The sequence below is a fragment of the Azolla caroliniana genome, unplaced genomic scaffold (assembly GCF_043228905.1).
Source record: "Azolla caroliniana isolate FFs.n. ecotype wild unplaced genomic scaffold, voAzoCaro1.0.p SCAF_1, whole genome shotgun sequence".
In the NCBI taxonomy this organism is placed as follows: domain Eukaryota; kingdom Viridiplantae; phylum Streptophyta; class Polypodiopsida; order Salviniales; family Salviniaceae; genus Azolla; species Azolla caroliniana.
This window is the reverse complement of record NW_028230436.1, coordinates 1,890,536-1,949,977: the sequence shown is the minus strand read 5'-3', so window position 1 is coordinate 1,949,977 and position 59,442 is coordinate 1,890,536. Positions and strand designations below refer to the sequence as shown.

The 59,442-nt window shown below is 37.3% G+C and overlaps 6 protein-coding genes across 8 annotated transcripts; all 6 read left to right on the top strand.

Annotated features, from left to right (window-relative positions):
• Nucleotides 1-9,878: 9,878 nt before the first annotated feature.
• Nucleotides 9,879-12,612, top strand: LOC147868223 (AT-hook motif nuclear-localized protein 7-like). Its single transcript, XM_087316721.1, has 4 exons — nucleotides 9,879-10,432; nucleotides 10,949-11,025; nucleotides 11,186-11,317; nucleotides 11,539-12,612. Exons 1-4 carry the CDS (start codon nucleotides 9,985-9,987, stop codon nucleotides 11,941-11,943), a joined length of 1,062 nt encoding a protein of 353 aa, XP_087172847.1. The 5' UTR covers nucleotides 9,879-9,984; the 3' UTR covers nucleotides 11,944-12,612.
• A 2,005-nt stretch (nucleotides 12,613-14,617) lies between these two features.
• On the top strand, nucleotides 14,618-26,945 carry PARP1 (poly(ADP-ribose) polymerase 2). 2 transcript variants are annotated; one of them, XM_087316717.1, is made up of 20 exons: nucleotides 14,618-14,855; nucleotides 15,891-15,940; nucleotides 16,093-16,300; nucleotides 19,739-19,919; nucleotides 19,995-20,328; nucleotides 20,434-20,629; nucleotides 20,836-20,991; nucleotides 21,060-21,093; nucleotides 21,200-21,272; nucleotides 21,342-21,593; nucleotides 21,681-21,918; nucleotides 23,715-23,827; nucleotides 23,907-23,983; nucleotides 25,015-25,166; nucleotides 25,253-25,450; nucleotides 25,536-25,644; nucleotides 25,921-26,003; nucleotides 26,137-26,274; nucleotides 26,358-26,537; nucleotides 26,625-26,945. In XM_087316717.1, exons 1-20 carry the CDS (start codon nucleotides 14,712-14,714, stop codon nucleotides 26,676-26,678), a joined length of 2,970 nt encoding a protein of 989 aa, XP_087172843.1. In that variant the 5' UTR covers nucleotides 14,618-14,711; the 3' UTR covers nucleotides 26,679-26,945. The 2 variants fall into 2 exon arrangements, with proteins under 2 accessions (XP_087172843.1, XP_087172839.1); XM_087316713.1 differs by having other exon boundaries at nucleotides 21,060-21,120.
• A 2,275-nt stretch (nucleotides 26,946-29,220) lies between these two features.
• ARC5 (P-loop containing nucleoside triphosphate hydrolases superfamily protein) lies at nucleotides 29,221-40,703 on the top strand. The gene is made up of 17 exons (XM_087316732.1): nucleotides 29,221-30,368; nucleotides 32,980-33,144; nucleotides 33,219-33,341; nucleotides 35,167-35,388; nucleotides 36,360-36,493; nucleotides 36,605-36,697; nucleotides 36,810-36,873; nucleotides 37,105-37,153; nucleotides 37,273-37,355; nucleotides 37,520-37,677; nucleotides 37,756-37,816; nucleotides 38,017-38,079; nucleotides 38,155-38,255; nucleotides 38,813-38,870; nucleotides 38,998-39,351; nucleotides 39,902-40,066; nucleotides 40,254-40,703. The coding sequence occupies exons 1-17, from the start codon at nucleotides 29,475-29,477 to the stop codon at nucleotides 40,401-40,403; spliced, it is 2,937 nt and encodes a 978-aa protein (XP_087172858.1). The 5' UTR covers nucleotides 29,221-29,474; the 3' UTR covers nucleotides 40,404-40,703.
• Nucleotides 40,704-41,689: 986 nt separating this feature from the next.
• On the top strand, nucleotides 41,690-45,546 carry LOC147868220 (pentatricopeptide repeat-containing protein At2g03380, mitochondrial-like). The gene has a single exon (XM_087339498.1). The coding sequence runs from the start codon at nucleotides 42,265-42,267 to the stop codon at nucleotides 45,544-45,546; it is 3,282 nt and encodes a 1,093-aa protein (XP_087195624.1). The 5' UTR covers nucleotides 41,690-42,264.
• A 3,618-nt stretch (nucleotides 45,547-49,164) lies between these two features.
• On the top strand, nucleotides 49,165-51,674 carry LOC147868219 (uncharacterized protein At5g19025-like). Of its 2 annotated transcripts, none has more exons than XM_087316703.1 (2): nucleotides 49,165-49,318; nucleotides 49,473-51,674. In XM_087316703.1, the coding sequence occupies exon 2, from the start codon at nucleotides 49,749-49,751 to the stop codon at nucleotides 50,436-50,438; it is 690 nt and encodes a 229-aa protein (XP_087172829.1). In that variant the 5' UTR covers nucleotides 49,165-49,318; nucleotides 49,473-49,748; the 3' UTR covers nucleotides 50,439-51,674. The 2 variants fall into 2 exon arrangements, with proteins under 2 accessions (XP_087172829.1, XP_087172822.1); XM_087316696.1 differs by having other exon boundaries at nucleotides 49,470-51,674.
• Nucleotides 51,675-55,249: 3,575 nt separating this feature from the next.
• LOC147868218 (putative pentatricopeptide repeat-containing protein At1g69350, mitochondrial) lies at nucleotides 55,250-57,520 on the top strand. The gene has a single exon (XM_087339488.1). It carries the CDS (start codon nucleotides 55,250-55,252, stop codon nucleotides 57,518-57,520), a length of 2,271 nt encoding a protein of 756 aa, XP_087195614.1.
• The last annotated feature ends 1,922 nt before the right edge of the window (nucleotides 57,521-59,442 follow it).

Genomic DNA, 59,442 nt, shown 5'->3' with positions numbered 1-59,442 from the left:
TAGCATTCTCTGATTGTATGTAACTTCAAATAGAGTAATCTAGTTCTTCCTGATGGTAATTTTGTATTTATTCTCCATAAATCCGGTGTAGTCAAAGTTTAAATATCTGGCTACCATCACATCTGTGACTCCAAAGCTCAGGGTACTGCATACCGCTTGCATTTTCAAGACTCAACAGGCAGGAATTCCTACTTGTGGCAGCCAAATAATAGCATCCACTTCATAAATTGTGGCATCGTTCATCGAGAGCTTAATGCATTTGTCCATATGAGCTGTTCTTCATCCATCAAACCATCTCCTCCTCCTCCTCCTCCTTTCCCAGTGGTTGGCTCCATATCCACCTCCTCCCTGCCCCGGGGGTAACCAAGAAGAAAGGCGGTCAGTCATCTTCTATCCCTGAATTCATGTCTTCCTTCTCCAAGATGGTAAGCAGTATACACAATGCCATCATCTTCATGATGATGGAGGAGGAGGAGGAGGAGGAAGAGATTTAGTGCGAAGTGAATTTGGTGCTCCTCCTGCTAAAATCCTTGGTGCAGATTGGGGGCCATCGTGAACAAGTTAGAACTAGAAGTGGAAATGGTGACCTTCTTGTGGGTGTTTCTTGAGGCCCCCATGGAAATGGTGGGCACAGTCTCACTATTGACTAGAGATCTTTTTCACTGTTGAAGCATTATTGTCCAATGACAATGATCTATTGTGTTTCCGACAAACAAATTTTAGACAACCCAAATGGTTCGGTTGGTCATTGGGTTGGCTCATACAATTGTAAGGCGTAGGCCCTTAACAATGTTAGATGTGATCTATGTGTGACAGATGATGTGTCGTGTGTGTGTGTGTGTGTCTTGACTCCTGACCAAAGTTGACGTGGTTCTAAGATGAGACGTTCGTCTTCTATCATTAGACATATGAATCCCACGTTTTTTGCACATCATTGGGCCTTTATATTTGTTGTTGAAGCCGCAACATTGTAGACACATCGAAGAGAAAACCCAAGCAATGGAGAGAATCAAACACTACAAAACTACTTATAAAGTACCATGTGAACCTTTAAAGATGGATATATAGGATCCTATTGAAAATCAAGCTCAACCTAATCTAGTATGTGAACACACCTTTGAGAATATATGAGCCCTCAAAGGTCAAAAGTCACCACCACTCTCTACACATTAACTATGTGTCATAGAATCATATTCTATGACACATAACTATTCAGTTCCACATTCCCCATGACCCATGAGCTTCTATATCTCTAGAGAGAGAGTGGGTGTTTAATGAAGAGAGAGGGTGACCTTATATAAAGCACCCTCCTCCTACTTCATAAAGAGTCAGTTGTTGCTCCTTGTAATGCCACATTTTTGTACTACATCTTCTCCTTGTTAATATACACCATCTTCTTGAGTACTTCATTTTCTCTTATCTATCTTGTGTCTCTCTTCTCTCCTCTCCCCTCCACTTCTCTCTCTCTCTCTCTCTCTCTCTCACACACACACACACACATATAACACGCATCTCTTCTGTTGCTCAGAATCATATCCGAATCTTTACATGGTATCAGAGCACGTTGGTAGCTCTATCTAGCCCATCCATATGTGTTCTGCTCTACGTTGACGTTCAAGAAGATTCGGCCCATCGCTATCGTAGTGCCACTACATAGCTCGTGTTTGAGAAAGGAAAAGAAGAAAGAAATCTACATCGACATAATGAATACTCAAATGGGGCCGCTCTCCCTAGCGAGAAGTAGGACAGAAACAACTTTGCATCTTGGGAGTACAAGATGCACCAATACCTTGTCGGCCAAGGCTATTGGGGTTACACCCAAAGGACGTCGACTACTCAAAATGGGAGCAAGCGGCAAGTCAAGTGATGTATTGCTTGGCAACATGTGTCAATGACCACATGTGTCAACATTTGAGAAACCAAGACACCGAAGCGTGGGAGAATGTAAGGAAGATTTTTGCGGTCAACACAACCGCCATAAAGCTTCAACTCCACCAAGAGTTGAACAACATCCAACAAAGGGATATGTACATCACAAGCTACACCCTGAAGATCAAGGAGCTTTGTGACTCGCTTGGCTAAATAAGCGTCAACGTGGCGGATGACGAGATGGTGTAAATATGCCTAGGTGGCCTTGCACCACGGTTCGGCGCTATGAGAATCGTCGTCCTAGCAAGGGAGAATCCTCCCTCTTTCTTCGATCTTCAAACAATGTTGTTGGTTGAAGAAAATCATGTTCAAACAAGCAGCAACGTCTTGGAAGCCCACATGCTCTACACACACTCGGACGGAGGAAGAGAACGCGATCGAGCAAGAATAGGCCAATTTGGATAAGGACGGGGCGGACAAGGTTTGACCAATGAAAACAACTCCCAAATTTGGCAAGAAAACAGAAACAATCAAGGAACGTTCGGAAGAAGGGGATGCTTCCATGCCGGTCCAAGCCAACAAAACTCAATTGAATGCGGATATTGCGACAAAATCGGTCACCACGAAGTGGAATGCCGAAACTAAACGAGAAGCACATGCCAAAGTCATATTGGGCCGAAGCAGCAAATATTGTTGTCTACCTCATGAACCGGTGCACGATGTTACCCTGCACTTGCATACGTGCACATCCCCAATGAAAAGCGGCAAAAGCTAGATCCCAAGTTAGAGAAATGTATCCTCGTAGGGTACTCACTGGATCAAAAGGGGTACAAGGACTTCAACCCCTCTACTTAGAAGGTTCGTATAAGTCGAGATGTCGTCCTTGACGAATCGACATCATGGTACGAACCTAAGCCGACTCCTCCCAAACCATGTCCAGTCAACCTAAACTTGGCTAACCAAGATATAGAAGATCAAGATCAACTGAGGCATATGTTCAAAGAAAGTCTGATCACGACTAGGCCCAATGGGCCACAAGAGCCCCCGAGAGACCAAAGCACATCTCGGCCAAGTCCGAAGATGGACAAAGGCAAGGCCAAAATTCCGGAATATGAAGACCATCAATTCTATGGCAACGAATCGACTCACTCACTCGACAATGAGTTCGGTGGCTTCAATGTACCCATCATGAGGACACCTTGTGTAAACAAAGCCACTACCACATCAAATGAGAAACTATGTCGCTCCACCTGATAGAAGAATCTGATTAGCCGATTCGGCTACAACAACTATATGGCATATCATTATGCCTTTATGATGAAGGTGGTAGCAGTTCAGGAACCGGTGTCGTGGAAATCCGCGCGTGCATGTCGGATAGGACGGGACCACTGGGATCTTGGACTAGGGAGTAAGAGGAGGGAGAGAAGCTCGGGAGTTCAATCGAGAAGGAAGAGAAAGATTAAGATTCAAGAGAATAAGATCTAAACAAGACAAGATACATTATGGAAAGCACCACACCAATTACAATCGTGGCCGGGTAGGCCAAATGTAAACCCTCTAGATGTAACCCTAACCAGATAGGTAAAAAGAAGAAGAAGAAGAAGAAGAAGACGAATGAAACCCCTAAAACGAGATCCTAAAACCCAAAATTTCGAAACCCTAATGGCAACCCAAAGAAACCCAAAAATGGAAGCCCCTCAAAAGTGACCCCCCACTCACTTTTATAGTAGTAAGGGGTGAGGCACATTACAAAGAGGAGTGGTCAAATCCCATTTCTTTCAAAGGAGAGTATTTGACCTCGATCTTAGGAGGTGAGATTGATGGGTCTTAACTCCCTCTCCTCTCACCGACATACTCAATGCCCACTACTCCCTACACCCATACTTCATGTGCCTCACTCTAATCTACAAAGTGCACATCACCTTTATACCTTTACATCTTACTTTTCCTCCTTACATTTGTCTGTTATTCCTATGTTACAATTTTCCTAAGTTCACGTGCAATGTTGCACATCTTGTTTTATTCCTCCCGCTTGGGTTTTCTCACCATGGCCGAAAATCCTCACGACATCGGAAATTTTTTCCAAAGCAGCCAAGGATCCACGATGGGTCAAAGCAATGAACGAGGAGATGTGGGCACTATGCAAGAACGAGACATGGGATCTCGTTCCCCACTCACCACACAAAAAGGCGATCGACTACATGTGAATTTACAAACTGAAGTATAATGCCAACGACTCTGTCAACCGCTATAAAGCCCAACTCGTAGCGAAAGGATACGCACAAACACATGGAGTCGACTATGAAGAGACCTTTTCCTGGTGGCAAAGATGATGATTGTGTGAATCGTGATTGCACTTGCAACGGCGAAAGGGTGTCACCTCCATCAAATGGAAGTCAAGAACGCCTTTCTTCAAAGCGAATTAGAAGAGGAGGTGTACATGGTACAACCACCCATCGTCGAATCCGGCATTCATCTGAAAGTCGTTTGCCGATTAAAGAAGCCACTCTACGGCCTTAAGCAAGCACCACGTGCTTGGCACTCAAAGATAACACGGTATCTTCATCAAATCGGCTTTAGAATGTCTAAATCTGACAACTCTCTCTATGTTAGAAGCGATTCTGGCAGTATGATTGTCATCATCCTATACGTGGATGATCTTGTCATTCGAGGTAAAAGTCTAGTCAACATCAACAAGGTCAAGTCCCTCCTCTCCGGCAAATTTGAGATGACAGACATGAAAGAGCTTTATTACTTCCCAGGTATCGAGGTAATTCAGACTCCAATCGGCATTATGATATCACAATGACATGACCTCTTCAACTTGTTATACAAGTTTGGGATGACTGAGTGTAAGTATGTGGTAACCCCTCTCGATCGGAACCTAACGCTAGTTGCCGACTCCGGCATGGAAGAGTGTGAGCCGACTCAATATCGACAACTGATCGGGAGCCTCATCTATCTCAAAATCACTCAACGCAACCTCAGCTACTCGGTCTGTCTCCTTAACCAATTCATGCAAAGCCACGTGATATTCACTTGGATTGCGTTAAGCGAGTGTTACGATATGTGAGCAGTACAATGGATTGTGGCATTCTGTACAAATCAGCCACACCAATTCGACTCAAGGGGTATACAAACGCCGACTGGGCCGGCTACATAGCCGATCGACGATCGACTTCCATATTTGTTTTCTCCCTCGGCAACGGAGCAATACCCTAGAGTAGCAAGAAGCAGCCAATCGTCGCTCTTTCGATCACAAAGGCTGAATACAAGGGCGCGGTTGTGGCTGCATGTGAAGTCGTTTGGCTTAAGAGAATACTTAAGGATCTGGGCGTTCCCATCAAGGATCTGACTCCCCTTTACTGTGACAACATGAGAAGTATTTATCTGGCTTAAAACCCGGTGTTCCATGCACGCACAAAGCATATCGAAGTGCACTATCAGTTCATCTGAGAGTGCGTTCATGCTGGAGATGTCCACCTTCAACACATCAACACGAATCTTCAAACAACCAACATCTTCACCAAAGCCCTTGGAGCCAACAAGCATCGGTAATTCATGTCAGACCTTAGATTGACGATCCCTGACTTGCCAAACTTGAGGGAGAGTACAAGAGAGAACTGGATACCGTCCAAAGCGAACATCAACCGAAAGAAGCCGATCCAAGTTGAGCTTGAGGGGGCGTGTTGAGAATTAAGCTCAACCTAGTCTAGTGTGTGAATACACCTTTGAGAATCTATGAGCACTCAAAGGTCAAAAGTCACCACTACTCTCTACACATTAACTATGTGTCATAGAATCATATTTTATGACACATAACTAATCAGTTCCACATTCCCATGACCATGAGCTTCTATAGCTCTAGAGAGAGAATGGATGTTTAATGAAGAGAGAGGGTGACCTTATATAAAGCACCCTCCTACTTCATAAAGAGTCGATTGTTGCTCCTTGTAATGCCACATTTTTGTATTAAATATTCTCCTTGTTAATATACACCTTCTTCTTGAGTACTTCATTTTCTCTTATCTATCTTGTGTCTCTCTTCTCTCCTCTCCTCTCCACTTCTCACACACATCTCTTCTGTTGCACAGAATCATATCCGATTCTTTACAGATCCTAAGTATTTACTATCATTGAATTTCACTCCTAGGGTTTCAATTAAGTCTCCATGTAACAAACTCTATCCTAATATTAATCGCATTCACCTATCCCCTTTCCATTCTCTATGCAATGTGTTAAGGGAGGATATTATCATCTAAAACTCATGGAAGTCAATGCTTGTATGTTGTATATTAAGCCATGACTTTCTTCATAGCAACATTTCATGGATAACAAATCATTAATCTTTACTCAACAATTTTCAACATGGTTACAATATTAGGAATTTGTAATTTAGCACAATCTTACACAATGCTTCGACATATATTATTATAAGATTTAGGATAGAATAAACAGATTGATCATCATACAATAATAAGACCTGATATGGGTAATGGAAGTCCTTGTTATATGTTGGGTATCATGTAAGGTGCATCATCCTAATCAGTATGAATGAACTCGCATATAATTTTTGTTACCGTGGTACCGCACTACAAGTTTTTTCTTACCCTTTACCAATATATAAGCATTTCACATTGTACAAAGTTGTACCATTGGCAACATTAATGAAATGAGAGCCGGGTTGCCCCCACTATTGTTCAAATCTATTCACACCACCAACCATTCAATTAGATCGTTATAGATGAATCTATTTTCACCACATGATGAGCCTTTGTATTTGCAAAATCATGGAGCCAAGGGAATTTAATGTGGAAGTTGTGGGTGGTATAGTATTTTAAGAATATCATTAAAAGGAAGATTCCAACAAATACATAGCTTATATTGGAGCTTACTTCGCAGACGAGTAAGGTTTTATCATCTATAAGGTCATCGTGTACTCGGCGCTTGTGTAGGTGTTTGACGATTGCCTAACATTGGGTAGATAGTCTGTCCATTTTCTACATGTTCAAGTGCACCTGAACAATTTATTACATGCATGGATCATGCTTGCTTATATCATTAGTCTTATATCACTAGTAGAGTTACATACTCATACATCATGGGATGCCTATAAACAAGCAATACAATTGTCGAATGAAGAGACGAGAGAATTGGAATTTTGGACAAGAGGCAATGGAGTATGCTATTCCATACAACAACATTTTATCTTACAAAAGAAACAAATCAATTAACAAAAGAAAGTAACACCATATTTGGAGGAAAGAAAAACATCATTGATTGAAGTGTATTTATTTTGTCAGTTTTTTGTTTGAAAGGGCTATGTGATCGTTTTTACTCAGTGTTACGGGGGGAAAAGAAGGTAATATAAAAATAACCCGTGACGGTGTCCTAATTATATCATCTATAGCATTTGGTAGTCTAACAAATGTAGACACTACCCCTTGATAAAAAATTGTGTGCAACTTGATCAAGCTATTAAGAAATTGAATAAGGAGCAATCTAATCTAAATGAATGTTGTGGAATTGGCCTTTCATGGATCAATCTAATCAAGCTTATTAAGACATCGAAGTTATTATTAAAGTAAAACCAACTTCTTTTATTAATCTATTATTGTAGTATTAAAATAGCAAAGTATTTATTGATTAAGAAGTAAACTATGCCTTATGAGGAATTAACATAATCTCAAACCCACCATCAATATAGAATTGAACCTGTTATGTATAGCACAGTATGACTACAACCATCATGCTTCTTTAATGCGTATAAAGGGAATTCTTATATGTTGAGTTCAACATGTATTGTTACTATCAAAATGGCCAAGATCGTCCATGTAATGTGCGAGCATAGTTTGCACCTAATAAATATACTACCTCATGTGTAACAACGGAGTAGGAAACGTCGACCAACTCGTCGATCATTGTAACACAAACTTAGATTATAAAAATTGTTTATGAATTGTGGATCTTCATGGCAATTGTGATATAATTGCATTATTTTGTCATACATACATACATACATGTCCATCCATTCATAAACACAAATACATACATGTCCATGCAGACAATGTGTATACATATTTTTAGATGTATTTATGTTTGTCTTTTATTAATTGGGGTTCAAAAATTCCCCCTTTTTGATGTTCTGTTCAATAGTAGAGGGGGAAAAAACAAATTTGACAAAATAATGGTTAGTAAATTTTCATCGAGAAAAAAGAAAAAGAAAAAGAAAAAAAGGAATTGAGGAAGCGCTTGTCATTTCAGGACAGCGATGGCTAATTAATTGTTTAAATAAATCCAAGTAAGAAATTGATTCCACGCCAAAAACGAATAAAAGAGGCATTTTTATTACTATTATTATTATTATTTAATTACTTTTAATATATATATATATATATATCTTATTTTACTTTCATGAAGGCTGCATAAAGGGCGTGTGTTCAATAAATAAATGAATAATAAATAATAAAGAAGGGAAAGAGTAAAGGGTCATTATTTAGTTTTTATTTATATTATTTATTTGGGGAGGAAGGAATAATAAAAATAAAAAATAATTGTTTTTGGAAATAATAATAACAGAAAATAGTAATTAATAGGTTTTTACCAAAATGCCTCTAAATTAATCCAAGGATTTCGATTTCTTCTTCTTTGTTATTTTTTTTCCTGAGTCTTTTTGTTTTTAGTCAATTAACTTAAAAACTTTTTTTTGTTTTTAAGTTAATTAACTAAAGAAAGCCCTCTACATTCAGCGGCACCCCTCCAAATCTAGAGACAAAAAACACTCTGTTCCTCCCAAGGGCGGAAAAGTAAAATAATTACCACAGAAAACAAACAAATATATATATATATTCTTTTAAGAGAAATAAATATTTCAATCAAACAATCTGTCCATATGTACATACATATGTATGTATGAATTTGGGCTGAATTCCCACATTTTTCCTTTGATTTTTCTCCGTTTATAAAACTTGTGGTAGAAATAGATTTCCCTTTTTCTTTTGGGTGTTTTTTTGGTTTTATCTGAAAACAGAGGAGCAGAGCTCTGTGTGTTTGGAGTCTGTTTTATTTTTGCAGCCCAAATTTTCTGTATATCATTCCCCCTGATTATCTGCTGAAGAAAAATATCAGGTAACTCTAGGGCCGAAAAGAAGTCCATAATTCCGATTTATATCGCATGCCGCCTTCTACAAGAGAGAAGCAGTTTATTCATTGATTGATTTTTTTTCATTATCCACTTCCCTCAATTTTAACCTTGATTTCAATTACTATTATTTTATGTTTCGTCTAATTATGTGTGCTAATTTGGGAGGATTTTTATAGAACCAAATTCTTGACATTGTTATCTACTCCGATTAATAAAATTCATCCTATTTTCTCACTTGTAAACCCATTTATGCCTTAAATGCAGAGAGATTAACCTGCCCCAATTGTCTGATTGCTGCAGGAATTTTAGCTTTATTTCTCCTTCATCTGTTGAGAAATCTTGATTTTTGGCCAATTATCTGAATAATGTTATAGTAATTTGAGCATTAAATTCTTTTTTTAAAATTTGTTGCGCATTTTTGTCATGTATATTCATTCAGGACCTTCAACGGAGGAATTGAGCAGAAAAGTGGTGAACCAACCAGGTTTGCAGTCATGTTTTCACGAGCTGAATCAAACTGTAAAAAGGCATAGAAAAAAAAAAAAAAAAGAGAGAGACAAAAGAATCCTAACACAAGCAGAAGAGGAGGAGTCTGCAAAATCCTACCCCCTCAGAAAGAATCAGAACCCTAAGGTCTTAAATCCTAACAAGAGACACAAAAAAGCTGTTAGAAAAAGACTCTAAAACTATTAACCCTAAAATTACCAACCCTAGAATCTACGCTCGTAACCCTAAGAATCCTAACCCTAAATTCTTAAACACCTTAACCCTAAGAACCCAAACCCCAACCCTACATGCTAAAACCCCTATCATCCTGTACCCTAAGCCCTAAGCAAAGGAAACTTGCACAACAACTTCTTCAACGATGAACAATGAGGCATTTAGCAAAAAGACACAAACAAGATTGTTGGATGGCAAGAGGAGGGTTCCATGGTAGGGTTTATTTCCCTTAAGAAAGAAAGTAGTTGTGCATGGAAATCAAGGAGGCCATGGGTCATCCAGAACCAGGGACACAAGGTGTGAATAGTGGGTCCTTCAACACTGGCTTTCACACTCGAAACAACAACGATGAAGAAACACACTCATCGACCGGAGGCACTATCGCAGCCACGCCCATTATGTCCACCCCTCCTCCTCCATACATGCAAGAAATGGGGACACACCACCATGTGGTTTCACACCCGGCCGATGGGCATTCTTTGGCTAGACATTTAAGGGGCGTGCATTCTTCTGGAGTTCCTGATACCATGAAGAAGAAGCGTGGAAGGCCACGCAAGTATGGGCAAGATGGCACGGTTGCAATCACTATCAAGGGGTTCATTCCTCAAGCTTTAAGCCCCACCTCATTACCATCATCCCAAAGGAGAGGCCGGGGAAGACCTCTTGGGTCTAGCAAGAAACAACAAATGGGCTCATTAGGTAAAAAGAGTTTGTGTTTACTAGTTCTATTCTATATATATACTTATTTATTTATATATTTATCTATACGACATGTTTTGGATGTTCTTCCATCGGGAAGATTAAGCACTTAATGTTATCTACACAATATATTTATTTATTTAATTGACATACATGGGGAGGATTAAGCACTTAATGTTATGACCTTATGTGGGCAAGATGGAGCATGCCTAGCTTCGTACAACATGGGGATCAGACCTAACTAAATAGTAGATTTTGCCCTTGACCCTAAGGCGATTACCGTAGGTATGCTTCAACTCGTCTACGAATGTTCATAAAGTTGGGCATTATAAGGAAACTTGAGCAAAAATGGGCCTTTCCAACATGCTAAAATGTCTAAAACATTTGGAATTATTTTTTTGTGTAACATGAAGGTTGATGTCATTGCTCATGCTTGTGTTTATGTTGGCGTTTGCATTAAGGTTAATGTTTGGGTTTGTATATAAAGCGTTCTAAAAGATCTTTCCTTATTCTCAGGGTTGGCAAGTGAATATATGTCTGGATTAATTGGGAGTGGTTTCACTCCTCACGCCATCACAATTAATACTGGAGAGGTAATATATACAATTGAGTTATTGCTTGCAAAAAATATTATAGAAGGTTTAGGTCTTTTGGTCGTCCCATTGGTTTGTAAGGCTTTTGGTAATTTAAATATATAAACATTGAGTTCAAGGGAGCGAGAAATATTCATAAGCTTGATTCTTTAAATTATAGGATGTTGCAGCTAGAATCTTGTCCTTCTCCCAACAAGGATCTCGTGCAATTTGTATCCTCTCGGCAAATGGTGCCATCTCAAATGTGACCCTTCGACAATTGTTGATATCCGGGGGTGCTGTTACTTATGAGGTAAGATCCGAGAAAGACCTTTTTCTATGAAAACTATACCTTATCTATTATTTTTCTAGGTTCGTGTCATTAGATAGTGTGTTTATATTTTCTAGGTTTGTTCCTTTACTCTCCTTTGTAACATATTAGATTTTCTATTGTTAATTCTCAGGGCAAGCATGTCAAGGTTTATTATCTCCTTAACAATGTTTTTTTGTTTGTATTTGGGTGGCATCTATCAGGGGCGATTCGAGATACTTTCACTTTCCGGATCCTTCTTGGTGACGGATTCTAGCGGAGCTCGAAGTCGAACAGGTGGGCTCAGTGTCTCTCTTGCTGGACCTGATGGAAGAGTTATGGGGGGAGGTGTTGCAGGGATGTTAATAGCTGCTAGTCCAGTTCAAGTAGTTGTAGGTAGTTTCATGTGTAACACTACTGCTAATGTGCAATCCAAGTCATCAACGTTGCCAATGTATGGATTGGCCTCAAACATGGGCAAGGTGTCAATACCACAATTATCCATGAATGATAAACTCAGGAGCCCTTTACTTAATCAAAGTTTGGGAAACGATGATAGTAGCAATCCAAAATCTCCAGAGGGTGGGAAAATGATTGCCACACGATCACATGGAGTGCATGAAGGTTGACCAACATAACATAGACATTGGGATATTATGATTCATCCATCAATTGTAGCTTCAACTAGAAACTTCTCTAACTGCCTAGCCCTTGAAAACATTGCAAACCAAGATAAATCAATGATCATATGTATACGTTGGTTTGAGGGACACAAGTTTTTATCTTGAGTTTCTGAATGTTATCGTTTTCAAGATAAAAATCAAAGCCTTCTAAGATTTTCTAACGTTTAGCACAAGTATTTGTGATTTAAGGAGTGTATGGGAAATTTTATCATAACTAAAAACTTATATGAGACTTACACAACTTATATTCTAATCATATGGAGAAAATCTAACCTAACTTGGTCAAGGATGCCCAAAAGTGTTCAACAAGGCTAATCGACACGTGGATTCACAAAAGTTACAAAGAAACTGTATGTAAGAGACTAAAAAACAGCATTCACAATGTCTGGAAGAAAGCATATGCAACCTCAATGACGATTTTGTGAGAAACGTATAACTTTTGTCTATCTCATCATCATGCAATAATTGAAGAGATTAAAGAAATTATACTTGCTTATACTTTTCATTTATTTTCATACTTCATATTCTAATGTTGATGCCCTCAATCAAAGACTTTTTGTAGTCTCTACCATAAAATTGCATGAACTCTAAATGCTTACATCCCTTTGAGCTCAATCAAGTGTCTCAGAATAATACTCCAAAAAATAAATTGTTTTACAAGCCATTAGATTGTAATATAAAGAGAATTGTCTAAGTTTTTATGACATTCTTAAATATGTGAGCATAAATGGGCATAAACATATAATCTAGACTTTAACAAGTTTCCTCATATAAAATTAATAATTAAAATACTTTACTATGTATATAATAAAATGAAAAATAGCTAACCACCAAGCAAGTGAGACAAAAATCATGAATAAGTCTAAGGAGTTGATGTAGAATTTAGAAATATTTCTTCGATTAGCTAGTCTAGCTGGGTATTTAGTTTACTTGGTGAGACATTATTTTTCAATGCGCCAAACTCATGTATTAATAAACACTTGTGAATGCACTGTTTCTAACTTGTGGATGTATTCATGTATAAGAATTAGAGTGGAGGGGGAGAAGAATCAATACGCTTGAATCTTGATGACAATGATTTCTTGGATGGTGTAGGAATGCTGGTATATTGGTTGTATAAGCAAAACATCATGATTGGTAAACTCTAGTTTAGACAAAAGAACGCTTCCTTATTTATATTTGAAAGTTACCAATCACTTTTGATCAAAAAGTATCACAGCATGTTTTCATCCTAAAAATATAGCTTTACCATAACTTTTCATTCTAGGCTTCTCAAAATAGTACGAGGGATTGATTGAAGAGAGTTTTATAGAGATTAGAGTGACACATTTCTCTAAAATATGCCCTCTTTTTTTCTTTCAAATGCTACTAATATATCTAGTATTGTGAACATGCACATGGATACATATATGTTGTATGCATGTAGACGGATATAAGCGATGATAGTTGATATAAAACATGTACATGATGGAGATTTGTGAGCATGGAGGACCATGGACAAAATAATGAAATTCATTCTAATAAAATAGAAATTTTCCATATGACCTCCTCACCTATTCATAGTTTATTGAGTTCAAGCTAATCACATGGTTGGAGGATTAAAGTGCGTACATACAATATCTAGAGGTGTCTAGCATTCACTTTTCGAAGTTTGCACACACACATCATAGCACGATAATGGATGAAATCAAAAGTTTATACCGTAGGTCCATAAGTACGCATAAACAAAACACATCCTCAAGCAAATGAACATACATCTAGCCTTAAAATTTAGATCTATCTTATGTAAGTGAGAGAGTATTGCGGTAGGGCATATGCATTAGAGGTTGGGGTGACCACTTACAAAATTACTGAAGGAGGGGAACAAGAGCTTATTATCATATGAATGGGATGGCGAGAGCACACACAAGATGTAAAGGTGAAGGTAGGAGGACTATGTCCCAAGGCGAGATTTGTGATCCACCCTAGCAAACAAGGAATTAAAAACCATCCAACTTGATTTCAAGGGTATTAAGACCAATGATTATTTCATGCACATAAACTTGGAATGTCCAAATCTAGCAAATGTCTAGGACAATGATTAAGTTGAGGAAAGGGAACTATGAAGACAACTAATTGACATTAAAACATAGCGCAAAGAGTATACAAAAAATACCCACAATTTGAATACTCACAAAACCTGGAGTTTATTTGGCAAAGTGAGTCTAGGTATTGCTGAAATTCAATTCAAAGAGACTAGAGCAATGGAAAATGCCGGACAACTTGATGATAATAAAATAGAGAGGAAAGAAAACAAAACCAAATACGGCGGGCGGAGCTTGTAACATCATTCAAATGATCACATATATAACCATTACCTTGGAAGTTTTATTGCTCAATAGTGGGAGAGTTACAAATAGCTGTAAATCTCTCCAAATGTAGCTACATTATTGCGAGAGCACAAAAGAGAGGCTTCAAAAACAAACAAATAATTTGTAACACTCAAATGTTGATGTTTCTGTCTATCTATGTATCTAAATTTAGGTATAGTGCTGTGTGTGAGGGCCAAAACAGAGGCTTCCAGAGAGAGAGAGAAAGAGAGTGAAAAGAAGAAGAAGAGGCAGGCAGAAGTGTTTTGAACATACAACAGAAGAGACAAATCTTCTTGTTGAAGTTGCTGTGGGAGGAGAGCAGCGAGACAGCAAGAGGTTTAGGGTTGGTTGGTTGCAGTCCTCATGGCTGCTCCTCAGAAGCCGTTCAGGGCAGAGTATGCAAAATCTAACCGATCAACTTGCAAAACCTGTCAGAGTATCATCACTAAAGATTCCTTCAGGATTGCTAAGGTTATCCCAGCTGTTCAATTTGATGGCTTCATGCCCGTAAGTTCCACGTACAATCTTCGTTACAATATGGTTCTGTTTTTGTGTGTGTATGTACACACACATACTCACATATGCATATTTGTGTTTGTGCGTGTACATGTTCATATATGCGTGCGTATGTATGTGCATGCATGTGTGTGTAACTGTCATAGGAAGGTATTTATAGTTAACAAAATAAATGATGTAAGAATGTAAAGAAGCTCAAGCGTGGAGTTGCTTTGTTGAAACTTCAGATATCAATGCAATGGTCAAACAATCTCAGATTTAATGATGATTATATTTACAGGTATATTTGTATATTGATGAGTGTGTATAATGTACCTATATATTAGGGAGTAGTTGCATGCAAGAATCATGAATGGGAGATGGAGAAGTCATGTACAAGTTTGGGTTTTGACATATGGCGGTTCATTATTTTGTTGCATTTTTCATTGGAATAAAAGGACGATACTTGGTTGTTTCAATAAGGCACAAAACCGCTCTAACATTTAATTTAAATGAGCTTCTTGATGTATGACATATTGTATTGAGTATCACAAATTGACCAATATGTTGAAAACTCATACCAAATGACTGAAAAACAAAAACTAACACAGTGAATATTTCTGTCTCCCTTATTTGCTCAACCTGAATATAGGTGCTTTGGCGTTTGTATCATGATTCACTGCTCAACCAAAGAGCAGAACCATTCTATAGCAACGAACTGCAAGAGAGCAAGTAGTCTTCTATAAAAGCCAGTTGGCTCCTTAAATAATTCCACTTCCCGAACTCTGGTTGGATGCGTTAAAAACGTAACTCAGATTAACTTAAACTAAGCTAGTTGTCAACACTTAACATAATTTAGCTACTCTTAGTTATAGGTTAAACTCAACCTCTAACTTGGGTAAGAGACTCTTATCACCTATTCTAAACTTGAGGTTCCTATGGCAAATGTTTATAATATGTTCTCCATCCGTCATATGTAGATCACTAGATCCTTGTCATGGTCCACTTAACTAGCTATAGATCTCAAACATATTGTTTTGTATGCAGATTTGGCACCATGCTTCTTGCATCCTTAAAAAGAAAGGGCAGATGAAATCGTAAGTTGATTTGTTTTTTGTCTAGCTGCAATTAACTGGATTTTATATCAAATCCTGGATGATTATCATTATCTTAGCTTAAAGATGATTACTGTAAAAGACAACAGTGCGTCTTCATATTTTGACATTGTGTACTTGACTGAACTCTGTAGTGTGGATGATGTGGAGGGCCTTGATAACCTTAGGTGGGAAGATCAGGTAAAGATCCGTGCGTATGTTGAAGGTTCAACTGCACCTACACAAGACGAGGAAGATACTGATATTGCTACTTCTGGTGGAGATGGGGACTATGCAATAGAGGTTGCCAAATCCTCGAGAGCAACCTGCAAGAGTTGTAATGAAAAGATCGAAAAGGGGCAGGTATGCATTCTGTAGCTAAATATGTGTGATTCAGTTTTATAGATAGTTACATGAACTCCATTAACAGAAAGGGAAACTGGTGCTCCACAAACTTTAGAAAAGCATCCAGAAATCAAGAAAGTTGTACCAAGAGAAAGAGATTGTTTCTTATATACAAAGTGGTGCACAAAACACAACTGTATTGAGTATCAATAAATTATAGATATAAAAGAAGAAGAGCTGAGGGAATACCTGACTAATCCGTCTCACCTTGAGGGCTAGGCTAGGCTCAATATTTATGTAGGAGGGATTTCTTTCGAAGAAGGAAAGAGGTGGGGGATGACCGGCCAAGTTGTCACTTAACAAAATAGGAATTGCACCCTTAAGGTCAAGCTGCTAATTGATCTAAAATAAAACACTTACTATATAAAATGAAAGAAGATGAATTGAAAATCTGAAGCCTATGACTGTAAATCCTTCAAATTAAAGCTGAGACTTCAACATCCTCTCTAGGTATTGCAATTGTACAAGGTATACATCATGCGGAGGACTTGAACACTTGACCAAACATTGGAGGCTCTTTAAATTGAAGTTAAGAATCGAACATCCTCTTCAGGTTTCCTGATCATACAAGATGTGATACATGATGTGCATGATTATGAATCCATCAGTATCACGATGCGTAGTCATAGGTTCAAGTCATCCCAAGTGATGTATTACATCCTCTCTAGGTATTGCAATCATACAAGATATACATCATGCGGAGGACTTGAACACATGACCAAACATTGGAGGCTCTTCATATTGAAATTAAGAATCAAACATTCTATTCAGGTTTCCTGATCATATGAGATGTCATACATGATCTGCAGGTTCAACTCTGCCCAAGTGATGTATTACATCTTGTATTGTCATCATACCATACCTGTCCTTAGATGATTAGTTCCATGAGGTTGATGCATGAACGCGGGTCTAGCAATTAGTGTGCCGACAATCAAGTTACTCCACTCTTGCTCCAATGCCTCATAACTAAATGCTGGAGTCCAATGTTATCATCGTCAATGTGCGTCGTTGACAATTAGGGTATGTAGTGAAGTCCTTTTGTGATGAGGCTAACTATTGTGAAACTTGGGGAAAACATAGTGGGCATAGCACACGAACGATCCCTACTCACTTTGGATGTTGAGAAGTGACCCAACAACTGGTAGTGCGAGGATGACAATTAAAGATTTAAGGATTCTGTCAAGGAGATCATCTTGCCTCGGTGTATATGACAAATTCATCTCCTCTTGTATATGATATTTTTCGTGATGAAGAGTCACTCATGGATCAATTTTAACATTAGCTTCTCAATGATGTGAAGGATTTGCTTCGTACTTTTCATGAATTCAAGGGGTATTTTTGCATATTTGCGTACCTCAATCTCTAACTGACATCGAGAAATTTACAGCTGCCCTATCACACTCTGCAGTGCATGGGATAGATGTATGTCTGTATGAGAGGGCCTGGCAATGAATCCGGTCTCCCATGTGTGTAAAAACTGTCTTATAGTGGCTCATCTTCCTATCAAGAGATGTGGGGCTAACCTTCTATGCACTCCATCTCTACATGTTTTCTCCACTAGAGAGGGGAAAACGTATATATATATAGAGAGAGAGTGTAGAATGAGGTTGGTTTTAGGGCTGCCACCTTCACCATTTTATTACTGTCTAGAAGAAGATAAAGCTTGGACATATGTTTAAAGATTATTTGCATAATTCTTTAAATGCTGTGGAAGGTTCTTGTCTATAGCCAGAGATTGAGACTCAAGGATGACGAGTCTATTTTAGAGGGCCATGTTTGGGAACATGGTGAGGCCGACAAGTATGTCCAAGGTGTCATTGAAGCTACACAAAGGTTAAGTTTAACCTTGAAAAGACTAGCAATAGGTATTTGCAATTGCCATGCTGTGAACCTTTTGCAATTTGTTAAATTGCCCTGTAAGGTATAAAGGTTTAGACTTTGTGGCAATCATGTGCATCTTTTGCCATGTGTCAAGACTATAATCTAAGGTATAAATGTTTGGACTTCGTAACTATAAAGGTCATCGTAGATTTTGAAATCTTGCATCCATGATGACTATGTAATTTTGTACATCATCTAAAGGATGAATCTTGTTACAAATCTCTAATAGCGGGCAACAATCAGGATGTTTGCTATGATGCCATATATTAGCACATGCAGCAGCAATTGTGCATCATTGAATTCTTCCGTAGTCCCACCCACAGCTTGTTTGATGATGAGCTGAAGAGTCACCAGCGAGCGTATAGAAAAATGCTGAAGACAATGGAGACCATGCGTACAAGGACACAAGACACATGGGCCATACCATCACCAGATCATAGAGATCATTGTTTGCCATGTCATGAGGCAATGCACATGAGGACACCCAAATGCACTTGCTGAACTTTGTCATATATGCCATTTTTGCCTCTTAAAAGACGTTAGTATATCTTCTTTCCTTCTTTCTCCACTGTACTATCCACCCACGGATACAATGTCTCCGTACCATTACTAAACCCATACATATTAATTATGCACTTCATGCTTCCTACACCAAACCATTCCATCATGTATCAAGATCATTATCATGGATCATAAGGAAAGCTAGAGCATTTTATTTTTGATTCAGTATGGGTAACATGAAGTCACCTATATTTATAATCCTGAGATTAACATACATAAACACACACATGCGCACACACAGACATGCACAAGGGAAATCAATCTCTCCATGCTTGAGCATCATCTCCATGTGGCATAAGGAGCTTGTATAGAGGAAAATTGTCCCAAGTTCTACTATATGCATCAATGGCATTGCCATTGGACTCCAACTCTGAGAAATGGAGATGTCTGAGAACTGAAAATTGCACCCATAGCTTTAATTGGACTCCTGACTTTACCAATTCTCATGGCTTAATATGGTTCAGTTTCCTAAGAAATGAAGGTTGCAGCCTTAGCTTTAATGATATAATTGCATGCTCATTTGTATGAAAATCAATCTCTCTATGCTTGAGAATCTTCTTCATGTGGTATATGGAGCTTGTATAGAGGAAAATTGTCCCAGCTCTACTATATGAATCAATTACCATTGCCATTTGACTCCGACTCTGAGATATGGAGATGTCCAAGAACTGAAGAAGCAGCCATAGCTTTAATTGGACTCTGACTTTCCTGATTCTCACTGCTGAATATTGGTTCTGTATTAAGAAATTATATATTTGTATGCCCATAAAAGGATTTTTTATTTTCTTTTTAATTGCATCTTTTTTTCTCAAACTTTGGATTTCTTATTATTGGTGAAGATACAGCATCTTATTTTAGGTCTTTTTATTTTCATGAGTTGAAAACATTTTTTGGCATGTATGATTTTATATATATTGTGTTTTGTATATGCTCTTGATATATTGGTCTTTGCAGGTTCGTATCTCTACTATGGTGACCCCAGATGGTGGTAAATTTCGCGGGAAAGTGCCTGCATGGCGACATGCAAAATGTTTTTTGGAGCTGGGCTGGTGGAAAGAACCTATTGAAGAAATTCCTGGCTGGAAAAACCTTAGCAAAGAAGATCAACAAATAACTCAAAAGATGTTAAAGCCAGGTACGGTGATGGTTGTGTCTAAAACTCAGAATAATTATTATATTGGGCTGAGTGAGATTGTATTTCCGAATCTAGGTGATTCTAAAGGAAAAGCAAGTAATACCAATGAAGAATTTGATAAAAAGGGCATAAAAAGGAAAGGTCTTATAGAGGAACCAACTCTCAAAAATGTTGACATGAAAACTAAGAGAGCCCGGAAAGGTGCTCCCCAAATGTCCTCTGAGAAGGTACCAGGGAAAAAAGATTCTGACAACATTGACAATGAGAGGCTGTTGGAGAAACAATCTAAATTACTTTGGGATATCAAAGACAATCTTAAAAAACATGTTGACACTTCGGAGATGCGATTGATGCTGGACGAGAACAGGCAAGATGCCAGTGGGTCTGAGTATGATTTGAGAGAGCGCTGGTGAGATGCCCATCCATAACCACCTAGGCAGCTTCTAAGATTCTTATTGTCCATAATTTATACAAGTAAGCTTTTCTAAACAACTTTGTTTCATCTGGGAATTAGTGCGGATGGCATGCTATTTGGTGCTCTGGGGAAGTGTCCTATGTGTAGTGGCTTTCTTGAGTATCATGATGGCCAGTATAAGTGCACAGGAAACATTTCAGAGTGGAGTAAGTGTACATATTCAACTAATTCTCCTGAGCGGCTCAAAGGAAAATGGAAGATACCGGAAGGGCTAGATAATGACTACTTGAAAAAGGTATTCTCTTTGTGTCTACTTCATTATTAATGGATAATAATATAAACTGGTAAGTAAAAAATTAGTCTGCTTCTAATTCATTAAAAGTTTCCTTTTCCCCCATCTACTTTCTCTTCCTTGGGGTCCTCTTTACTCCATATATTCGCATTTGGTTTGTTCTTATGAATGTTTACTGGTTTTAAGCTGTCTGTTAAACATGACTGCAGTGGTTCAAAACTCAGAAAGCAAAAAAGGATAACAGGCTTTTACTACCCAAGCTTGTAGTAGGAAATAAATCTGTGGAAAACTCTGGGAAGAAAAAGAGTTCAAGAGGGAATGCATTTGCAGGATTGATAATTGTCATTGTCGGCAAGAAAATCAAGGTTTTTGGCTGTAATTACTAAATACTTGATTTGGAAAATGGAGCTAAACGAGCGTTGTTCTTGGGCAGGCTCAGTGGAAACAACAGATCCTTGCCAACAATGGTCAGATTCTGAATGATATAACTTCTGGTACATTAATTTCTTATCGGTCTTGCAGTTTATCAGAGTGCATGCATGTTGCATCGTGACAAGGTCACTTCCTTTTCAGACACTGGTTGTGTGGTGACTAACGAAGAGGAGCTTGAACTTGAGCAGAACAAAGCAAAATTTCAAGCTGCCTTGTAAGTGTGTATAGTTTATTCCATCGCATTTCTGGTATCACCTTGATTAAAAACATATAATTTCCTCAGGAGTTTGAGAGTGCCGATTGTTAAAGAAGAGTTCCTTGACGAGTGTATGAAAAAAGGAGTTCTACTGCCAGTTAACCAGTATGTGTTAGAGACCGCTGGAAAATTTTCATCAATGATGAAAGTCAAAGTGAAAGGTAGAAGTGCAGTTCATGAGGACAGTGACCTACAAGATGTGGGCCATATTCTAGAAGTTGGTAAGACAATTTTCAACAGTACATTGAACCTATCAGATCTTTCCACTGGCATCAATAGGTAAATTTGATCTCTTGAAGATGGCAAAATATCTATTTCATAGGAAAAACTGATATTCTAGCATTTCTTTGGGTATATGTGTTGTAGCTATTACATTTTACAGATTATTGAGCACGATAACAAAAATACCTACCATCTATTTCGGAGATGGGGAAGGATCGGAAACTCAAAAATTGGTGGGATGAAAAATGATAAATTGTCCAAGTCAGATGCTATAAAAGAGTTTAAAAGGCTTTTCCGCGAAAAGACGGGGAATGAGTGGGAGGCGTGGGAAAATAAAACAGATTTTCGTAAGCAGCCAAATAAATTCTACCCTTTAGAAATTGTAAGTTCGATCTTCAATGTTGAATGTGACAATGATGAACAAATTCTTAAATCATAATAATTTAATCATTGCATTTGATACATATTTAATCATTGAGCATTTTGTGCATGCCTAAGATTGTAATGAGTTGAATTGGTCAATTAGAAAGAGTGGTTTTTTAATGTCTATTAAAAGCCAAGATTGGCTTTTGAGACCGAGTTCCATAATCTATCGAGGATTGAACTTTAGGAAGAGCATTATGATGAGATCACTAATAGCACAATAGAATAGTAATGAGTTATTGATGCAACGGAAATTATGGGTCATGAATCAAGGGTGTTTTATATTGGTTATATATCCGGAGCTCATTGGCTCTCAATGTGGCCGTTTATATTCTTGAAGCAAAGTGTTGATATTGACCAGATAATATGAGAGAACCCAGAAACAACGAATTATGTGAAAAGCTATCAAGAAATTTTCAGTCTATTTGCCTATTTAAGAATTTGATTACCGAAGAGTAAGAGGTTATTAAATGCCTTTCAATATGCATTTGGAGTGAGATTAATTTTTTTCTTGCTAGCAAACTTTCTAGAAATAATTGTATCTGCCTGTTCTATATTACATAGTCTGGGAAAATGGCTTCAAAGGTTAAGCTGTTTGCACATCAAAAGGCCGGAAGTGAAAGAGTTAAAACTTGAAGGCCAATGGAAAACGTTCTTTGTGTATTTCAGGTAATATGGCCAATTTTTCATGACAGGAAGAGCAGGCAGTAGTCTCTGACAATGAATTCATTTTTTAACTTCACAACCTTCTACACCATGGCACCACACACTGCTTTGAAGAATAATGTTTGGTAGTACTTTATGATCTCTTGAGGTTGGAGAAGAAATATCCAGTAGAGCTAATCTCATTTTTGTATTGCGTCATACACTCTACAAGTTGCCCCTTATATTACTGTTGCCATGCAGACAATGAATGTGAGAAAATAGACTTCAAAAACGAAAAACAGGCTAGAAACTTGTTTAAAATATGCAATTTTTTTCTTTTGAACATTGAAAAACAGCAATCCCTCTCCCTGGAAGAGATGCCCATTTCCTGCAACTAGGCTAGTCTAGCCATTTTTGCTGACTATTTTTTGTTTTAATGTCCACTCCATTTTGATCAATATATGTTCTCAATCCCCAGTTGATAATTGATACCTTACCTACTATTTGGTATTAATTGATTAATACATTGAAGAGTCATTGGGATACTTCTACTTCCACTGGCTTTTCACTGGGCAGCATAGGAAAGATGGCAGGGTTTTCCTGGCATGATACATTCGAAAGGTATGCCTGATCATCTGCAATACCAAGGTTCAGAAGAAATGGATGAATTTAAATAATGAAGAAGAAAGATGGCATTAATCATCAGAAATTCATGAGACATGGTGTTAAAAACCTTCATAGCGGTTTCTTATGCACGGTTCACCTTTGACACCTTATTTCTTGGGCTGTTCCCTGTATTTACTTCGTGCTTTATGGAAGCGTTATGCACACTTATTACGAGGCCTCTTTTTTCAGAGAGATGAATCAAAATGCGAAATAGATATCTATTTCACATCCATGATAGACCAATTGCAATCTATGGGACAGGTTTGAGCCTATGACGAGGATCAAATTTGGATTCTCCCAAACTTATGACCTTGATGCCATGGTGTAAACCATCAAACCAACAGCAAACAGCTAATTTCTTTTAGATGCCAAAATGGCTAATGAGACTGAACAAGAGATTATATCTTAAAATGAGGGAGTGAAAGAGATTATTCTCCTATGAAGGATTATGGAGTTGGTAGCTCTGCTAAGGAGGTGAAACCTCTTGGCACTCGAAGCAAGCTTGATGCTCGTTTGATCAATTTAATGAAGATGCTCTTTGACCTTGAAACCTACAGGTAAGAATTAAATTGTCTCAAACCTTGCTCATGCAATTTCTGAAAATAAGTGACAATCATGAGTTATTTATTCTAATAGGGCTGCTATGATGGAGTTTGAAATCAACATGTCCGAAATGCCTCTTGGGAAATTAAGTAAACGAAACATTGACCAAGGTTTGTTCATCTCTTTCATGTCTTTATTCCTTGTATTGAGCTGTATGTGCGAAAAAATTGGACTGTTTTGGGTTTGAAGATTATTTCTGTAATGGACCTTGTTTTCATTTATAAAAAAGTTTCCGATTTTGTTTATCTAGAATATGGATTTAGTGGACAGAACAAAGAGCAAGAGGAACGAGTTGTGACTGTGCAACAAGGGGATACTTGCAATGAGATGTGACTCAGGATTTGTACACATAAACCCGAAACCTTGAGATTACATTTGACTAAACTTAAAGCAGATGTTCACAGGTTGTTTAATTAGAGGCAATCTTAGCACACAATTAACTTCATTTCAGGCTTGGCATGAGTATGCCGAGGTACTCTTGACATTCCTCAGCAGTCCCTCCTCAGCAATCTCCCACTGCCCCACCCACATGGTTCACGCCCATGGGAATCTACCTTTTTACACCACAAAAGGTGAGGGGTGCCATCAATCAGCTACAATTTGGATGGGCCGAGATTGTGATGTATTATTATGGTATCACTTTATCTATGTCTGTGACACATTTGTTCCACTTCTTGCACACATTTTTATAGAGCTTGTAAAGGTTCTTGTTGGAGAGAACATACCATTTACTGATCCTCAAGATTCAGATCCCATGATACCTAGCAACTATATGATAATCATGATTGGCAACTATAAATCTCTTGCTCAGCTGTCATTTTTTTATGTAAATAAATTCTCAAATTGTGAGGATTGACGTGAGATGCACTAACATTTCAGATTAAATTATCTTAGAAAAACGACAGTGAGGTTACTGATTTAACGGGATAGTGCAAATGCACTTGTGAGGGTGGGTATCTTTATAAAAAAAGGTGAGATTTTCAGTGAGTCTTCTGGTTTAAGAGAGGTCTTGGAAATGCACTTACACCGTGAGGGTGGAACAATGTTGTTATATGCGCTGATGTTTTATCCACTGGAGTTTTATGTTATGCTGTGGAATGAAGTTGAACGGCAAGCTGATGATAAGTTACAATTCCTTCAGCTTTTCAGGTTTTGACTGAGATTCAAAACATTTTGACGGACCATTCAGACAGGATGAACAGTTTACTTGTTGATGCGAGCAATCGGTTTTTTACCCTAGTTCCACATGTTCATCCACGAATTATATCAGATCAGGATGCACTTAAGTCTAAGGTTTTTATCTGATGAGGCAATTCCTTTTTGCTATATAGCTGTTTATAAGCTGCATTTTTTGAAGAATGTATTGTTTCATTTCTCAGATTGATATGCTAGAAGCTCTAAGAGACATTGAATTGGCTTCAAAGCTAATTGGCTCCACTGGTGAAGATACAGACGAAGACCCATTGGACGTGAACTACAAGAAATTAAAATGTGATATTGTGCCATTACCTCATGACAGTGATGATTTCCAGCTTGTTAAAAAGTATCTGGAGAGAACTCATGCACCTACACACACGGTAGGATGCAATGAAGTCCATAAGTTGATGTTTTACCTTTGTTATGCACGTGCCACATTTATTTGATGCATAATTTGTGTTGTAGGAATGGGGCTTGGAGCTTGAGGATGTATACACTGTTGCAAGAGAAGGAGAAGAAAATGCATATGGCCCACAGAAAGAGAAGCTTGGAAATCGGATGCTTTTGTGGCATGGTAGCCCTCTTCTTAAAACTCCATTTTTGGTTTAGTGTAGAAAAACCAGTGTTCAGTTAAATGGTAGCCATCACTGGTTTGGATTGTGTGTGATATCATGGTCACCTTCGATTATTTTTTAGATCTAAATAGTGGATTTAATAAATTTTGATTAGCGGCCTTGTGACGAGCACATGCACAGAGGTCTCTATGCATTTACGTGATTCCATTGAAAGGAATCCTAAGGTTATTCTCTTTTACAGTGATGTATTGAGATTAATTGTTTTGTTTAACCAGGGTCTCGCACAACCAACTATGTCGGTATTCTCAGTCAAGGGTTGCGAATAGCGCCTCCAGAGGCACCTGTTACAGGATACATGGTAAAAATAAAATTGAGTGTTTATTTAGGAAATACAGAAGAAACTTCTTAATGTTCGATTACTAGAGTTTCTTTTTATATTCATTGAATTCGTAACTAAAACATATTGATGTCTATGTTTGTGTGGGAGACAGTTTGGGAAAGGGGTGTACTTTGCAGATTTGGTTAGCAAGAGTGCTCAGTACTGCTTTGCATCAAAGTCAAATCCCGTTGGATTAATGCTTCTCTCAGAAGTAGCCCTCGGAAAAGTATACGAGTTGAAGGAGGCAAAGGTGTTTTTTCGTAGTCAGGCGTAAAAACAAATTTTTGTGGACTACTGTTGGAGACTGATTTTTTGTTTTTGTTTCCTTTGTAGTATATGGACAAACCACCACCTGGGAAACATTCAACAAAAGGAATTGGTAAAAACAAGCCCTTAGAAACCGAGTTTGAAAAATGGGGTGACGTCACTGTTCCCTGTGGTCGCCCAGTTCCTTCTGCCATCTCCAATACCAGTTTGCTTTATAATGAGTACATAGTGTATAATACAAATCAGGTATGAACTGTTTTTGTTTTATTTAAACAGATGCCATTTTTTTGTTTTGGTAACAACTTCTTCATTCTTGCAATATCTTTTTGCCAGATAAGTCTGCGGTTTTTGCTCAAAGTGAAGTTCAAGTACAAGGGACGTCAATGAAAGGTAAATGGAGAAATTTTGTAATCATCACTAATATTTGTCATTAACAGTGTTTGAAATGAACACCATTAAGGTGCATATTCTTCATTTTGGCTGTACATATATGTATACATTTCATTTTGAACGTACATTTTGTTAAAACTTTGGTCTGGTTTGTCTAACCAGAATGCCCACCAACTTAAGAAACCGAAAATTTCATAATTTTGTAAATGAACATCGATTTACCTTGTGCTTCAATATTGATGATGCATTGGAGTTTAGTGGAAAGAGTGGACTTTTTTTAGTTCTTTAACTTGATTATGGCCTTCCTTGAGATGTATATTGATGACAGATTAAAGTTTATTGGAAAGGATGTATATTTATTAGTTCTATAGGTCCATTATGTTATTTTTGAATATGTTCCTGTTTCATTTCATATATTTTTAGTTGTATGAGACGGGGCAATGTTTTCAAATGTAATCTCTCATACGATCTCATCAGTTGTTTCTCTCTCATATACGAAGTTAATATATTGCTCATTCTCTCTGGTTTGTGATAAATTGTGAAGTCTTCCCAAATTGTTTGTGCCATCAAGGACCAAAAATCACAAGGAGTTATGGACCTTTGCAGTATATTCTCCATCGCTCTTTCTAACTAGAAGAAAGGACATTCATGGTGCTGGTGTATCTAATTAATAGTTTATAGAACAAATCTAAACCTTAATGATTTACTTACACCTAACAAATGCAACCATTGTACATGCATGTTGATGAGCACTCCTTATTGGTTGTGACACAAGGTGCAATATTGTCCACTACTTTCACATAATTGCGTCCCAAGTTTTAATATTTTCTTCCTCATCATGGCGTAGAGATTTGTAATATACTAACTGATGATTCATCTTCACCCATCAAGTATCCAGCTCAGATGCAAACTATACTTTCATAAACAAGTTCTCCATATTTATGAAATCAATTACTAACATGTACACATCTTACGAACAAATATTCATGAGTAAGAAAGAAATAGGTGAAAATATTTGTTTAATGTGTGAAAAGATATGTAAAAGGTAAAAGATATGCTTAACTCATATTATAGAAAATGGAGTAATGTAAAGGTAATTTATGAAAATCAAATTTTTTGGAACTTGGCTATACGTAGAAATGAAGGATGCCTAATCTTTAGAGAAGAGAGTTATTAAAATATCAATATATATTATTTTCGAAAAGAAGAAGATAAATTGGCTCAATATTGTGGAAGAAAATATAATAACCTTAAAGAGATAGATAGATTCTATTATTGTCTTTGAAGGTCAAATATGACCTATGAGACCAAAAATATTACATTTCACATGATACAACGACTCTCTATGTTCAAGAACTTTAGCAATGAATGTTGCAATTGAGACTTCATATTGTGGTTGGAGAGAGAGAGAGAGAGCTAGATATAAAAGAACAAAAATAATACTAGCGATAAATAGATTGATAGATATTTTTCAGCATCCTCGAATGTTTGAGATGGGCTTTTGAGAGAGAGAAATTGATAGAAACTTGATAACATTACATATGATCATGATGTATTATTGTCTAGTAATACCACATGGAGCTCAACACATATCATCTACACTTGAAGATAGCAGGTTCCCAAGAAGATGTGGCCTCCAATTGCTAAAGTTGCTATTACACATGCTTTGTTATATAATGTGTGATGATAAGAGAGAGAAGAGAAATGCATTGGTCCAATATTTTGGAAGAAGAGAGAGAAAAACAGATAATTTGGGCTCACATCATGGAAAAGATAAGATTGTGGACCCAAGTGAAAAAATAGAGGTAGGTAAGCAAGGCGAAATATGAGGAGATACAAACAAGGTACATAGGAAGAGTTTGAAATGCCATGAGTTTTTCTTTATTATCTCCAAATGCTACAAAGTTTCTATTGTTTCCCCAAAACATCTACAAGTTTTTGTCATTTACCAAACTAAACTTTATCTCATTTCCCCCAAATATATTTACCATCACATATGAGCTATTTGATTATTGTATGGTCAATGCCGCTCAACTATATGTGCGATAGGAGAGATATTGAGAACTCAAGGGCATCTTGGGAGGTGAAGGAAAATGTAGGGCTATTCTTAGATTCTTAAAGGATAAACAAGATTTTAGGAAGGAAACAAAACCCTAGAGGGGAGGGAGAGGGGAGAGTTGAGGTTGTGAGGTGAGGAGGCCACATTTGTGAGATGGCTCTATAGAGTCTTTGAAGGGTGGTCGAGGAGGTCATTTGTTCGATACACTAATGTGGCATCATAGTGTTTCGTGTGTAAACAAAGATGTGGTGGAGCAAATGGAGGGATTGAACCCATGACCTTGGATCGATATGTATGTAGACAGTAGCCAGCCCAATAACACAAATCAATGTATGTATATGTATATGTATATGTATATGTATGTATGTATGTATGTATGTATGTATGTATGTATGTTGGAATACAGGATAACACTCTATTAAGTTTTAACTCATTGTATTATGTTAAGTAAGAGCTTTAATACTTTAGAAAGACAGAAACACTGAAGAAGAAGAAGAAGAAGAAGAAGAAGAAGAAGAAGAAGAACCCTTAAGAGATATAGCGATAAATGGAGGCGTAGACAGAGAGTCGGAGAGATAGAAGAAGCGCTGGCGGATAAGGGCGAGCTCTGCCCACCTCGCCATCGCCATCGCCATCCCTCTCTCTGCTGCTGTGATTTCCCTCCTCATTCCTCCTGCTGTGAAGAAGAAGAAGAAGAAGAAGGAGAAGAAAAAGACCATTCTTTTCCAGTTACCATGGCTTCTTCTTCTTCTTCTTTGCAAGAAGCTCGAGCTGGAGTTGCGGAGCGATGGATTGCTTCTCACGCAGGTAGTGTTACTAACGATTCACCTCATTCGTCCACTAGCTCTTCCCCTACACACTCCATTTGGCCTACGAACCCCAACCCCAACCCTAACCCTAATATCCCAAATACGCCTAACCTTAACACTAACAATAACATTTTGAATGGATCTCCTCCTTCTGGTCTCTATGGATTTGGATCTGTTTTGGGTAACAATAGAGGTGGAGGCCCACCTAAAACAGGGTATTTTCATGCATCTATTTATACCTCTGCTTCGAATCCATTCCCAAAGGCCTATTCGGTTGCCCCAAACATGCAAACAGAGAGCTTTCGCATGGAAACTGCCCCCCCCAACAAATATGAACACCAGAATCAAGAGCAAATTGGACAAGAAAGAAGAGGAATCAACAATGAAGAATACAGAGAACTGAGAAGTAACAATAACCAATATGGACATGGGAACAATCAACTTTATGGCCCAGAAAGAGGAGAGCAAGATGGAGAAGGAAGAGGGAATGATGGACGAGGTGAGAATGGTTCTACCTCCGTCTTTCCTTTCAACTTCAATGAGAAGCTTTATGAAGCGTACAATGATTTGCATTGCCTCGCCCAAAGCTTCCGGAAGCCATTCGATGCCCCCGCTATACTCGTTGTGGGTCATCAAACTGATGGAAAAAGTGCTCTTGTCGAAGCACTCATGGGCTTCCAATTCAATCATGTTGGTGGAGGAACCAAGACTAGAAGACCCATTACTCTTCACATGAAATATAATGCCACTTGCTTGGAACCCGTTTGTTATCTGGTCTCTGACTCTGGCGATGAAGAAAAATCTCTAGAGGAATTGCAGGTTTGGATGTTGATATATATCTTGTCATTTTACATATACTATCTAAGGTCAATACACAGGTTTCCCTAAGGATTAGTAATTCAGAGAGAGAGAAATCAAATGTATGATAGAAGTCATTACATTTTGAAAAAGTAGGAAAGAGAATGAATAAAAGTCAATACATGTGAGTGGTTTGCTATGGATTACTCCGAGAGAAAGAGATAAAGGAATATGTGATAGATGTTGGAGAAAGAAAGAAAGAAAGAAAGAAAGAGAGAAAGATTAACTTCTTTTGAGAGGCCAAAAATGTTCTATATAGGATCGAACAAGAAATTACATCTTAAATGAACAATAAACCAAATAAACATAGATTACTAAAGAATCTACTTATTTAAGCTCTTAAGGTTTGGAACATGGATGGATTTAAACTTCGCATTTTGGATAATCCTCAACGTGAGTTGCGCCAAAATGCAAAGATCTCTGAAGCAAATAAAGCACTTTTGGTGCTGGGTGATAATGGCCTCTGTTGGTTGATGACAATGGTGACGGGGCTATGGTCTATGGACTATGTGCACGACACATTGCTATAGGCTGATCTATGGTCTTGGTTGAAACCCCACTTCTGTAGGCTTGATTGACTTACAATATGAGGAGTGATGAACCCAAAGAAAGTTATGATGATTGTTTGTTGATCAGCTGCTGTGGTTATTTTCGCGTACAAAATCTTCTTTCTATTGTCTCTAGAGTTTTAGCAAGAATACACACAAGCACTAATGATCTTCATATTCCATTGCTTTACGTACTGGGCTAAAGTCTTGTTTGAAGTGGAAATGGTATCTCCCTCTTAAAGAAAAAACACAACTGCAGTCATAGTGTTTTTCCAATTCCACCCCTTGAAGGCACAATTGGCAGATGTGGTCTTCAATAAATTTGTAGCCATATCTACGTATCTCAGTTTCTAAGTGATGTGAAAAGGTCTTAAGGTGCCTTATCACTTTGTTGAGAGCATGAGATAGATCTGTATCCACATGAGAGGTTTGATGATAAGCCCACCATGTGATGTGTAAAAAGAGTGGCTTATAATTGGTCATCTCCTACCTAGAGATGTTGTGGGGTTGATCTGTGTTCTTTCATGATCTAATTTAATGATATTGGTTCACATCAATCTATTCTTTGCCACGCTAGTCATGTTTAGGTGTGGACAATCAAAGCTATATTGGAATGGGTCCTGCACATTTATGTTTATGCCATGATATTGAAACCATTCTTGCATTTGAGCATACTAACAACAATTATCTCAATGTTTAGCAAGCTGTTTCGAGGATGTAAGTGCCGGTTTTGAGTGCAGATGCAGCTTTCGGATCCTTTGGATACCGGTCATTAATTTGAATAATGCCCAGTCACTGGGGCTACTCTGATCTCCGCCCGCAATTTATCTTGGAGCACTAGTGCTCTGATCCTTATAATGTGGGCAATCATCAAGACGAAAGGTCTCTCCAAAGCTTCCGGTTACTTGCCTTTTGAAGTCTCAGGCCTGAATATCTATTCCATATAGAAGAGTTAGTGTTACAAGTGCATAAAACCAGTACAATTTAATTCGTGGCTCTTGGAACCTCTACAAGCACATATCCACGAGCAAGTCTAGCAAGGGCAGCCTTCATTTGGAGAACAGAGGCCTTGTGATTGGTACATCTAAATATGTGTAGGATTCTATGTATGGCACCTTTTCCTCTCCCAAGAAAACTTCCAGTTCTGATCTTGTTACCCACATTGGAATGGTGTTTAACACCATCACTTTCATTTTTTCAAAATTGACTGATAAATCTTTATCTATACAAAATGACTTTAAAGCATTTAAATATCTTTGTAGTCCCTCTGGAGGGTCAGATATCAACACAACGTGATCAACATATAGTAATATTTCTGTCTACATTTGCTAAGCATGGCCTTGAAGCACCATATCTTTGTATGGAGTTAGATGTTTCATCTATATAAAGGCCAATGAGAGTAGGTGATCGTGGGATCCTTGTTTTTTCCAATAGTTTTAGCCATAACATTTGACAACCCAGTGATTCATATTGTTCCTATCACTGGTTCATATTGTTCATAGATTTCCCATTGCATATCTATTGGGACTCCCAAGGGCTTCTTGCTGGTGCAGGAGCTGAGCACAATATTCAATATAGAGAGAAGAAACAAATGAGCAAATGCGAGAAAATCATTGCATGGAGATACAGAGGGAGAACATTTGAAACCATTGCATACATATTCAATAAAAAAGAAAATCAAAACTCATTATTTTTCACTCAGAAAAATAACTACATTGCCCAGTGGATCTGTCCTTCAAAAGTAGAAGAGAAAGCATATTGTATGATGCATTCTTTGCCCATGGGAGTTTTGTGAAAATTTGAAGTGGGTAATAATTGTTTTGTGAAAGAAAAAATAGGAGTAATCAATATTGATTTTAAATATTTTTAAAAAATGATATGGATGAGGGAATAACCGCGGAGAAACTTTTATACTCATCCTAAGAACTATATTTTAACGTGATTATATTTTAATATTTCAAGTTCTTTTCAGTAGATGAGTAACATTAGGTTCGTTAATGCTGCCTCCCAATGGCAACTTACAGGTGTATATAGAAGCAGAAAATCTGAGGCTAGAAAGGGATCCTTGCCAATTTTCAGCCAAGGAGATTATAGTGAAGATAGAATACAAGTATTGCCCTAATCTCACGATTATCGATACACCTGGTCTTATCGCAGCTCCACCTAGTCGGAAAAATCAATTACTTCAGGTACATCCAAATGAATATGCACATTTCATCCTAATGAGTAACGAGATTTGTGTGGCTGAAAACTTATCTTTTAGGCACAAGCAAGGGCAGTAGAGGCATTGGTTCGCACGAAGATGCAGAGCAAAGAGTTCATTATCCTATGCCTTGAAGATTGCAGTGACTGGAGCAATGCAACGACAAGGAGAGTTGTGATGCAGGTATTTTAATTACATTTCGCGCTGATAATTGACGTCAATACCTTCCGTACTCCTTTAAAAGTATTTCTCACGAGCTTTTTGTATACTTCCACAGCTTTTTACTGTAATGCACATACATTATGAAATGATGCGATTTTCAGCATTGTGGGGGTGGCATTGAAGTAGGAATATTATAAAGGATTACAAGGTTAATCAGCCTGATATTGATTTTGATGCGCCGCATCTTTGCAGGTCTTAAGTCAAAAGTTTCCAATGGTCATCTTACTGGACTTGCCTAGGTTAAGCCTTTTTATGTGGACATACCCATAGCGTCTTCAGCACAACGTCCATTTATCAATCGGCTTCTCTCTAGTAATGAAGTATAGATAATATACCATCCCAATGAGGTTTTAGATGCCAAAAGTTTCCACTGGTTTCTAAGTCCATGGATATGCCTCTTATTGCACTTGTTCTGTCCTAACCTAAGCAATCATGTTGTCATGTGGACATGCCCATTGTGTCTTCAGCACATCCTCCATTGGATCAACATGGTTCCTGCTAGTAGTGAAGTACAAATGATATATCATCCCAGTGACGTTTTGGATTTGCAGATGTTTTGTCGAGCACCACCTCCAATTCATCAAATTACAAGTCACAGCATTTTATGGAAAAAGTATGCATAGACTTTACCTCATTGCCATAGAGTGGATAGGGTCTACGTTCTTTCTCCGTCTAGAGCTAGTTTTTTCATTTTCCGTAAGGCATTTTGCATGTTCAGCATATTTATGCTTCTATCACAATGGTAATTTTTTGATGATAGTAATTTAGAGATAGCAATTATTCATTCGGTTTCTTTCCAGGATCTCTGGACAAATGAGCTGTTGTGTTGTCACCTTCTTTGATTTAACTAGTGTTTTTAGGTTTTCATAGCTAGTTTTTTTTTCTTGCAGTGATTTTGGTACCTTATTTTGAAGATTGCTCCTAATTATGTAATTAACAGAATCAAATCATATATCAACTAGTAAATAAAAAGAAATGAGAGGTAACTGTTAGCAATCCAACCATATCCCACAAGATGAGGGCAATCAATGATAGCTTTCTGTTATCCTTAACTTTCTTTGGGACTTTTTCCATATCTTTTCTACCACAGTACAATGAACTATTTTTTACCTTTATTTTCATGAATTTTGGACTGTCCAAAAATGTGGACCAAATGCTGTAACATTTGTTGGATATCTGGTAACCTGCTCATTGCACTTTACCTGTTTACAGGGTAAGCTGCTTTAATACGAACAGTAAGCTTCCTCCATTCTTGCTTCACAGGAGTTCATCCATCTTCTCTTCGTTGTCTGTTCTCAAGTTTCTATTTGGCTAGGGGGTTTGTACATTTGTGAAATTTGAAAACAACTAGCATTGGATTCATCAATGTTAATTGATGAATCATGAAACTTCTCGATATAGAGTGCAAACGGATTTCTTTTCCCGCACCCAATTCCATTTTGCGGAGAATAGTTTATATTCTCAACTTTTATGATGGGTTCGAGCATATCCCTTTAAACCCTTTTCTTGATATGTTCTATCTTCTTTTTGAAGAAGTGACTACAGAAAAACTTCTTTCTCGATTAGTTCTTTTGTAAACTATGTCTTCTCGATATTAGTTTTCATTTTGTAAAGAAACAACTTGACTCATCAGTTCTTGGGCTGGCATGGTTGCATATTAAAGCTTGGTCATTCAGTGTTATTACAATTCCTTTGTGTCAGGCATATTTTAGTCGTGAACAGGTTTTCTTTTATGTCTTTTATCAGGAAAATAGAATGCTAATGAATTTCTTTGTGTACTTACCAGATGGATCAAGAACTTTCGAGAACTGTGATTGTATCCACTAAACTGGATACAAGGATCCCACAATTTGCACGTGCTGCAGATGTTGAACTATTTCTCAAACCACCACATCGCTTATTGGATGGTAACATTCTAGGTGACACTCCATTTTTCACTTCTGTGCCTTCTGGAAGAGTTGGTGGTGGAAGAGATTCAGTTTATAGGTCTAATGATCAGTTTAGAGAGGTATGTGCTTCACACAGAAAGATTTCCATTTTTTATTTATGATTTTGCATTTGATCCAAACTCTTTTCTTCTGGGAATCAATGTAATGAACATACTGTTTATTCTTTATTGTGGCTTTCTTGATCACTGCAAAGCCTGTATCATGATGTCAAATCTTACACTTATGTTGAAGCATTTTTGACTTCTCTGCTCACATCTCTTTTGGATCTTGAGGTGTTATCTTATCCATATTTGTTTATTTAAGTAGTTCCGGGACACATGTGTCAGGCTAAAGTTGCAATCTTTGACATGATAGTTCAATTACTATTTGGGGCTCATCTGGAAGAAATATTTTACCCCTTTCAATGTTGGCATTTGAGCTTTGAAAGGCTGTAGTAATCCTTCAATAATTAGCATAAGTTTAAAGGATTTCAATACACAGACGAATGACTTGCTTTATAATGAGCTACAAGAAATTTAATTTAAGATAAAGTGCACCCATAATTAAAACAAATGAGAAGTGAGCTATGGATTATGGGTCAATTCGTAGTCCAGGTCATCATTAAGATTCCTTGCACAATGATAATCACTTTCTAATTAATCATATGCCATCACTAAAAAGAAATGGTTCTTGGGCAATATGGATGATTTACAGTTGACATGTTCATTGGTTGAGTGACACAATCTACAAGCAAGTGAAAGAAACCTTGAGGGAGGCTTATGACAGTGCTCTCATGTTCCTCTTTAATATTTCTGTAGATATTCAACATTGGAACTAGCAGTTTAGCAAGCTATGTGAGATTTGGCTCTAAATGTATCTTTTCCCAAAATTAAAAAATTAATATATGCTAAATTTATGTTTTTACTGCATTTAAAATTCTGTTTACTCTAAATGCATGTTGTTTCGGCATTTAAGATTTTCAGGCGATGACAGAGTTTCCAATAATCTACCTTGAATATTGATTGTAATTTCCTATAATTTTCTCATGTAGGCAATTGCAATGAGGGAAGCACAAGACGTAACTATGCTAGAAGAAAAGTTGGATCGTGCTTTGTCTTCCGATGAACGTGATCATGTTGGTGTTAGCAGGTTGAGGTGGTTCTTGGAACAAATTTTACAGCAACGGTAATGGCATGCTTGTGAGTTATGTAATATGGTGTTTGTTTGTTGCACGGAGTGTTGTTGATTAGGGGGACGTGCTTTTTATCACGGAAATTCATTTGTACATGGCTATAGGTATTTGGAAAGTGTACCTTTAATTGTACCCCTATTGGATAGGGAGTATCGCAACGCATCAAGAAAGCTTCAGCAAACAAATCAGGATCTTGGGTGAGTCCTTGTCAGTATTCATCTATAATGCATGAAAGCTTCTATCCTGAGTTCTTGATATTGAAATTCTGGTATAAAGAGCTGACTCTTGAAGTTTGGTTTTACTTTGCAGCGAGCTTGATGAAGTAAGACTCAAGGAAAGAGGCCGCCTTTTTAGAGACTCCTTTTTGGCTAAGGTATGGAGGCTGGCTATTTTTTGTGTTGATCTTGTAAATGGTTATTTCTTGAGAAAGCAGTACCACAATCATTGGTAGAGAAAACAATTCTTAGTCTTCAAGTTTTGCTTTGTTTACTTTCTTCTCCGTGCTTGTGAAGTCTTCTCAAGGAAAATTGCATGATGCCTGTGGTTTTTGAGGATATGAGAATACTTTGACAACGTTTTGATGTATTTCTTACCTATTTTACAGTTGTCTCTGCTACTGAAAGGGACAGTGGTTGCACCACCTGAAAAATTTGGTAGTACTAAATTGTTTTTCTTTTTCTTATTTATTCTTAAATGTTATGCTAAACCCCTCATATAAAAGATGATTTTACTTTATGTGACAATGCTGTATGCTGTTATATTATGTGCACAGGGGAAATGCTACAAGATGAGCGTGTAAATGGTGGAGCTTTTGTTGGAAGTGATGGCCTTCAGATGCCATTCAAATACATGCCAGTAAGAAATGAATAGTACTTCCTCTGTATGCATACGTCTATGTATCTATCTACATACGTATGTACCGTTCAATCCTCAAATTGTCTTGTAGTTAGGCTTGTGGAAAAAAGAAACATGAAATAGATAGGGATTCAGCTACTTATTCAGTTTATTATCTTGGCTAGAATGCAGGAATGCGATTATATGGTGGTGCTCAATATCATAGAGCGATGGCTGAGTTCCGTTTTGTGGTTGGTAGTATGAAATGCCCGGCAATAACCAGAGAAGAAATAGTGAATGCATGCGGTGTTGAAGATATTCATGATGGGACAAACTATTTTAGGTCTTTTGATGATTGGCTGCTTGCATTTTGTGTTGTACAAAACACACTTGTTTAACTGTTTTTTCTTTTCTGCATCAGGACTGCTTGTGTGATAGCTGTAGCAAAAGCAAGAGATGTCTTTGAACCATTCCTTTACCAAGTATGTATGCATCAAATGCTAATAATAATAAGATTAACATATTCTCTGTACAGTTTATGTAAGCTATGGTTTTTAGCAAAGTTACACACAACAAAAAGCTCAATATTGTTTCTCTGTATTGTAAAATATATAATAACATATTTGTTACTGCAAGTTAGTAGTGTTTTTATATTTAAGCCAAAATATTTCTGATTTTCCAGTTGGGGTTTCGCCTCTCACACATATTGAGGAGGCTTCTGCCAATTGCACTTTATTTATTACAGGTCAGTTATTTTTGTTTTTCTAGTTGATTTTCTTATTTTGATTGCCTCATCTTTTGTATTTTTTTATTTCTACAGAAAGATGGTGAATACCTGAGTGGACATAACATGTTTATGAAGCGTGTTTCCGCTGCTTTCCACACATTTGTTGAGACAACTGAACGTGGATGCAGAGAAAAGTACTCATTTTATTTATTATTTTATTTCGTTTGATGAGACACTCTATTTATCATTTTATTGTTTGAAGTGTGAGTTTTTGTTGTTTGAAGTGCCCACTTGATTTATTCTTTTATTTTGTAATGATGAGATACATCAGTTGTGAACATTTGTAAAGAATGCTTTGGTCTCGTAGACATATTGGCCTATAGTTATCAGAATATCATTCTTTCATTCTTTCTGACACAATGTAGTAGCTAAAGATGCCAGTAATCAGGTTAATCTGGTGTATCCCATGTTGAGAGTATGAATCCCCTTGCCGTCATTCATTTCTGGTACAAACTGGTATAGCCAAAGATGCTGCTGGTCAGATTATGAATCTCATTAGAAAATGTTCAAAAGAGCTTGGAAGCTGGGTTGAAACTCCTAGCCATTATTTGGCATACAAAAATAATACAGATTTACCATTATTTGGTGTAGACCAACATTCTTTCCTGGTTTATTTATTGAATCTATATGTTTTGAATGTTTTGAGCTCAGTAGTTATCCAGTTTTTGAATCCATATATCTTCTCATCTAGATGTATGGAGGATCTTATGAGCACAACACGCTATGTTACCTGGTCATTGCACAACAAGGTACTTGCATTTGGTTTTAAAACATTTTTAAAGAAAAAGAAGTATCATGCTATTACTTTTATTTTTAAGCTTTTGTGAAGAAGGGTGATTGATTTTGGTGAGAACATGTATTACGGTTGTAATGCAGAACCGATCAGGGTTGCACCAATTCCTTGATACCTTTCCAACAAGTGATTCTTCCTCAGGTTTGAGTATGAATGGTGGTATGACCCAAGGTTCCGATGTGTCAATTCCGTCATCTGTAGGGAGTGGGAACAAACAAGATACCAATAAATCACGTCAAGAATTTAAAGGAAATCCCTCTGCCTCTACCATCGAGACAAACAATAACCAGACAACTCAGGCGAGATTGGTAGACCTCCTTGAGAGTACTCTTTGGAACCGGAGGTTGGCCCCTTCCTCGGAGGAGATTGTGAACACACTTGTTGCTCAAATCTTTGATGGTATTCGGGATCATTTTGTGACCGCTGCTGAATTAAAGGTATCGAAAAATCTCCCAATGCAATGCATTCTTTTTTCCTCTTTTGTGTTGCTGCATATAGGTCTAAGATGATTTGGAAATTATGAATGAGTAATATTACCTTTATGAGTATAGTGAGTGTACAACCTAGGACTGCATTGGGCTAAGGTGATTTGTAATTGTAGATGAGTGATATTACTTTTAGAAGCATATTGACTGCGCAACCTAGGATTTATACATATATGCTACCTAACTTTAGCCTAAGTTATATCGAATTTATTTGGTAAGCCTGATATATTTTGTTACTGTAATTTCATAAAATCTTGTTGAATATCCATGGGTACGTTTTTCCTGTTTGTTTTAGCACCATCTATTCATATATTCTTGTTATAATGTAATTATAAGCACATTTCCTAAAGCAAAATAATTTATTTGCGGTACCATTTATTTATTTATTCTCGAACATGATACTGAAAGAAGTAATGCACACCTGACAAATGAATGCCTACGCTTTTGTAATATGATTAAGAATCTCTATTTTGACCATTTTTTAATGGCTTATTTTCCACAGTTCAACTGCTTTTTCCTAATGCCAGTAGTGGAGAAGTTCCCCGCATTGCTACGGGATGATCTTGAAGCTGCCTTTGAGGAGGACCTTGATAGTGTATTCGATGTTGTCCAAGCACGCCGAGCATTGGAACAACAAAGAATTGACCTTGAGTTTGAGATGAAAAAAGTATATATTATATATAGTTGATTCCTATTGCTGTCTTTCTTGTATGCATCACATGTGCACGTTTTTACACACTTAGACAATGATACTAAGATTAAGTAGAGTTTTATGGATGAATAAATACTGAAAAGAATTATACCCTTGTTATGAAACTACCTATGACTGACTGATGACTCCGTTTTTCTTCCAGGTAGAAAGGCTTCAGGAGAAGTTTATGAACATCCATAAGAGTCTTAGCAGCAAAGTTGCGACCAGGACTTTGCCGAGGAAAGAGATCTCAGCAGAGATGTCTTTATTGAAAGTTTCTGAAAAGTTACTTGGGAGTGAGCCCTTGGTATAGCCAGCCTAAACCATACATATTTTGATAGGATGATAGGGAAAAAATTCTTTCGAGACTTGAGTGTATGCATGGGTATTGTGTATGCATTGTGAAAGATGCTGTTTGGCATTGTTTCTTGTGTATGCTCTCGAATCTAGTATCAGATTTTGTATGAGAAAAGCACATAGATGCGTCAAAAGTGTATAGAAACATTCGCAAAATGATGCCCATGTTTTCCCCCTTGAGTATCTGTTTGTATATGGGGTTCAATGTATACATTGAGTATACAGTTGAAAGATTTGAATGTGCACATCGAGTATACGGTTCAAAGATTTGGATTGTACTTCAAGTATACAGTTAAATTATTTGAATGTATACATTGCGTATACAGTTGGAAGAGCTGAGTGTATAAGATGTTTTTATTTTCTAAGTGCTAAGACATGTATCTAATCTTTACGCATTCACGTATATACTGATGCAGTTAAGTGAAGGTTTCTCTTTCATATAAAATTGCAAATGTCTAATAAAGGTATGGAAGCATGGAGTTCCAATGTAGTCATCAAATTATTTTGATATGCGCACGACTATAGGATTCATAATTTGGCCATAGCTTTTATTATAAGAAGAGATCATGTAAATGATTGACTTGACTCTTTGCCTCCCAATGGACTGATAGACCATATCTCTTATTTCAATCCAAGGAGGGGTTCTTTCTAAGACTAACGTTTGAAATACTGTCTATAGGTATGCAATCCTTATTTAATTGATAATATTCAAACAATTTCATTTGCAACAAAAGGACATGGCAATGTCCTCTTCTTTATCTTTGAATTTTTTAGCAACATCGAATCTTATAGGATCTTCTATCTTTAGCTTAGATCGTGACCTATCTGAAATTATGAAAATGATATTTGCTTCCTCTGATTTCTCCTTCCTCTATCGTGACCTATATCTTGCCTCTTTTCTCCCTTACACCCAAGTCTCTAGGGGCATTTTTCAACCCCCTTTTCTTGATGACCACAAAAAGAACGCATTTTTAGTGGAGTCCACTCTCAAATGCCCATTGGGTCTATTTTTTGCAAGAAATCACCAATTTTACTCACGCATTATTTACTCAGACACATTATCTGTATTTTATTTTGTAAACATTTAATGGATCATGGCATGACACAAACTGTGGGAACTCCCACCTTGAGACCAGTTATTTTTGCCTACAGCAAGTTTATGCCTGACTCTAGACCTACCAATATTCGGGATTGTCACGTTTTTTGTAGCTAAGGCCTGAAGATAGCACATAGCGTTTCGATAATGACAATGTGGACTCCTTCCATTGTAATTAATAGATGTTACGATTTTAGTTGGGGCTCTGCTCAGATTCTGTAAGTTTTCAGAATGACAACTTGTTTTCGTTCTTAGAGCTTTATCCACGCTATAAAATCCTCTCAAGGAATAGGGAACATGTTCGCAAAACTACAATGAAGACTAAGAAGAAGAAGAAGAAGAAGAAGAGGAAGAAGAAGAACAGAGCAAATGCTCTGTTAATTGCTTTGCCAGGTTCGCTTGCTTTTCGCCTTTTTGCTTGTCTATATGACACAGAATGATTATAAATTTCCAATTTAGGCCATAAATACGACGGAAAATCGGCAAAAGTATTATCAGCAATGATGAGAAGAGTTCGTTCAAGAATAAAATCCACCATTTTCGGGCAACATACAGAAATTGCAGAATAGAAGCCTATTTTAAGGTAGAGCAGATGGGAAATTGATAATAAATGTTTGTTTTGGTGGAATAACATACGGAAACGATGGTGACAAAATCATTTTCTACGTTGAAACAGATAGACAATAATGAGTGTCCATTTTAGTTCAAACATACAGAAAAAATGATGGGAAAAGTCTACTTCAGGAGAATTCATACATTATCATCATCCATTTCACATGGTATGAGCAATGAAATACTAAGCTTAGAAGATGCACTCCATGTGTACAACGATAAATCTAAACTTCCCACAATGGAAACCTTCTTATACCTTATAGAACAAACAACAAAAAGGAAAGACCTTCAAAGTGCAAAACTTGTTTACGCACACCTTTGCAAAGTAAAGTTTGAAATTCAAAAACTGTTAAGCAATGACATTGTCTCTATGTTTATAGAATGTGGATCTATAGCCACTGCAAAGCATTTGTTTGATCAATGGCAATGTCAGGATGAGCATACGTGCATGACTATGATCATAGGATATGTCCAATGTGGTCAATCCTTGGAAGCATTACATATGTATCAGAAAATGAAGAATAGTAGTGCTTTTCCTTGTAGTAGCTTTGTATTGGTGAATATGCTGAAAGTTTGTGGTAAGCTGAATGAGGTAGAACAAGGGCAAGAGATTCATATTGCCATTACCCGACAAGGTTACGAGAAGGATCTGTTTGTTGGAAGCACTTTGGTCGACATGTATGCTAAATGTGGTTCTATCTTTGAAGCACAAACTGTCTTTAATAAGTTAATGGGACGAAATGTCGTATCCTGGAATGCACTTATTTCTGGGTATGCACAACTTGGTCTTGGAAAGGAAGTAGTGAATTGTATCCAACTCATGAAATTAGAAATGATTTCTCCAAATGTTGTAACATTTACTAGTGCTTTGAAAGCATATTGCAGCAGTAAAGTAGCTATAACTGATGTTTCTGAACTACACAATGAAATTCTTCAAAAGGGATTTGATAGAGATCTTTATGTTGGAAGCACTTTGGTTGATGTATATAGTAAAAGTGGCTTGTCAATAGAAGCAAGAAAAGTCTTTGATACACTTTTGGTTAGAGATATTGTATCATGGATGGGATTGATTGCAGGATATGCAGAACATGGACCTGTGGAAGGAGTGTTGACATGCTTTTCCCAAATGCAATCAGATGGAATTTGCCCCGATGCTGCAATCTTTTCGTGTGTTTTGAAAGCTTGTGGATCCCTACCAGATTTGGAGAGGGGTCGAGAGCTCCATTCAGAAATTATTGTAAAAGGATTTGAAATGGATCCTTTTGTTTCAAGCACTTTGATTGACATGTATACGAAATGTTGGTCACTATCTGAGGCTACTTGGATCTTTGAGAAGTCATCAGATCAAAACGTTGTGTCATGTAATGCACTCCTCATGGGTTATACTGAACAAGGATACAGCGAAGATGCATTAAATTGTTTTAGGAAAATGCAACAGATTCTGTTTCCAAATACAATTTCATTCAGTTTGGTCTTAAAAGCATTGGGTATCATACAAGCTCTCAATGAAGGATGGGAAATTCATTCAGATATTGTATGTAAGGGATTTGAGGATGACCATTTTGTTGGTAATAGTTTGGTGGATTTGTATGCTAAATGTGCCTCAATGTTTGAGTCCCAATATGTTTTCACTAGATTATGTAGTCATACTGTTGTTTCATGGACTGCCCTAATTTCAGGATATGTGGAACATGGACCTTCAGTGGAAGCATTGAACTATTTTGATGAAATGCAAGCAGAAGGTATCATTCCTGATGCTGCATTATTTTCTTGTGTGCTAAAAGCATGTAGCAACTTGAAGGCTATAAATAACGGTAGAGATATACATAGTGTAATAATGAAGAATGGACTTGAAACAGATCTTTTAATTGGAAACAGCTTGATTGACATGTATGCAAAATGTGACTCGCTTGAAGGTGCAAAGGAAGCTTTTTATAGCCTATCCTTGACAAATGTTGTGTCTTGGACAACATTAATTGCGGGGCACGTTGAACATGGCCTCAGCATAGAAGCTTTGTATTTCTTTGACCAGATGCAGCTAGAGAATGTTATCCCAGATGCTGCCATATTAGCCTGTGCCTTAAAGTGTTGTGCGAGCATTGAAGCTTTTGATAAAGGGCTAGAAATACATAATGACATCATACAACGTGGTTTGGATGATGACGTGACCATCGGTATATCTGTTGTGGATATGTATGCTAAATTTGGGTCTATTTTAGAAGGACAATCAGCATTTAACAAGCTGAAACATCCGAGCATTGTTGCATGGAATGCTCTTATTACAGGTTATGCAGAACACAATCGTCATAATCAAGAAGCTTTGAATTGGTTCAAACACATGCAAATGAAGGACATATGCCCAGATGCAATCACGTATATGTCAATCTTAAAGGCTTGTGACAGCTTAAGTGCTGTGGAAAAGGGTCATGAATTCCACCAAGAGATTACGTGGAGGGGTTTTGACATGGATCCTTTTATTGGAAATACTTTGGTCAACATGTATGCCAAAGGTGGTATGCTCTCTGAGGCACAGCAAATCTTCAACAAGCTTCACATTCGAAATGTTATATCATGGAATGCGCTTATTGCAGGGTATGCTGAACATGGACCAAACCAAGAAGCACTAAACTGTTACAATCGCATGCACCTTGACGGTGTAACTCAAACTCAAGTATCATTTGTTTCTGTCTTGAAATCTTGTGGAACGATAGGTGCAATCGATAAAGGCCGAGAAATTCACCTGGAAGTTGCTCAACGAGGTTTGGAGACTGATGTTTCGATCGGAAGTACTTTAGTTGACATGTATGCAAAATGTGGATCACTGTTAGAAGCACAAAATGTGTTTGATAAACTACTTCTTCGTGATGTAGTGGCATGGAATGCAATGATAAAGGGGTATGGATTAAATCATGACAGTAACACGTCTTTACAGTTTTTTATAAAAATGGAGAATGAAGGTATGCTGCCAAATTCAGTGACATTTATATGCATCCTCACTGCATGTAGCCATAATAGCCTCGTGACTGAGGGTCAAAAATATTTCTTGATGATGATAGAAAAGTATAGTATCACCCCAAGCTTGGATCATTTTTCTTGCATGGTTGATCTTTTTGCTCGGTCAGGAAGTTTGATAGAGGCAGAGAAATTTCTCGAGACATTACCATTCTCTTCATCCAAAGATGTATGGCTACCTTTGCTCACCGCGTGCAAAACCTATACAGACGTGGATTTGGGGTTTAGATGCTTCCAGAAGCTCATAGATATTAATCCGGATTGTGCTTCATCGTATATGTTGATGTCAAGCATATATGCAAGTGTTGGAAGGTGGGATGATGTAGCTAAAATCGAGGAGATGAGTATTCATGGAGCTTTGTGGAAACCATGCTCATGAACTAGAGACTGTTTCTTTTGTTATATCTTTGTCGAAAAGAGCCAAGGGGTGCACATTGGAAGGACAAAGTTCTGAGGTCAATAAGATCATAAGATACAAAATGCATGTTCAAGCAAATATAAGAGATAAAGGTAATTTTATTTTCTCGTGAAATTCTGTTTTGCACATTTCACTTGAAGAAGCTTAATCATTTTGATACACAGTTTATGCCAAGTAGAAGCATGCAAGGAATCAATATCATTGTCACCAAGGAATAGAGGATTTTAAGGTTGGCTGCATGTATAGATTGAGATGTATTATATTCTAAGGTTTAGAGATTGTACTGTATCATAGAGTCTTATCACTAGTGTGGTTGTGTCTTGAGAGGGTGCATGCATTGTACATAAATTGCCCCAATCCTTCATGTAACATCAAGTGAATGTGAGGTAGGTTGTATGAAAGCAATGTGTATGGGTGACTGTTGGTTGCCCGTTCGGAGAAGAATCTGCTCTCGTAATGTGGTGGGACATACATATATAACAGATATGTGCAAAGCACGAGCATGCACACCTTGGTATCTTCATAAATGAACCGACATTACAAGACAACATGTCACTCATTGAGGACTCTATTGAGGCATCATGAAGCATGAACAATGCCTCCCATTTTATGAACCACTTTTGCATAGCTTGCATCTGTCCAATTTTGCTTTTTTGTGTCTTTTTCAACAATTTTTCTGGCTTCTATGGAACTCTGAGAAATCCAACTCTTTTAAAGGCAAATTAAAGATACAGTAGCCCTAGACTTCAAGCCCATTGAGCAGCAATAATCTCACTCGTGTGTGAAATATATATTTGTTGGGGTCCCAATATATAATCCTCCTCCAAGTTACATGTTCTTGATTTCGTAGTCCTTACATGTTGGGGTCAGTTTATTTGATGGGTGATGTAACCCCCCCCCCCCCCCCCCAAATCCCGCTTTTGCCATGTAGGCATATTTTCCATTAGTTGGGAAGTTGTTGGGATAAAGCTTCATGGTCTTAGAGTTGGGCCATAATCATATTAATAGTTTTGCAGCAGCAGCTCATAGAACGTAATATTCGTGTTCGTGCAAGCATTCAAACGATTTAAAACGAACGCGTTTGAAAAGGGAAAAATACGTGTTGTTTTTTTCTTTTCTTTTTTTTCATGTTTTTTTGTCGCAAATTCAAGTCATTCTAGTGGTAACTAGGTGGGCTATTGGGGTCTATGTTTTGGGTTCGAATCCCAATTTTATCATCTCTCTCTTGTTAGTACCATAGCAAAATTTTATATTAGTTTTTTCGTTTTTTTTCGTTTTTTGTTATTAGAAATAACCTTAACCTAGTGGTAAGTTGCCATGTTACTATTGCTTGTGTCTTGAGTTAAATTCCCAACTTTCTCCTATCCTCTTGTTAGTGTCATGTTACTTTTTTTTTTCTTTGTTTGTTATTAGAAATTAGCTCACCCTAATGGTAAATTGTTATTCTACTACTGCCCATGTCATGTTTTCTTCATATTCTCGAATATATGTTTTATGAGTTTTTTATCGTTTCTTTTTTCTTCTTTTTCTTTCTTTCTTTCTTATTAGAAATTAGCTCACCCTAGTGATAAATTGTTATGCTACTATTGCCTATGTCATGTTTTCTTCATATTCTCGAATGTATGTTTTATGAGTTTTTGAACATATGATTATAATTTATAATGACATATTTTAATTCAATCTCTATAATTCATACTCCTTTTTTTGTAAAGTTCTAAAGTGAGGATGATAGAGATGTCTTGATTCTTAAGAAGCATCCCAAAAGTATGCATGTGATACATCATACAATGCAAATATTGCTACCATACTTATGTTGGTGGTTCACAATGGATTAGAGTCCACTTATTTGGATTGAGAGTGAATCAATATATAATATAGACCATAGTCAATCCAATCCAACTTTGAGATGATTTACCATACATGTTTGAATGAATCATTCTCGAATGCGAATGCACGTATGATACATATGGTTCAAACTTCATTCTATGGAACTTTTGCTAATACAAAACATAGTGGGGCATTATGAACTTCTTTCAAAGACTTGCAATCATGTATCAAAAACTCATTGTGGCACTAGAAGGAGAAATTGAACAACATCATCAAACATGGGCAGCTTGGTCCATGCCTTAAAAGTGGGCATTATAAATACATTCTCTCAAAAACAGGGCTGAAAATGATATAAAAAGCAATGCTGAAAACGAAGAAGTACTAAAACAAAAGCCTTCTTCACAAATCAATTTTCAAAGGGAAGGGCTGAAAATTATAATACCACATTATGAAATCTTGTGCTAAAAACTAAATATTTTCATATTTAAACTACTAAAGAGTGGCTTGGATCATTTCCCATGATCCACGGGTTGAAAACGATATACGATTGCCTTCTTCTAAGAGTTTATGTTAGAAACCAAGTACCTACAAATGTGTTATGGGACAACGCTAAAAACTAAGCACATACAAATGTGTTATAAGACAACGCTAAAAACTAAGCACCTACAAGTTCGTTATGCAAGCACCATGGGCAACATTGGACACAAATAACGTTAAAACACCATGATCGAAAATAATAACATTTTCTTACAAATGGAAATTTTTAAAATGAAGTACCTACAAGGTTAGACTCGTGTGTATGCAAGCACTTTGGGGACAAGAACACAGACACCTACTTGGACATCGCATATGCCTAAAGCTTTATAAGTTTGGTGACCGTATTTACGTTGCCACATGTCTCAATCACTAGGAGGGAATTGACTCAATGTGATGTGCATGAGAAGCTTCCAAAGAAGCATATATAAACCTTTGGTAGTTAAAACTAGGTTTTTAATCTCCCTTCATCATAAAATTTAAGGCCTTTGATAGTTGCTTGAATGAAGTCCGACTAAAATGGAGCAAGATAAGAGAGAGCCAGTTTGATTATTATTGATCAATACTTTATGCTCACATAGTGGCCTTGCTGTAAGGACATATCTCTAGCTTCTTTAATGGCTCACATGGCCTAAGTTATGTGTATGCTTGATCGATGGGCGCTTTTCCAAGCTTACCCACCAATCAAAAACCCTCAACGTCACAAACTCTTTAATATGGTGTACACAAGCAAGGGCTAATCTTTGCGAGGTGCTTATTAGTGCAACACACAACCGGAGGGAGACTACACATAAAGTCGATAAAATGGGCTAAATCTACATGTCAAGATTTTCATTCGAGTTTTTCTTTTTGGTAAGATTCAAAAGGGCATAAGGGCTCATTCTGTTTTAACGCATCCGGAACCAACAACATATATAATCACGGATATATGTATTGGGACCTCAAGCATAAGATCTGAGACGAGGGTCGAGTCCATGAACATCGGGGACCAGACCTTCGTTAAGCCAAGTGTAAGTGTGTGTGTGTGTGTGTGTGTGTACATAGGATCCCTTGCTTAATCAACTCTTTCATAAATTTGTGTACAATATAATTGTATTATTTACATATATTATATTTATGTCCACACGTTCAATTCTCTCTGCTCGGCTCGGCTATTCCCTGTCTTTTCCTTCCCAGATCCTTCCCACTCTCTCTCTCTCTCTGTCTCTCTCTGTCTCTGATTCAATCCCACCATCGCAGACACATGCGCAGAGCGCGAGAGACAGAATCTTTTGGGAATCTCCAAAGATTCGCTGATCCAAACCCCTCCCCCCCCTCCCCCTCGTGCAGGAATCGAAATTTGCTCAGATTAGACAAACCCTAACTCTTTCAGGTATCCTTCCCCTTCAAAAACGTTCATCGTTTTTCCTTTCTTGAACAGAGATAACGAAAGTGAATTCACTGGATTCAGCGTGAAAACGGATTCTAATTCGTATTTATTTACTTTCGATTTGCCTCGAAAGAAAAATGTGCTGTGGTTTCAGCAGGTGATCGTCCTTCTGAAAGGATTTCAATTCCTTTTTCTCCTTCATACTTTTCAGAAATTCGAATTTGAAAACTCTGTTGGATTCAATTTGAAAGATGCTGAATTCCGTTTGAGAAGATTCCAAGTGGTAATTTTGCCCTGAATTCTGGATGAAAATGTGCTAGATTCATCAAAAGCAAGGAAGGTCCTTCAAAATATCCCGTCTAGGAAAAAGACTATTCAAGATAAAGATCTTTGAAGAAGAGATTTCATATTCGTTTTGAGAGATTTCATCACAATGATGGTGGATTGCCGAGGATTGATCGAGTTCTGCAAGACATTTGAGCACCGCAGGAACAAGACACCCGGCCAAAGGCCGAGTGTTAAAGTGAAGAGATCTCTGCCTCTCAGCAACCATTCGACAGCGTGCAATGAATCTCCGGCTGCTGCTGTAGACATCATTATATTTCTCATAGTTCTCGGTGCGTCAGGGTTCCTTTTTACACCATATTTCAAGTACATATGTGTAGAAATAGGAAACATCTTTCCCATAGTTCTATTGCTTTTTGTTGAGATTGTATACCAAGCTCCCATGGCTTATATAGTGGGCTTTCTTTTAATGTTGGGAGGAGTAATTTTTGTATGGGGATCATATCAATATCAATGTAGGAAATGCGGGAATCCACATTGCAAAGGGTTGAAGAAATCCATGGAATTTGATATTCAACTCGAGACGGAGAAATGTGTGAAGAATTGTTCCCAGAATTCTTTTGAATTGGGTACTAATTCGTCACTAGACGGACATTGGATTAACGGGGATGTTGTTCTTGGGAAGGACCATAAAGAGCTAGAGGCGGAGCTTCGGAGAATGGCCCCACCCAATGGGAGGACAGTTCTTATCTTTCGGGCCACATGTGGATGCCCGGTTGCCCGTATGGAAGTCTGGGCCGGCTCGAAAAAAGTACGGAAATTGAAGAAATTGTCCTGATGTCGGGCTTGAAATATCGAAGAATTTCAGAGTAAAAACCACCAGAATAATCCCCTAACAGTTTGTTGGGTATGTACCAGAATCAACACCCTAACTTGTTGGGTATCAACCAGAATAACCCAAGTTTGTTGCTCATTTATAAGATTCCCCTAAGATTAGAAAATTTCATCAGAATACCCTTCTGATAAATTTTAAGAAAGATAGGGTTAGTTTTTGGGCCAAGAATTTATGATGGCATCATTTGGAAGGAGATGGCAGTTGCATGGTCTTCTTATATTTCTTCTTCTTCTTCTTCTTCGACTTGGGTAAGTTCCCCATTGGATTTATCCATGCAATATATATTTCAATAAGGTATGTTTCCCATAGTGACCCGTATGTTTTGATCCATCTATATATGTTTAGGTACCTATAAATCCCAGCTTAGGCAATGAAATGGTGGCTCTTTTTTATTCTGGTAAATAATTTTCAGTTATGTACCTTAAAGAGTGTACTGGATATGAGCAAATTCATTATAACAAAAACTTGTGTGTACGTATGTTTGCAAATGCTGTCTGTATGTATGTGTGCAATTGTTTGAAATGTTGTATGTATGACAGTCTGCATGAATGTATGTATATAGATAATGAATGGATGTAGATGTATCTATCTATTTATTATGCTTTTCTTGTGTGTATGAATGAATGTATGGATGGAATAATGCTTGCATGCACACACACGGGACACACACATGGATATGTATGTCTATGCATGCATACACGCGCGCGCACATGGATATGTACATATGTCTATGCATGCATGTGTGTGTGTGTGTGTGTGATCTACATCTCACACTGTACAAAGTTTTCTAAGAAATAACTATTTGAAAGGAAGAAGCAATTGGTTTACAAATATATCAATGGCCCAAAGGGAAGCTAACAAGGAATTAATATCGTACATCAAGAAATAAGTGGAGTGATCGTTCAACCTTTGGAATGTAGAGGAAGAAATCTTCACTACGAGTAACAATATTCAATATTAGTTTTGTCTTACTATCAACCCCTTTACTATGCATGTGAGCAACCCTAAAGTGTAAGTTATTACTTGGATCATGGAGCAAGAAGAAACTATTTTGAATGACCAAATTTCTTTTCAATGAGCATAGTTGTTTGATAATGCCAATGTCTATCACATAGTCTATGTAGGTAAGACTCCATGACGGCAAGTTGTTTCAATGTCAATTATTTATAAAGAGTCTTATCTTATATTTTCAATTATTGATTTCATGGAGGATATCAATAAATAATGAATCATGAATGTTAAATGATGAGGACCAATGAAATCGTGGTTAATGGCATGCTTTTTTATTTGGTTGAGAATCAAAGATGAAATGTAATTATTTACTTCATTCTTACCAAGGTTCATGTATGTGCAACTATGATGTCCTTCATTGATGCTTCTTGCTCATCCCAAAGCTTGGGGAATAAAAATATGTTATTTTCTCTCACAGTTAAAATATGTACATGGCAAATCACCTCTCTAAATCTATCTTGGGGCGCCTTGCTATTAGCTTAAAGCTATAATGTTCAAATTTGGTCCAAATTCAAGGGTCTTTTTCTAATTTATTTCCATGCCAAGCTTGTTTGTATATAGATATCATTGGAGCAAATCTTTATCCACAAACTAGTCTTGTTTGTATCCAGACATTAGTAATATTGATTCAAAGTGTTTCGTTGCAAACTGTAAGGGAGAAATTTGTGTAATAATGTCTCTCTTAGCCCGAACCCCAAATCATAGATGGTGTTTCATTATCCTATTTCCTTCTGGCAATGTTACAATGTCATGTGGTTATTTTATTTGGTAATCTGTATTTGTCATCATTTGAGCATTTGTGTCATATTTTTCTTAGGGAAAGTATTGTGACCTTGTGTAAATGCCCATATGATGATACCAAAATCTTCTTCTATAACATGCTCATCTTTTCGGGCATCAAATGATCCATTTGATTGAGAGATTTTTTGTCTTTTTTTGTTTTCTTTGTTTCAACATACATACATGTAGTAGTTCCAAAGTATTGTTTTATTGTACGTTAAAGATGTCTTTTCTAACATTAAATGCACTTGACAAATCTTTTCTACCAAGAGAACGTCCTTGTTAGATAATTAAGGGTAGATGCCTAGAGCCTCATAAGATATACCTCTTAATTTTTAGAGTTCTTTTATTTATAAACATTATGCTCAAAAGTTTATAAATTCATGGCTCGAAATTCAAGTATGGCACAGTGCCAATTCCACATCAATGAACAAACAATAAGAACTGAATGATGTGGCTTTGTATTGAGCAACAACCACCACGAGGATTAAGCCTAGGTCATCCGCTTGATAAGAACCAAATGTTGTGGCTTTGTATTGAACTTTTTGTTGATCTAAAGTAACTTCGAGATTATTTACTTCTACTGCCGACATAATCATGCCTTTTCCACCCCATTGTTGGCAAACAAATGTAAACCCACCATAAAATAAAAGACTCTTTGCTAAAACTTCTATCTTTCGTTGATTCTTCCATCTCTTTCGATGGAATGACTTCTACTATTTATTACTTTCTCTTCCTTGGTACAGATCCTTTATTTTGAGACATGATACTGGTGCTAGTAAATCTGAACCATAGGACTTAGTAAACTTTTAACCTGATTTAGTTGCATAACTTATATTTATATCTAGTTTTTATTTGTGTTAATTTTGGGAGCGTTTGGTATGGTCGTTGTATTACCTTTTGTCCCATCATCCCCCCCTTGAAATAATAGAATCTTTCTCATTGTTATTTGGCTTTAATCCGCATTAGAAGAAATGTGCCACAATACAATATAGTGGGATCTACATATCTATAAGAAGAGGCATGCCATAGGCGAATATGGTAGGATCTATATATCTATTAAAAGCACTGACTTAAAATTATTGTTGTCGTGTGCAAGCATTTCAAGTTTTTAATGATTTGGTTTACAAAAGGGCACAAACTCATAACATCATCTTTATCTTCTCCTAATGAAATATAATAATAATCAACAGAGATACATTCTCTAGAAGATGAGTTCTAATAGTTTGGGATTGTCCAATGTTAGTGTTAAGAAGTACTATATAATATTTTTAACTATCTTTTCTTAAAATTTTGATATTCCAAACGTTCAGCTCCTTATAGCGTATGTGACTTATCATATGACCAACATCACAATTCTCAACATAATAATAGAGAACGAAACCTGACTCAAAGAACAACCTTTCTGAAGTTGTGAGTATGCATCAAGTATCATAAATACTGGATGATTGAAGAGACTAAGACACCCTTGTCACGCTTGTAAGAACAATGAGCATAAGAAAGACACATGCATCAAAACCATGTGTATTGCATCAATTACATATGCATCAATAAAATGGATCAAAAGTTTTATCATACAAGGGGTGAACATGTATGAAGGAAGGAAAACAATGATCAACAAAGTTATGTCATTTAACAGTTGGATTGCAACAATAATGTTTGAGAAAGGAAATAACATCAAAGACAACATAGGTATAAAATATGCAAAGGTCATGATTACGTCATCCTAACGCACACCATAAGACCTAACAACTAAGAGAAAAGATCACATGAAGTGAGGCTTTATTGTTTATCTACACAATAAATCTAGAACTTTTAGACATAGGTGGTTTTCATTAAATATGTATGCAATGATATAAATAGCATTAGAATACTACCAAACCAATATGTGACATGTCAAATGCATGAAAGGAGCCCCAAAAAGGAAAAGGTGGGTCTATCATGGCAAGCAAAGGTCGACCATCACTCCGATGGATTTATTATCTATGAATAGCAACCTACCACTTGATAATGAACGAGTGTATTCAATCTACAATGACCAAATGGCATCTTGTTTTGAGAGAGGGCATTATTGCACAACACATAGTTTATCATCCTATTTAGAGGTTAAATATGCACATGGAACTAAAGAGAAACATTTTCAGTGTGTGGGGTTGATCAAGCCTAAAGACAAAGGTCTTTAAAGATTTCTATTACTTCAAGTGTCACATTATCTTACATAATCCATGGTTTATCTTCATTGAGAGTCTTCATAAGCATCATCTTTGTTTTGGAGCTATTGACACAACCTAATATGTATGCAAAAGTTTTCCAACTCATTGATAAGCTTGTGTACATCAAGTTCTTAAGTATTTCTTGATAGTGCATACATCTCTGTTTAACAAAAGCATGATGACTACATTCCCCACGATAAGTTCTTCAATGGCTTCTTGTTGTACAAGCTCAACCACCACATGTTCCAATGTATATCATCATCAAGGTGTCAAAGTTTTCCCTAATTCTTTAACTTAAGTATATAATTACTCTATTGAATGGATAAGGGGAATAGCATGAGGGGAGAAGGGGCATATAGAGAAATAACGAAAACACAGGGGTGTGTATGCATCTATAATATATGTATGTATGTAATATGTATCATGTATGTATGTATGTATGTATGTATGTATATGTATACATGAATGCATGTCTTCTGTCTGTCTGTTGTATGCATCTATAATATATGTATGTATGTATCATGTATGTATGTATATGTATGCATGAATGCATGTCTTCTGTCTGTCTGTTGTATGTATGTATATGTACCAGCAGCCTCCACAACAAAGACTACATTACAATGCAGGGTGAAAATCCATTTTGTATGTATATGTACCAGCAGCCTTCACAGCAAGGACTACATTACAAAACAGAGTGAAACTCCATTTTGTGTTTCATTAGCTAGACTAGAATGGCTCCTCTCTACAGGCATGACATCCCTCCACAAAATACTTCATCTCCTCCGAAGCTATGCGGAGAAGAAAGATATCAGATCAGGTAGACACCTCTACTCCTCCCTATTCATCCTCAACACCACACCCTTACAAGTCTCCAATGACTATTTCATTCGTTTCTTTGGATCTTTTGGTACTCTGTTTGAATCAAATCTTGTGTTTGTCACCATACCACATCCTAGCATATACACTTGGCATGCCATCATCTCTTCACATGTCATCCATGGAGAACATCATCATGCCCTCGTCATGTATCACATCATGCTTCAAGATGGCATCGAGCCAAATCGGTACATATATACTTGTATACTTAAAGCATGTGGTGTTTCCGGCATCGTAATGTGTGGAGAGATCATACATGATTCCATTATTAGGGATGGATTTGAATTGTATGTCGATGTGGGTAGTTCTATTGTCGATATGTATGCATCGTGCGGTCGTGTTGAAGATGCTCGTAAAGTGTTTGATAATTTACCTCGGAAAGACCATGTCACGTGGAGTGCATTTTTGGATAGGCTCATTATCAATGAATGCGGGGATTATGCCCTCCAAATTGTTAAAGATGTGCAAAATCAGAGTATTATTAAGCCTGACAAAGTCATGTTTATCTCAGCATTGAAAGTGTGTGGGCTTATGGGTTCAATGATACTAGGCAACCTTTTGCATGCCCAAATCACAGAAAATGGGCTAGAAACAGAAGTCACAGTTACAAACACACTCATCGACATGTATTCAAAATGTGGGGCTTTGAATGAGGCATGTGTACTTTTCGATAAGTTGAAAACACCAAGTATCGTTTCGTGGGGAGTTATGATCAGTGCATATGCCACCCATGAACAGTGTTCTTGTGCACTTCGAGTTCTAAAGAAGATGCAAGAAAATCACGTGGAAATGAATGAAGTCGTCTTCTTGAATGCATTAAAAGCATGTGGAGGTAGTAAAGCCATAGATCAAGGTAGGCTTCTGCATCATCACATTATTAAAAGTGGAATGAAGATAGAATATTATGGTATTGATTGTGCATTGATTGACATGTATGCAAAATGTGGGAGCCTTAATGAGGCACATTGTGTGTTTGATATGCAACCACATCATAATGTGGTCTCATGGGGTGCAATTATCGCTGGACATGTTCAAAATGGCCATGATATTCTTGCCTACAAATTCTTTCAGCAAATGCAAAAGGAAGGAATGAAACCAGGAATAGTAACATACTTGTGTGTGTTGAAAGGAATCATGAGCACTCAATTGCAGCACAACGGAAAGCACATCCATCATGGGATCATTCACGATAATTTCGAATCTGATGAGGCAATTGGAAATATGCTAGTTGACATGTATGCAAAGTTTGGAAGCATTGAAGATGCTTTCAAAGTGTTTGATAGTTTAAAGAATCCAAGTAAGGTGTCATGGAGTTCTTTGATGGGAGGATATGTTAAACATGGTGATGGTTTGCTTGGCTTGGAGCTTTTTACAAGAATGCAACGAAAGGGTATCGAGCCTGATAAAGTTGCTTATTTGTCTGCACTAAAAGCATGTTCGATTACAAGCACATTGATGCATGGAAAACTTATACATAATCATGTTGTCAGAAGTGGACATGAATGTGACACAGCAATTGGGAATGCGTTGATTGACATGTATGTGAAATGTCGGTGCATCAAAGAGGCTCACAAACTATTTGATTGTTTAGCTTTTCAAGAGATTGTAGCTTGGGGTAGTATGGTTGGTGGATATGCTATTCAAGGAAACTACAGATTAGTTGATATTTTCTTCGAAGTAATGCAACAACATGGTTTTAAACCGAATAGTGTAATATTTACTAGCCTCCTCTCTGCATGTTGTCAGGAAAGTGCTGTCAAGGAAGGTGAGTTTTACTTTAATATCATGGAGACTTACAGGGTCATACCAACTATAGAGCATGTTACTTGTATGGTGGATCTCCTTGGAGGAGCTGGCTACCTAAATGATGCGAAACAAATTCTTAATATCTCATCTTCTCAGTGTAATATTATTGGATGGATGTCTTTGCTAACGGCGTGTAAAACTTACGGGAATGTAAAACTTGGAAGACAATGTTTTGACAAACTCGTGTTGTTGAATCCAGAAATTGGGGCCATGTATGTGTTAATGTCTAATATTTATGCTTCTGCTAATATGTGGGAACATGTGACATATATTGACCATTTGCGAGGCAATGCATGTGCACGGAAAGTGGTAGGTAAAACTTCCATGGAGATAAATTGAACCCTATATATGAATTTGTCGAAGGTAAGGAGATGTCTTATTGGAATGATAACCATTTGTAGTTTCTGATGTATGTAACTAAAAGAAATCTCCAAAGAAGCCTAATGTCTTGAGCATCTTTAGGGTTCATAACAACTTAGCAGTTCAGCAGGCAATCTTTTGGATAAGGATTGCACGTCAATGCAAATTGTGGAGTGTTAACATAAGTGGTTCGATTGGATTGAGTTGTTACCAAAACTTCCAGCCCCCACAAAACAATATTTGCATATAAATAAGAAATCGTATGTTAAAGGAGAGTCTGAAAGCATTGTCTTGTACCTGCGAGCTGTTGGAAATCTTGAATTTCTAAAAGTTGGATGTTGGTTGACGTTATTTGAAAGAACAAATTGCATAAAATTAAAACCAATGGTTGAAGGAGATGGACTTCAAGTTTAAAATGCAAATGGAAAAAGTATTAGATAAGAGATGAAGTTTGTATTTAACAACATTTGACATATGCTTGTCGATCAATGTCAACGAGGAAGGTTTTAGCAAAAACCTTATAACTAAAGTCATCCCATTTTCCAATTGAGAATAATAATTCCTATTCCCATGTTGGATGGCCATCCCTATGTTTCTCTTTTCCAAGATTTCATTATGTCTCGAACTTCCTATAATTCCAAGATAGTAAGCGATATTATCCAAAAGCCAACAATTGTTGACATAACAACTTTATATAGACTAACTTTCATTTGTTACACTTATCTCCTATTCAATCAATTGTTAGCATAACTTATCATATGCCAAAACATCTTGCCCAAACCACATCAAAATTGACCATGACAATGATCAAACAACCAAGAATAATACTCATTGATTTGTTGTGTGCAAGAATGGAATGTAAATTGCAGATTTAGTGTTGTCTACCCAACTCAATCACTTTAAGGTATATGATGGATATTAAAGCCATATTCAAACTATTCTGTTGGTCCAAGAAAAGCAAATCCTGAATCTATGTGTCTCTACACACATCAGATGTCCCAAAACCTAGAACAACACAAGCAGATACAACTCAAAGGATGCAATGTACGACGTAACCTAAGGTTCTTCTTTCTTTATATATTGAGTAGTTAGCTTGAATGGTTGACACGCCTATCTTAACTCAACTTCACCTCTTCTTATTGTTCACACATCTAAGGTTGTAGGCATTTGCTCACACTCAACAAGTACTAAGTTCAATATTAGTTCATCACTCACATAGAGCCAATGTTCTCAATATGACAGGAACTGCACGCTCCCTATACGCAACGCTTGGCCACAACCGAGCTTAGAATCATACACAGAAAACGGGAAACGAAAGACACGACACAAAGGAGATAAAAAAAAGAAGGTACACAGGATGTTTAACGTGGAAAACCCTGAGAGGGAAAAAACCACGGGAGTCCACAGACTCCAAACTATCACTATATCACAATGATTACAACAGTGAGCTCACGGAGGCAACGACCTCGCGCTCACGACCTTCGCCACAGGCGGCGGTTACAACAGAGGCAACAACCTCTTCCTCTCTCTCTCACTCTCTGTACACTGTTACGCGCTCTCTCTTCTTGCACCAACAAGAATAACATCATAACTAAAAGTTTGCCCTAAGTCATATTTATACTAATATGACTTTTCAGCTATTTATAAATATAGCCATGATGGACTCTCAGAAACACATTTACGAATATGTCTCTTCATCCAGTTAGCACTCCTCACCAGGTCTCCACCATCCGGCTCTCCATAGCCAGGTACTCCTCATCCGGTTCTCACCGGGTCTGCACCATCCGGCTCTCCGAAGCCAGGTACTCGTCATCTGGTTTCGGCCTCGGCTAAGTTTGTTCATCAGCACTGTTCTTCTCCCTTCCCATCCGAAGGGACCTGTCTTCCAACACAATATAATA

Bases quoted from the DNA above. Each gene is read 5' to 3' on its own strand.
- LOC147868218 (XM_087339488.1), top strand. From the start codon at position 55,250: ATGACATCCCTCCACAAAATACTTCATCTCCTCCGAAGCTATGCGGAG.
- LOC147868223 (XM_087316721.1), top strand. From the start codon at position 9,985: ATGGAAATCAAGGAGGCCATGGGTCATCCAGAACCAGGGACACAAGGT. The intron at 10,433-10,948 runs GTAAAAAGAGTT...CCTTATTCTCAG, and splicing joins ACAACAAATGGGCTCATTAG to GGTTGGCAAGTGAATATATG. The intron at 11,318-11,538 runs GTAAGATCCGAG...GGCATCTATCAG, and splicing joins GGGGTGCTGTTACTTATGAG to GGGCGATTCGAGATACTTTC.
- ARC5 (XM_087316732.1), top strand. From the start codon at position 29,475: ATGGCTTCTTCTTCTTCTTCTTTGCAAGAAGCTCGAGCTGGAGTTGCG. The intron at 37,817-38,016 runs GTATGTATGCAT...CTGATTTTCCAG, and splicing joins TTGAACCATTCCTTTACCAA to TTGGGGTTTCGCCTCTCACA. The intron at 38,256-38,812 runs GTACTCATTTTA...CTTCTCATCTAG, and splicing joins GAACGTGGATGCAGAGAAAA to ATGTATGGAGGATCTTATGA.
- LOC147868219 (XM_087316703.1), top strand. From the start codon at position 49,749: ATGATGGTGGATTGCCGAGGATTGATCGAGTTCTGCAAGACATTTGAG.
- LOC147868220 (XM_087339498.1), top strand. From the start codon at position 42,265: ATGATGGGAAAAGTCTACTTCAGGAGAATTCATACATTATCATCATCC.
- PARP1 (XM_087316713.1), top strand. From the start codon at position 14,712: ATGGCTGCTCCTCAGAAGCCGTTCAGGGCAGAGTATGCAAAATCTAAC. The intron at 21,121-21,199 runs GTACATTAATTT...CTTCCTTTTCAG, and splicing joins TCTGAATGATATAACTTCTG to ACACTGGTTGTGTGGTGACT. The intron at 26,275-26,357 runs GTGTTTTTTCGT...TTTCCTTTGTAG, and splicing joins ACGAGTTGAAGGAGGCAAAG to TATATGGACAAACCACCACC.